This window comes from Gnatocerus cornutus, chromosome 7, assembly GCF_029298725.1.
Source record: "Gnatocerus cornutus isolate USDA-ARS CGAHR chromosome 7, icGnaCorn1.1, whole genome shotgun sequence".
Taxonomy (NCBI): Eukaryota; Metazoa; Arthropoda; class Insecta; order Coleoptera; family Tenebrionidae; genus Gnatocerus; species Gnatocerus cornutus.
Window position 1 is genome coordinate 1848069 of NC_142239.1, and position 72089 is coordinate 1920157.

The 72089-nt window shown below is 32.6% G+C and overlaps 2 protein-coding genes, 1 long non-coding RNA gene and 1 pseudogene across 4 annotated transcripts; 2 read left to right on the forward strand and 2 right to left on the reverse strand.

Moving 5' to 3' along the window:
- Positions 1-10265: 10265 nt before the first annotated feature.
- On the reverse strand, positions 10266-10864 carry LOC148170637 (uncharacterized). The gene is made up of 3 exons (XR_015770329.1): positions 10813-10864; positions 10377-10503; positions 10266-10319 (listed from the first exon to the last, which is right to left on the reverse strand). It is a non-coding gene; the product is annotated as an uncharacterized LOC148170637 (long non-coding RNA).
- A 17804-nt stretch (positions 10865-28668) lies between these two features.
- On the reverse strand, positions 28669-35356 carry LOC148170638 (uncharacterized; annotated as a pseudogene). Its single transcript, XR_015770404.1, has 13 exons — positions 35270-35356; positions 32097-32439; positions 31928-32048; positions 31555-31879; positions 31369-31504; positions 31145-31318; positions 30355-30519; positions 30050-30301; positions 29778-30002; positions 29578-29711; positions 29220-29523; positions 28959-29170; positions 28669-28913 (listed from the first exon to the last, which is right to left on the reverse strand). The product of XR_015770404.1 is annotated as an uncharacterized LOC148170638 (transcript).
- Positions 35357-40702: 5346 nt separating this feature from the next.
- LOC148170639 (uncharacterized) lies at positions 40703-41801 on the forward strand. Its single transcript, XM_088041949.1, has 2 exons — positions 40703-40807; positions 40857-41801. Exons 1-2 carry the CDS (start codon positions 40799-40801, stop codon positions 41781-41783), a joined length of 936 nt encoding a protein of 311 aa, XP_087898075.1. The 5' UTR covers positions 40703-40798; the 3' UTR covers positions 41784-41801.
- A 14358-nt stretch (positions 41802-56159) lies between these two features.
- LOC148170640 (uncharacterized) lies at positions 56160-57227 on the forward strand. The gene is made up of 3 exons (XM_088041796.1): positions 56160-56588; positions 56644-56829; positions 56883-57227. The coding sequence occupies exons 1-3, from the start codon at positions 56388-56390 to the stop codon at positions 57210-57212; spliced, it is 717 nt and encodes a 238-aa protein (XP_087897922.1). The 5' UTR covers positions 56160-56387; the 3' UTR covers positions 57213-57227.
- The last annotated feature ends 14862 nt before the right edge of the window (positions 57228-72089 follow it).

Genomic DNA, 72089 nt, shown 5'->3' on the forward strand with positions numbered 1-72089 from the left:
TCGAGTTTTGATGGATTAAAGAGGAAAAGTTTAATACCAAAATTAACGATTTCTGTGCAGTAATTTTAGGTTCAAAAGAATTTTTTACTTAAAGGACATTTTACGCAAAAGCATGGTGCAAAAAAAATCGAAAAAAATCTTATTAGAAATGGCAGAAAACTGTTTATAAGATTTTGTAACCAACAATCTCTATCAGTGTGACATCGTATAACAGTTTTCAGGCATTTCTTACAAGATTTTTCCGATTTTTTTTGCAGCATGCCTTTGCGCAAAATGTTCTTTATGTAACACATTTATTTGAACGTAAAATTATTGCACAGAAATCGTTAATTTTCGTATCAAATTTTGCCTCTTCAACCCATCATATCTCAAAACATTGAAGACATGATTTTTTTTTAACAATTTTCCGGTGATCTATGGCATTGTCCGATGATACAGTTTCACGATGGTGCGCGACTTTCCGGATAGCCTGTATGTGTTGTTATTTATTTATTTATTTATTTATTTATTTACTTATTTTTTATTTTCATCGCTTTGGAAAATATGAGATTAATTCGCAACAAGCTAACAAACAATAAAAATCTTCGGTCAAAAAAAAACTTAGCCTTACTACCTTACTATTTTTGCATCTCGAAAATTGAAATATATCTTATACAGGGTGATTTTTTTAAAACGGCAGGCGTTGTAGAATTTTTATTTATGAACCAATTTCAAAAATTTAAAAAGCAAATTAAATGGTTTTTAATTTACTATAAACTGATGATTTTAAAAATTTTCTAAATTTCTTAGTATCTTTTGGTCGATACTCAACTTTCTTATTTTAAATTGGAACCCATATTTTTTTTTTCATAATTTGGAAGATATTAATTTTCTTGATTCAGAAATGTGCAATATGTTCTACTTCTACCAAAAATATTTTTAAAAAAATTAACAAAATTGAAAAAAAATAAGCAATAAAAGTTAATAAAATCTATTGCATGGTGTCAAATAAAAAAATGCCGTTATTGTAATGTCAAAAAGCAGCAAATAACAGAAAGGTTCGGCATTTTTTTTTTTGAAATTATCAATAACAAAAGACAATAATAATTACAAATCAGAAAAAACAACTACCGAATTTAATTAAAATACTGTCGAAACGCCATCCCGTTTTTTTCATTGCACAATTGACACCATGCACCTAGATTTTATTAACTTTCATTGCCTAAATTTTTTCATTTTTGATTTTTTTTTTTAAATATTTTTTGTAAAAGTAGAACATATTACACATTTCTGAATCAAGAAAATTAATATCTTCTAAATTATGAAAAAAGAAATATGGGTGTCAATTTAAAATAAGAAAGTTGAGTATCGCCCAAAAGATACTAAGACATTTAGAAAAATTTTAAAATCACCAGTTTATAGTAAATTAAAAACCATTTAATTTGTTTTTTAAATTTTTGAAATCGGTTCAGAAATAAAAATTCTACAACGCCTGCCGTTTTAAAAAAATTACCCTGTATTTGAGCATCTCGAAAATTGAAATATATCTTATATTTGAGTTGGAATTTATAGACGATAAATCAATAAAGATCAAGTCTAACATTTGGAAAAAGCATAGCGATTACTGAATTACTTTTTAGGTACATATTTTTGAAATCCAAAGGATAGATTTTGAGATCCAATAGATAACTCAAAATTTGACGTCTCAAAACAAGAGTGCATCTCAATTTTACGAAAGATAAGGTATTTTCTTTTAGAAATTTTTATTTTAAAAATATTAAATATTAAAATGTTGACACTTTTACAACAAGATTTGCGGAAACTAAATTAAAAAAAACACTTCAAGTAGGAGTGGAAGAAAGAGGTTGAGAAAACAAAGTGCCGATTCACATTATGGAAAAAATGCTCACACTCAAATTCAAATTCCGGATATGACACATGTCGACTTTGAAAGAAGAAAATCTGATTTCATAAATTATCTCAATAAGTTATTTCAATCGAAGAAAATACGCGCGGCCAGAGAAATAATAGTTTATGGATCAATGAAAGAATTATTCGATTAACTGCTAGCAATTTCGGAAAAATTTGCAAGATGCGAGAAACCACTAATACAGCGAACACTGTGAAAAATATTATATGCAAATCATTACCAAAGGTACTGCCTAAGTCTATTCAGTTTGGCAATTTGGCATTGATTGTAAAGAGGAAGCGCGAAAACAATTTGAAGTTATCACTGGGATGACAGTATTACAATGTGGATTGTTTGTTGATTCGGAGAGAAAATTTTTAGGGGCATCTCCTGATGGTTTCGTTGGTTCTGATTGCATTCTAGAAATTAAATGTGCTTATACCGCAAAAAAACAAATGGTCAAAGATGCAATAAGCAACAAAACAATTACTTTTTGTACGATTGATTCGAACAGCAATAAGATAGTTTTAAAGCCATTCGATACATATATGTATCAAGTCCAGGGTCAACTCCACAACTAAAAAGCAATATTGTTATTTTGTAGTGTATACGGATATAGATTTATACAGATTATTTAGAATAATGATTTTTGGGAAAATAATATGATCACCCATCTCGAGAATTTTTATTTTAAAGCCATGCTTCCAGAGATTATTGACTTTCGGTGAAGCAGAAATGAACCCCTTCGTAATATTTTAAAAAAGGATTTTTAAGTGGAATAAAAAAATCTGATTAGATTCTGTTGCTCTAAATCCCAACACTTATGCAAATGTCCTAGCTTAAAGGCTAACTATGTGATTATCACATGGCTACAAGGCCATAACATGATAGGATGATATTATAATTCTATCATTTTCTTTATTTTTTTTAATTCAGTGTAATTTAATTGATAATTACAATTTTCGTTTGTTGGTAATTGGGCCAGCTTTATACCTGGCAAGAAAATTTAGTAATAATAATCTTGATAAGAATGAGATTAAAATGTTATGGGATTCATGATCTTCAGCTCTCGGTAGTGAGCAGGTATCTGGTTGGGGTTCCAATGGTCAATCCCGACTCGGTCGAGCCGTAGTCGTCGAACCGTCATTAGAATTAGAAACCCCTGCTGTGAGGGGTTGTAAATCATTTGTATTTTGAAGTGTTGGTTGCCGCCTTTAGAAAATTGAGGACCATTTTTACATTACATTTTATTTTTTTCTAAGAAAACTATTCATAATTGAAAAAAATCAAGGAGTTTCCCGGGTGTAGAATACAATTCTCTATCTATCAAGTCGTAGTTCAAGCAAAAATTCCAAAAACTGTGCCCGTAAAACGACATGGCGTTTTTTCAGTTTTTATTTTTTTTAAATAAATCTATAAAGAATTAATGAAAATCACGGAGTTTCCCGTGTACATTTCAATAATGTCTACACGTACAAAAAAAATCAAAACTCCAACTCTTAATTTGTGGCCGTAAAAAGTAATGGCGTTTTGCGCTATTTCCTATGCTTTTCGGCCGGAGTAGGACATTTTTTCCATAATCAGAATCGGCACTTTGTATTCTCAACCTCTTTCTTCCACTCCTACATGTAGTATTTTTTTTTAATTTAGTTTCCGCAAATTTTGTTGTAAAAGTGCCAACATTTCCGCCGTACATTTTATTTGCGAGTTGGAAAACAAAAGTGCCTTTGTTGTTGTAGCTAATAACAGCAGCTAAACATCTACATTGGTACGATCCTCTATAAGAAAAATTTATTCTTTTCCCACCAATAAATTTATTTACCACTGAATTAAATGATTCTACAGCGTTGTTGTCAACGTCAAACAACAAACTGGCAGATAAATTTGCAACTCGATTCACTGACTGCATAAACGTTTTGTACAAAATGGAGTTTTGAAATGATAAAATTTGAATTTCATTTAATTGGCCACTTTTCTGACAAAAGTACTCAGCACAATTTTCGTGATTGCCAAAAATGTGTTGTGGGCCATTCAAAATATCTTTCTTTAAATTAGCTATCTTCTCCTCTAGTGAACAAACTTCATTTTTTCTAAATTTTATTGCGCAAACCACAGAGGTTCGAAACTTCAAAACGTTGTTTCTCAAAAAATTTCGTAAATTTGTGTCCGTCCGCGGTGTTTTGGCAATTTCCCTAATCTTATTGCAATAATTACGCAAAACATGATTCCGACATTCAATTTTTTCTATAAAATATGCCGGACCATACGGCTTTCCTATTCTAATTTTTTTTAACACACTGCTGTCGCCATCGCCAATAATTCTTTTATATCTTAAATTGTGCTGCTTTAGCGACTTTTCAAACCCTTCCAAAATTATGGCAGCTTCCATTGAGGTAGACGTATGTCCCCAATTTTTGAAACAATTATGTGATGGTGTGTTCTTTTTCTGTTTTTCGTAATATTTACAAAATGCGCACAGTTTATTTTTGACGCCTACATATAAAACCTTTTTAGTTCTTGCCCCAATAATGCAGCCCACACCTGACATTGCATTATAGTTATTTTTGTAAGAACGTTTACTCCACGCTCCATCCACGATAACAGTTATATATGGCACGCCATCGCTATCAATTTCCCCGGCTTCAATTGCAAGTTGCCTTTCTTGCTTCCCAGCTACCGCCATTTCCTCGCCCGAAATATTTTCTATTTTTGAAAAAATTTTAGATTCTACCATTTTGTAAAGTTTTTTACCAATAGGCGGAATATCTAACGCTGAACAAAACTCCGAGAATTGAGTCTGTCCTGCACCCATGGCGATTACACCACACAAAGCCGCATTATTTATTGTGGACATATCAGGTTCAGAACTAAATGTACCAGAAATACCACACATCGCACACTTGTAGCAAAAAACGCTTTTCAATCCAAACCGCTTTTCATTTATGATATTAATATCATAAAAACTACAATTGCACGTGTCATGTTTGATAGATTTCAACGCTGTGAGTAAGTGGCCAATATCCACAATCCTTCGACCACTGGGATGGAAAGTAACTTCATTTAATAAAGAAGAATCATTTTCAACAAGAAACACTTCATCTGAAGAAGAGTCAAATGAGTCGTCAAAACTTTCTGCAAATGGTTCGTTGACTTGATCCGATTTCGAACCCTTCCTGAATTTTTTTAAAGCATTTTTAATGGCCAGTTTTCTACTTTTGCGTTTAGAGCATAAATTAGGATGATTTTTTCCGGGATTACCCATTGCAATGCGAAAAAGGACAAAAAACTTAGAAATTACTTACTTACCTCTTATTCTATTAACTAATAGTTATTATTACGAGAATCTTATACATATACAAACAAGCACCAAACTCACATACACCTTTCAAACTAGCCCAAACACAACAAAGTCGCAATCAGAAATAACAAATCGTTTTAAATTTCAACACAAGGATACACACGAAGTGAATTCTCAAGGAGAAAAAAGATCCATTATTCGACTTCTTACCCTTCTTATAAAGATAAGCAAAGTTCCCCTCTTTTTTTTTTAAATTACCTAGTTTACCCCTTCGGATTGATACATTTCTAAGAAGTAAAATTCTGGTTTGCTAATGTTATTTGCAATCAGTGTTTACAAATATTTAATAATTTTAAAATAAAAATTTCTAAAAGAAAAAAACCTTATCTTTCGTATAATTGAGATGCACTCTTGTTTTGAGACGTCAAATTTTGAATTATCTATTGGATCTCAAAATCTATCCTTTGGATTTCAAAAATATGTACCTAATAAGTAATTCAGTAATCGCTATGCTTTTTCCAAATGTTAGACGTGATCACCCTGTATAAGATATATTTCAATTTTCGAGATGCAAAAATAGTAAGGTAGTAAGGCTAAGTATTTTTTTTGACCCAAGATTTTTATTGTTTGTTAGTTTGTTGCGAATTAATCTCATATTTTCCAAAGCGATGAAAATAAAAAATAAATAAATAAATAAATAACAACACATATATGTACAGGTGTCCGGAAAGTGGCACACTATCTTGAAAGGAGGTAATTGGGTGGTCCTACAGAGTACCAAAAAAATGTTAAAAAAAATTGCAGACCTTCTATTTTTGCAGGAGGACCAAAAGAAAATTGCAACAATGCTGAACTGTTCCCCCAATAATTTAAATTTCTAGTATTCAAAGCCATAGTGTTGTATTGTTGGCGTTAGTCAGGTCGGTTCATGAACGAGTAATGTAACTATGGTTTCATGTGAACGATGTCACACTGATAGAGATTGTTGATTACAAAATCTTATAAACAGTTTTCTGGCATTTCTAACAAGATTTTTTCGATTTTTTTTGCACCATGCCTTCGCGTAAAATGTTCTTTAGGTAAAAAATTCTTTTGAACCTAAAATTACTGCACAGAAATCGTTAATTTTGGCATTAAACTTTTCCTCTTTAATCCATCAAAACTCGAAAAATTGAAGACATGATTTTTTTAACATTTTTCCGGTGATCTATGGCATTGTTCGATGATACAGTATCACAGTGGTGCGCGATTTTCCGGACACCTGTATGTATCGAGAGATCAAATAAAAACTCACCCTCAGTTGGTCAGTTGGGTTTGTTTCTTTTGATTCAGTCATGTGAAGTGTCGGTTAATCACATTTTAAAGACAATTTAATATAATACTTGGAATTCTTCTAGAACGATGGATTAGCTTTCTTGCTTTTAGGACTCTACCTGGAAAACTGGTAATGACTATGGTTTTGTCGCAAACCTCACTCTAATTTCTCTACCTGTCAAAGCACATTTACACAGATTTTAAAACTAATATTGAAATATTTTGTTTTATTTGGAAGTGCTCAAAACACCCATGCGCCAGATTTTTAAATTTGTTGCAATGGATTTTATTAATACCAGCGTAAACATTAAAGCAAAAGAAATAACAAGATGGGAAAACATCTTTATTTTATTCATTTTAATTTATTATCATTAATGATAGTTTTCCAATACATTAAATTAATTTCGAGGGACATCGTATTTCGAAATAAGAAAAATCTATGAAACAAACTTCGAACCAAGGCAAACTTATCTGCCTGGTTTATTGCTGTACTGTGGTAGAAAATATGCTAATTTTACAGACGATTTTCACCCTTACGGATGATTGGCATGTGTCAAATGGTTAGTATGTTGGGTTGCATATTTTTCAAAACACGAATTTTAGTTGAGGGGTAGAACAGCCTTAAACATCGGTCGTCTTACTTCCCCTTCTACGCATCTCAGAGCTCGATGTACTTTAGCGTCTATTGCAGTAACCATAGCCCCATCGAACCTTTGTATATTTGCCTAAAACTACAATCACAGTCTAAGCTGCCATGATTATACTTTTAAAATTAAAAATTGTTAAAAACATTTGTTTATTTTTATTTTCTTTAAATTCATGGTATAATTTATCTGTCTCAAGCAACACGTCTAGTTTTATAATATATGTATGTATACAGGGTCCGGCAACACTTATGTCCACTCCCAAAATCGTCTTTAATTTTAAAGATAAAATTTTGAAAATTTGCATACGCTCACAGGTGACAAAGCTCTAGAAGCTGAAGTAAAAATTTGTTTTTTATCACTGATAGTTTTGGCGTCGCGACGCCCTAAAAATGTAATTATTAGGTAATTGTGAGGGTTTGTGATATCAACCGATAATTGAATTTTTTTTAGTATAAATATGTTAAAAATATCTGAGTTATTATTTTAGATTCAATGCAAATTGGTTTCAAAATTTGAGGAAAAAATGCTGTTTTATCAAGTTAGTTTCCAAGTTTATTATGTCAAAATTGGGAACTACGTTTACACCCATCTGTCAACATCTTGTGTCACAAATGACATCTATTCTTTGGCTCGCTTTAGTTTGTAACAAAAGTCTTACTTGGTGAAATTGTCACTTTGTCGATGTTAATTAACGATTTATGGTGTCCATAAAGTGCAACATGTCCATGGTAATCAAGATTAACCTTTATAAAAGTGAGTGAAGTGATTTGTGAAATTTTGGTGTAAACGTAGATTGCCCTGCACTGTCATAATTTTGAAAACTAACTTGATAAAGCAACGTTTTTTTCACAAATTTTAAACACAATTTGCATTAAATTTAAAATAAAAACTCAGATATTTGCATCACAGTTATGTTGAAATAAAATTGAATTCGCGTATATTTCCGCAAAAACTCAAAAATCGCTAAAAATTATACTTCTTAGGCTCGTGACGCCAACCAAACCGTGATAAAAAAAACAAATTTTTGCGTCAGCTTCTAGAGCTTTGTCAACTATAAGCGTATGCAAATTTTCAAAATTTTATCTTTAAAATTAAAGACGATTTTGGGGGTGGACACAAGTGTTGCCGGACCCTGTATATTGTCGAATTAATTAATTTGTTAAGCGCCTACTCCATTTTAAATTTTTTTAACTGAGATCAAGAAATTTAATTTTTTTACATTTTTGTTTATGCATATTTTATTAATACAGTAGAATCCGTTTATTATCACGAGACTGTAACCCGGTTCGAGGACTTAAACTAGACTTAGCAGGAACTTTCCTATAGCTTCACCACGATAATGGTACCCAAAAGTTGTTCGGAATGGGACCGACTCGTCCTTGGTTTTGTTGGGTTGAAGGTGGCACTAGTAAGGTCTTTGCTAGGTTTCTACGGCTCTAGGTCACGGTCTTCCTTGAAACGATGTTACGACTTTAGCCCCGGCGTAAAAGTAGAAGAGTACGGTAAAGCAGAAACTTGTGCTCCGACGTTAAAGTCCATAATTTACAAAAATTAGCACGTGGCTACCTCTGCGAAGGACTTCGGAAAATTAAACGGGAAGGTAACCGCAATTAGCGAACTCGTGGAACTGGAAGGTAGAAGAGAAGTTCGTTTTTTGCCGACGGTACGGAACTCTTCCAAAATTCACATGTGGTTTACCGTTTAAAGGCAACGGCAACAATGGTTTCATCAACCCGTAATGAAAAAGTGACTAGTTCAAATCAAATTCGCGGGAAGTCGCCTATGGGAATGCGCATTTGCAACACTTGTCGCCAACCCTCATTGAAAAAGTACCAAAGTACGCTAACCTATGACCTGACGGTTGACAAGTCGTTACTTTGTTTACGCTTGAGGTTTGAGGAAGATAATTAATTTGCGTGATTTTATACATATAAAAGGAAAAAAGAAGGAGATGTTACATGTTACATGGTACACAGTAGAACCAAAACAAAACTTTGTGAAAAGATAAGAAGGACAGGAAAGCTAAAACGAGATAACCGAACCCAACGTGAAATTCGGGTAGAAGGCTATAGCTCTACGAGCTAAAATTGTGAGGTGGTGACGCGTGGTGGATCCGCTACCTCAAGGCGTCCAACATTGAAAAAAAGAGAGACACGATACGGAAAACTGAATGAACGGTACTTTTGGCTTTTGTGCTCGTTTTCAACGTCTAAGTGTACACTCAGGGGACTCTTACCTCTCACGGTGGAGTGTGGTCGTGGTATTCTTAAGCCCTCTCCAACAGGGCTGTAAAAGTAAACGTTGCAACTTGCCGAAGCTTTTCGGGTGTATCTTTACACTTTTACAGAGCTTCGTTACAGAACAGAATATACAGGGTGTTTGGGGTTATCGCTGCCATACTTAAAACGTAGATAGATGTTGATAAACTGAGTGAAAAATCTTTATATCATTTTTGATTTTGGGCAATAATAAATGAGCTACAATGGTTTGAATTTTGGACCCCACTATTTGGGAACGACCCTCTTGTTTATGTTTATTCATTCATAAATTGATATTGATAATAAAATTTCACTGCTGATTCCAGAAAAAAGATTTATTGCTGATAGGTTTTTTGCGCTCTGGTTCTTGAACTCATGCGAAAACAGATTCTTTAGTTCATTGTCGTCTTTCGATTGGGAATGTTATTGATTTTTATTATGGATTATAGAGTTTTCTGTTGCCGAAATGGCTGACTTATAGACTTTTCGTGACTCGTTTTAGCGACGGACGAAGCCTGTTCTTGTTGTTGTAAGGTAAGCGTCAATGGCTCTCAATCAGTGGGCGCAGGTCCATTTACGGCTAAACTATAAATATTAGACCCCCAAGTTATTTACAATGTTTGATCAGTATATGAGGATAGACACTCGGTTAAAGTTTGGCAGCGATAACCCCAAACACCCTGTATATCTAACAGTTAATTTCCTTTTGTGATAGTTTCCTCTATTAACTCTCTATTTATTGTTAGACGTTGGCAGATTACTTACACAATACTAGTACATACATACAGAGTTACCTCAGCTATTAATTAAAAATACTTTAAATATTGTACCTGAAATGCGCTCGTCTGTCACAGCTCCCTGTAAAGTTTCTGTCGCATTTTTAAGAATCCAATCGTTCCAGTCGTTGCTTTGTTCTAAAAAATGCACGTATTTACAGTATTTAAAGTTAAAGTAAATATGTTGTAAACAACCTGTGAAGAGCCTGCCAGAATGATACAATTTGTCAGTTTCCAGTATTTGTTGGCAAAAAACATTTAGTGTTTGTATTAATACCAAAAAAAGAAACATATTGTCATCCTAGAATAAATGTTCGCATTTCTAGAAAAAAATGTTTGCATAAAAAAGAGTTTTCCGTGAGCGTAATAGAAAACATTGGATTTGGTTGATCAAAAATAATGAAGCGATGTCCCACTTTTCTTATTTAATTGTCTGTTTATTAAAGCAAATTATTTTCTTACATTAAAGCTTTCTTCGTATTATTTTTGCTTGGAAAACTCATTAAGAAAAGTGTATTTCCAGCTCGTAAAAAGTTTTTACTCTCATTGAAAAACGATCGTTTTTTTCTATGTTATAAACAAAATATTATTTCTGTTGTTGAAAAGCAAAAAAATTTGCATAAATACTTACCATATAGATCAGTGATATTTACGAAATAAACTACATCAATCACTAAACTAAATACGTCAAGAAACTTAAAATTATAGTAAGATTAGCAACAAAAAAATAGAACCATGGCTCAGTTGAAATACACTTAATATTCGTCAGTTATCTTTCTTATCTGAAGGATGAAATTATTTATAAAATAGATAAGAAAACAGGCTATATGTTGGTAATAGTGACGAGATAAGACACAAATGTGGAAAATGACTAAATTAATAAACGAAAGACCACGTGATAGTCTCTTTCGAGCTGCAACCGACTCTAACTGCGAATGTTCATGGGAGAAATTTGCTCCATTCCAAAAAAAATTCTCAAAGACAGCAAAAGAGAAAAACATGTCAATGTTGTGTTAGCAATAACGAACATTTGTAACTAAAGAAATTCTACATCCCGTCTGTTTAAGATGGCAAGAGCGATTGATGCGCAGTAACATTGCGCTCACAATTTTTGAATGTTTGCAATGATCGATAAATTCAAAACATAGGGTGCGATTTTGGTTTTCCTAACGATAAACTTGTTATTGTTATTGTTTATGTTTTGGTTTTGTTAGTGATTTTATTTTATCCTCAATTGTAATAGTAACAATAACACGTTAGCAACGGATTGCGTTAAGGCTCATTTAACAACACTAGTAACGTAAAAAAAATCTTTACAACACTGCTTTTTTATTTGTTACAGGTACAATTAAAACAAAAGGAAATCAAAAAAGTAACATCACACAACGAGGACCTATTACCTAGCATAAATAAGAAATAAGTATTAATAATTATTCACCATTCTTTTCTATTTTCAGCTTCTCACCAACTGTAACGTTAATAGTGCAGTTTTCTAAGTGTTCAAAGGCTAGGTCTGAACTTCCAGGTAAATTTGGGTTATTTTTTTTTTACTTCCAAAGGCTATATAATTACTGTTTATGTTGTCTTACATGAATATTGAAAAAAAAAATCACATTTTCAACATTACCTTGTGATTTGTCCACGGCATCCGCAATACCCAAGATTTATAACTCGAGATCTACTATTTCCGCACTTTAAAAAAAATTAACGAAACCACACATTACTTTGTTTTACTCATACAAAATGGTCCCCTCTTTTAATTTTCTCGATTTTCAAGCCGATTTGTCGTTTTTGACAGAATAAAATTCTAAACTGTAACTCGAGATCTACTATTTCCAAACCTTAAAATGCTCAAGTAATACCGTTTACTATAACCATTTAGTCGTACAAAATGGTCCCATCTTTTAGTTTCCTCAATTTTGAACGCAATTTTGCTTTTTGAGCAAAAATAAATTTCGGCTTTAAAATTTGAACAAATCTAAAAAAACGCCAAAAATTGTATACGCCAAAAATTGTATATTTATACATAATTAGAAAGAGGAACCTTTATCAAAAATTGTGGCATATGTGGATTTTAAATAATGTAGCGTTTTATTTTTTTTTTAATTTTATTTGGTGGCGCCGTGCCGCGACGATTACTCCGTGGGCCCAAGGACGAACTCGAAAATGTCGATTGATGGCCGGTATGCTTTGAAAATCGGAATGTCGGGCTTCAAGACATTGACACTGTCAGTGTCACAGCTTTAAGGACGTTTGTTAAGCGTGCTAATAATACATTGAGGTTTTTGATAACACTTGTAATGTGAAAAGATGGAAAATAGTGTTTTTGTAGGCACATATTGTAGAAACACCTTTCGAACAGTAAACATTTTGGCACGAATTTTGAATTTTTAAAATTAATGTCTGTAATCATAATTTGTTACTTCTCTATACGTATAATATTAGGCACAATATATTGTAGAGTTTATCGATAAATTGTTGAAAATGGAAACAAAGTATGGTTACAGTTAATAGGTGACTGGAAGTTAAACAAATACGAATGATAACTTTTACTAAAAAAATTTGAACTGCATGTTGCAGTTTTTAAGAAGGCGAAAAAAATGCAGAAATGCATTACCAATAATAATAATGATTCCAATTTTCCAAATTCTAAATTTTTGTCAAAATCTTAACAATGTTCAAGCATTTATAGTTCTTGACTTACAAACACTTTAGTTTGGCAAATTATAGCGCAAGAATCAAGAATTTTCAAATTGCCATAGCTCATTTATTTATAAATTTTGGAATTCTAGACATTATCCGGAGTCGATTTTTAATTTTTCTTCTAGTTACGGCTGCACGGGAAAGATTGGTTCTGAACTTTCGTTTAGGTTTGGATAATAATTATTTCTTACGTCAATTTTGTGTAATGATGTACCTTTGCTTAGTAAAGTACCAATAACATCTATAAATCGATATCAGAATTTTTTCTTTACCTTAAATATGCTGGTATAAATGCGCAAAATTTATAACTCGAGATCTAGTATTTCCGGTCCTTAAATTATATAAATAATACTCCCTGACGCTTCATATTCAACATAGAAAATGGTCCTCTTCAATATTTTTGTTGATTTTAAAACGGATTAATTTTTTTTGTAAATTGAGATTTTGGGTATAACTCGAGATCACCTATAAGCAAACTCTAAAACTAAAATATAAGCACACCTTTGTGAAGATAAATCGTTTACAAAATGGTCTCCAAAATGCTTTTCTAAAAATTAAGCACAATTAGCTTTTTTTGAGCACTTTTTGTCGTGCCGTGGGCCAAGCGTTAATCACCTACATCGCGTATCGTGCGACTAATCCAATATGCCATGAACGCGCGCTATCGTACGCAACTAATAACGACGAACTCTTCAAAGATTTCATATAAATAAATGAATCCTGCTTTGAAATAAGATTTGTAATAACTTTTCACACCATAATTTAACCGACGCATACGACTATATCAACAAACATTATTTGTTAATTGCAATAGAATAATTATACATACAGGGTGTCCCAGAACTCGCGCCCCAGAGAGAAAGGGCTTATGGAGGCAACAATTCTGAACCAAAATTTTGAAACCATAATTTTTTAACTCAAAAAATAACCGAGATAAGACAAAAAAACTGTGGCCAATCCCGAAGCTGAACAGAATTTGAAAATTGGTAACTATGGACACACACTATTATCCATTGGTCAGTTAAACATTAGACTCTCGTTGCCTAGGAAATTGGGATGGCCTTTTACTCCACTTCTCGAATAAGCTTTTGGAATTGGTTGTTAACTTTTTATCAGTTCTTGAATACTATTAAACTTAGTCAATTTTTGTTTTGAAATTTACCATCTGTATTGCTGTCGGCACCCTCCATTGCTCTCTGGGGCGCGAGTTCTGGGACACCCTGTATAGACAATAACAACGGCATGCAAGGTAATGCTGTAAATTGTAACAACGTTTTATTCATTGATAGATAAAATACGTTCAGCAAACACAAAAGTGCTTTTTTATAATTTTGTGCTTAAAATAATATGCATTTCAGTGACACATGGCAAATGAAGTTTCGAAGGTTTTCAGAGCAAGCAGTTTTTTATTTCTACTATTTACGACTAAAGAAAAATTCTGAAATATTTTTATAAAAACAATAAAGTCTGCCAAATCCTATAAAAATATTCAAGTATGTTATACAGGTGATTTTTAAAAAACGGCAGGCGTTGTAGAATTTTTATTTATGAACCGATTTCAAAAATTTAAAGAACAAAATAAATGGTTTTTAATTTACTATAAACTGATGATTTTAGATTTTTTTTAAATGTCTTAGTATCTTGTGGGCGATATTCAACTTTCTTATTTTAAATTGGCACCCATATTTCTTTTTGCATAATTTTGAAGATATTAATATTCTTGATTCAAAAATGTGTAGTATGTTCTACTTTTACAAAAAATATTTAAAAAAATATATCAAAAATGAAAAATGAAAAAATTTAGGCAATAAAAGTTAATAAAATCTAGGTGCTTGGTGTCAAATAACACAATACTATTATTGTAATGTCAAAAAGCAGCAAATAACAGAAAGGATTGGCAATCTTTTTTGAAATTATTAATAAAAAAAGACAATAATAATTACAAATCAGAAAAAACATCTACCTAATTTAATTAAAATTCTGTTGAAACGCCATCCCGTTTTTTTAATTGCACAATTGACACCATGCATTTAGATTTTATTAACTTTTATTGCCTATTTTTTTTTCAATTTTGATAATTTTTTAAAAATATTTTTTGTAAAAGTAGAACATATTACACATTTCTGAATCAAGAAAATTAATATCTTCCAAATTATGTAAAAAAAATATGGGTGCCAATTTAAAATAAGAAAGTTGAATATCGCCCAAAAGATTCTAAGACATTTAGAAATATTCTAAATTCATCAGTTTATAGTAAATTAAAAACCGTTTAATCTTTTTTTTCCTAATTTGTACTTTAAACATTCCAGTAGCTATTTAAACAAAGCTATTCTGACATTCCGTATCGAAATGGATATTCTAGCACTGAAAACGAATTAGAAAATACCGAAAAACAGCTCTGTTACAAGAACAAATTAGGAAAAATAATATAAAAACCTCGTTCATAAGGCCATTTAGGCACCCATCCATTGGTGATTCGTGCCTAATAAATTGCCTTATGAAACTCGGTGTTTTAATATACTATTTTATTTTTTGAAATCGGTTCATAAATAAAAATTCTACAACGCCTGCCGTTTTTTAAAAATCACCCTATATATTATATTTGTTACTAAAGGTAGGCTGTTTTACCTGTGAATTCTCTGTTCTAAAATCACCCAGATTAGAATTAGAAATAATATTTATGTATTAGCAAACAATTTATTGTGAAAATATAATTGCATTTTATTTATTTGTTAACATGAAAAAAATAGCAAAGTTGTTTTTCTTACCTGATATTACAAATGTTAATATTGATCATCAGCAAAACGAGAGACTTTAAGCGCCTTTTCATGATTGGATCCCACTATAATTCAAATTCGCTTCTCTAAAGGCGAAAATAGACTTACGAGAAATCTCTGCAAGTTGACTCTCTGGAACTCGCGGAAGTTCTCGCGCGAGCGATTTTTTCTCCAGTGTATACCAGCATTTTTGATCTTACTCAAGTGCTCGCAACTCTTTTAAATATGTAAGAGGCCAGTGAGAAGTTGCAAAAGCCAGAACTCACCAGATTCTCGCGAGAGAAACTTGTAGTATTTATTGCAAACAGTGTAAACACATAAGCAAAAACTCCCGCGAGAAGTGTCGCAAGTTTATCTCCAATCTATTCCAAGCTTAAGGTTTTTAAAATGACAGACGTAACCACTGAGACACTTGAGACTTTTAGCACTTATCTTCCGAATAATCAGATCATCAAATAGGTTTAATTATTTAACAATCTTTTAAAAGAATAAATCTATTTCTATATTCTCCCATCTGTTACCATAATTTTTTCATTATTTGTACTTGTTGAACATTTTAGTGAGAAAATAAGCAACCCCATGTATTTTAATAATTTAACACAAATTGAGAAAAATACAAAAATTGTGCCTTGTATGAAGTAATAAAATGTTTTTAAAAACATTTTAAAAAATTTTGTTGTTTTTTTTTCACCTACATAGCAATGGACTGTGCGATCTTTTCTGGCCAGGACATGACTTTAACATAGATATGTGTATATTGAGTTCAGTATCTTTGTCTTCACATAAAATTGTAGGAGACCACAATCATAAATTAAAACTCATTTTGTGTTCAGAGTAGGATTCAGTTTAATGCTTCTCGTAACCCAATGATGGTTTAACCCTGGACTCTGCAATGTTATAATTGCAAAAATAGTTTGTTGTGCGCGCGCTTGCATTAGAAGCAATGAATCATATTTTAGCAATTTTAAAATGGCGTAATTTCGGCACTGATTATTGTCCTCAAGCCACATTAAAATAAAGATTATAAAACTAAATTCAGTTATTATGATAATAATAATTAGGTGTTATATCTAAACATCTTCAAATCTCTATTGTATAATTTAAAAAAACGATCAAAAAACTCTTAAAACAGAAATTAGTTAGAATATTCTTTTAATTGATGTAGCTATTCAATTTATGGGCAAAATGTTTTTGACCATTCCTGTTAAAAAGTGTGAATTTTCACTCTTAGTTGAGCAGATAAGCCAGCGCGAAATCCAAAAGAGGCTCTGCAACAATGTCATATTTTTAACTTCTCTTATTCCTAAACCATGCATTTTGGAGTAGGTCCATCGCGGACTTTTTTGTAGAGAATTTTATAATCCATAAGAATGTCTTAAATATTTTGCGGTGTTTATGGCCATTTTTGCTACGCAATTAAAATAAACACATCATGTAAAATTTTAAGTCTCTAGTTAAAAACATGTTTTTTAAAAAGATTTTATCACTTTTCTCTTAATTTAAACTTACAAGTATTTACAAAAGTCATTAATTTTGGTGTTTTTATAATATTCAACCAATTTATTAAAACATTTCTTCAATTTAAACTATGATTTCGAGCGCGTGAAACGTAGCTAATGCCACAATGTAATTCTACTAATAATAGTAATAATAATTTTGTTTGGCCCAAAAATCGCCGATGTTCAGACCCATCCAATTTGATTCCTGAAGTCATAGAACTGGAACATTCGTTGAAACAACCAGGTCCGTCAAGTTTGAGCATCATACATCGCAAAAAAAATTCAAACATATGCCATAATTTTGTGCTAATTCTGTGCCAATTTGTGCTGCAATTTTTAAATTCTGTGCTCTTTTCGTTTTCGAGTTATTCAAGAAACAAAAATGATGCTCAAACTTAACGCCTACCATCATATGTCATCAAAATGAATCAAACTAGTTTTATAATTTTGTGCTAATTCTGTGCCAATTTGTGCTGCAATTTTTAAATTCTGTGCTCTTTTCGTTTTCGAGTTATTTCAAAAAACGTAAAAAATAGCAGTCAACCCAAAATACAGATTTTAACGAATTTTCTTTGAAGAACCGTCAAGTTTGAGCATCATGCATCACGAAAGAGCTTAAGTAATATACCATAATTTCGTGCTAATTCTGTGCCGATTGATAGTGCAATTTCTAAATTCTGTGCTCTTTTCGTTTTTGAGATATTCTAATAAACAAATTTGAACAATCGTCAAGTTTGAGCATCATACATCGCAAAAGAGCTTAAGTGATATACCATAATTTTGTGCTAATTCTGTGCTGATTGATGGTGCCATTTCTAAATTCTGTGCTCTTTCCGTTTTTGAGATATTTTTAAAAATGTATAAAAAATTGTAGGCAACCCAAAATACAGATTTTAACGAATTTTCTTTGAAGAAGCGTCAAGTTTGAGCATCATGCATCACGATAGAGCTTAAGTAATATACCATAATTTTGTGCTAATTCTGTGCTGATTGGTGGTGCAATTTCTAAATTCTGTGCTCTTTTCGTTTTTGAGTTATTCTAATAAACAAGTTTGAACTTGTCAAGTTTGAGCATCATACATCGCAAAAGAGCTTAAGTGATATGCCATAATTTTGTACTAATTCTGTGCCGATTGATAGTGCAATTTCTAAATTCCGTGCTCTTTTCGTTTTTGAGATATTCTAATAAACAAATTTGAACAATCGTCAAGTTTGAGCATCATACATCGCAAAAGAGCTTAAGTAATGTACCATAATTTTGTGCTAATTCTGTGCCGATTGATAGTGCAATTTCTAAATTCTGTGTTCTTTTTGTTTTTGAGATATTCTAATAAACAAATTTGAACAATCGTCAAGTTTGAGCATCATACATTGCAAAAGAGCTTAAGTAATATACCATAATTTTGTGCTAATTCTATGCCGATTGATAGTGCAATTTCTAAATTCTGTGCTCTTTTCGTTTTTGAGATATTCTAATAAACAAATTTGAACAATCGTCAAGTTTGAGCATCATATATCGCAAAAGAGCTTAAGTAATGTACCATAATTTTGTGCTAATTCTGTGCCGATTGATAGTGCAATTTCTAAATTCTGTGTTCTTTTCGTTTTTGAGATATTCTAATAAACAAATTTGAACAATCGTCAAGTTTGAGCATCATACATCGCAAAAGAGCTTAAGTGATATGCCATAATTTTGTGCTAATTCTGTGCTGATTGATGGTGCCATTTCTAAATTCTGTGCTCTTTCCGTTTTTGAGATATTTTTAAAAATGTACAAAAAATTGTAGGCAACCCAAAATACAGATTTTAACGAATTTTCTTTGAAAAAGCGTCAAGTTTGAGCATCATGCATCACGATAGAGCTTAAGTAATATACCATAATTTTATGCTACTTCTGTGCTGATTGAGGGTGCAATTTCTGAATTTTGTGCTCTTTTCGTTTTTGAGATATTTCAGTTGCGTCAAGTTGGAGACAATGCATACTCCTCTGATATTTCAAATAATTGAAGTAGTTGGTAAATACCTGTTCTAGATATAAAGTCGGAAAACCTTTTAATAAAAAATAACTTGTACTTTACAGATTTTATTGTTGAGAAATACAAAAATATTAATATGCATTCATAAAAACACAAACATTATAAAATATGTCTATAAACGATTCACGATCACGGTTGCTATGAAGAAATGAATTTCTAATTAGAAAAAAAAGATTTTTACGACAGCCATTATTTTGTGGACACAGTATCTCGAACCTTTATTTGATTTAAACAAAATTATTTTGAGTAAACCACAACATACACATCCATGGTAGACAATTGTGAAATTTTATCAACTTTTTCTTTTAGATCATTGTAGGTTTCCCAAGAATTGTCAAATCTTCGACAATGAGAAATGAAGTGTCCCAACGAATTCGGTACACCTGCGCCTTGATATTCGACAACGCCCCTTAAATACCTAGAAACGGAGTGTAAATTCAAAATTTTTAGTATTTCAGCTAGTGTTATTCGTTGTGGAAATTCACGATTGTTTACATATTTTGTAGTTTCAATGAAAACAATATCATTAAAAATTCTATTTATTGTAGATTTTTTTCCACAATTTTTACAAAACTTTTTAATTTGATTTAAATAGATTAAAATAGAGTCATTTAATGCTGAAATGCCTTGTTCATTTAACGTATTTACGTTGGTCGGGATTGTCGGAAATTTCGAATTGTTATCAGTACCGCAAGAACACGTATATGGTTCTTCCATACTAGAAAAGTTACATCTCGTAATAGCAGAAAAAATAGTAGTTTCGCAATTAATAAAACTGATTCCAAGTATGTTCTTTTCGTTAGGGAAAATTCTGTAGAGAATTTCGGCACGGGTATTATAAATTTTAGTCATGTTGTCATTTCGAGCTAATAAATTAGCAAGTACAAAAAGATTGTTAGAAGCAAAATTTAAATTTAAGTTTTTGCTGTCACACAGACAGCCAGCCAGTATTTGTAAAATGCTATCAGCAGCGCAAGTATTCGCTAAAGACACTAAAGTTGACTTTTTTTGTTTTTGATTTTGCTAATCCACCGTTTCTTAACAATGATATTTTTATAGGAGTGTCCATTGTTTGATCTTTGATTTCAATTGTTGACCACTCCGATTGAGGATTTAAATAAAAACTTTTTCTAATCTTTTTGATTTTTGTTCTTTTAGGTGTTTCCGTGATCCTGTTGTCGCATTTTCCTTTCCAGTTGTCTATTTCGTTCAACAGTTTTTGTTCTTCACTCAAACTTGACGCTTCTTCAAAGAAAATTCGTTAAAATCTGTATTTTGGGTTGCCTGCTATTTTTTACGTTTTTTGAAATAACTCGAAAACGAAAAGAGCACAGAATTTAAAAATTGCAGCACAAATTGGCACAGAATTAGCACAAAATTATGGCATATGTTTGAATTTTTTTTTGCGATGTATGATGCTCAAACTTGACGGACCTGAAACAACCCGTGTTTTTCAAAGAAATTTCGGTAGTGTTCGTCCCTTGGATCATCCGTGCAATTTTATTTTTTGTATTCAAAGAATCCTCGATATATCTCTCAGCTACACTAGTGCTCTTCCCACCACCGTTCCTTTTAAGTAAGGATAGATCAGGAAGAGGAAGAGGAAGATCGGCGGAACGCATGACCAGTATAAAGAGAAGGGTTTGGTAGTTTCAAAAAGGTTGCAACTTTTTTCCCCATGTCTCCAAATGTGTTGATCCCTATTCTTTAAACCGAACATTTATCTTTTCTGCAACTAACAAAGAAGTGATCGTGAGATATGTTTCTTGGTCTTCTGTCTCTGTATTTTCGAATTGTTCCAAAATAGTCCATTCCGCCTTCATCATCAACAATACTAAACATTCGTCGTCGACCGGTTTTTGTTTTTGGAATTGAGACAATCACTGATGATCCTGAGTCAACAACATCACCAACACTAACGTTGTAAAGCTCCTCTCGCCTGCAGCCTCCAAGAATTCCAAAAATTACAGCTACTTTTACAGCCAAATAGTCTTCAGAGGCATCTTTTAAAAATGTATTGATCTCTTCTCGTGTGAATATACGGGATTGCTTTGGTGAGTATCCTAAACCATTCGTTTTCATAAACGATTTCACTAGTTCAAAGGACGAAACGTCCACATTTTCATGGGTGGGCAACATTTTTTTCAACATGGAGACTGTTGTCCACACAGAAGACGGTTCGAACTTCCCTGACTAAAAAAACCTTTAATTAAGCATCATCTGAATAATTAGTACAGAAAAACTTACCAGTTCCGAGACATAGGGCAACATTACATCTTCGGTGTTCCTGTTGCTCCGTTGGTTTGTTGCCACTGTTTAAATATATCCAGTTCTTTTTTATATCTGTCTGCAAACTTGTTGGGTATCAATTTTAAGCGGGCTGCATCAGATTTTTCCTTAATGCTCAATTTACTGCTGTTACTGACACTCATTTTGAAAATTTTTGTTTCGAATACACAAACAATGAGTGTCATGGATACTAGTTTAGCCAAAGCCGACTGAAGTATTTACAATTTTTATATAATTTTTTGTCGTTATTGGAGTTTTGAGGATAAAATAAAATGTGTTACGAGACACGTAACATTATGAGGTTTTACATTACTCGGAAACTTTAAAAAACTCGTGCTATCGCACTCGTTTTTCAAACATAATTCCTCGTAATGTAAAAACCCTAATAACGTTACTTGTTTCGTAAATATCTATTTCAATTGAAGCGCTGTTGCCACATATTATTCGAGATGAAGATAATTTCACTTGTTTTCCCCCGATCCAAATTTTTTTAAAAACATGCAAAATGGTTCGAATTGATGTTTTCTAAGAAACTACGAAGTAAATGAGTAAGTCCACCCCATAGTCTGGACGGAACAAAACCATAAGGAAGCCTTTTGAACATTATAATCAAATATTTTCTAGACAGTTCGTACTATAGAACATGTATTACTTATCTCACTTTTGTCCAAGTCAATGTACAAGTCAATGACGTCATCCTAGTTCACAGTACTGACGTTATGGTTTTCCTTACCTACGCAGCTATTATCGGTATTGCAACAATAGTATATGGTAAGTAGAAAATTACCCGCAGTGAAGCAATAACTTCACAAGTGCGTAATTGGCCTTACCTTCGCGTTGCGTACTATACTTTTTCTACGAATACGACTGCATTTTGTCACCGCACTGATATTTGGAGTTAGCTGAATATGTACACACAGTAACAAGAAAATTTATTTAGTACAATAGTAAATGGTTACGTTGGAACAATTTTTAAAAATTAGTAGGGGATTATTGTTATTGCTAAATAACCAACTCACCTAATTAAATACATGAAGTGCTGTGATTTGATGTTAAATCAAAATCAACTTAATTTATTTTGTAAATAAATAAAATCACGAATATTACAAATGAAAAAAATTGAAAAACTACAACAGTGTTTATTCTGTTATTTAGCACAAATGTTCTCCAGCTACTGACTAAATTTTTATTACCTTTGCTTTATTTCATAATAAGGAATACTTTAGCATTACTCCTACACTACACTGAAAACTGTGTTCGCAAACCCCTCATTCAATGATGTGTAATCCACAAACACAAATCCTACAAAACAAGAAATTAGTGAGGTTATGGTGTGCCACAAAACTTTTCGCTCTTACCCGTATCCGCCTGGAATCCAACAATTAGACTGTATAACAGGAAATGTCCATGTTTAACACCTAATTACCACTAGAGTTTCGGAATATCGGAAAGACAATAGAATTTTATTGTAGTCTAATTAATTCATCAAAACAGCAGAGCGCAGAGATGGCCAACTTGTTATTGTTATGTTGCCAAATTCCACTAAACGGTCCGTGCGTTTTACCTGTGCAATTTCTTCTCCACAGTCCTTATACGCACGGCTGTGCTTAATGACATCTTACAAGGTAAGTAGTCTGTGCTAAAATGCTTACTTACGCTATTATGAGTAGAAAAAAAAAACTTCTCGTCAGCCTGAACCCAGTCGAGAAGATGTTTATTATTGGGTTTTTGGTACTACATTACCTCAACAGTTTGTTTACTCACTACAAAAAACAAGTAAAATTACAAATTATCGATGGCTAAATGCAGGAATGTATTATATTTATTTCTAAGGTTAGTTTTTCATTTTTTAGATGAAACATGAAGAACATTGTGTATAGAAACTCACTGGACTTTTTTTTTCCTTTTTGATGGATTGTTGCAAAATCTTACATTAATGTGCATACAAAGGAGGTTGCTTCTTGTTTTATCTTTGGAATAATTTTAAAATGTAGAAATTTTTATTCAAGGCGTTGGTGTCCATTTGAAACCAAAATATTTAGAAGCCGGAGTTGCTAAGTCTAGTAAAAACCAACAACTCTGAACAGTTTCATATGCCAATTTTATGCAAGCAAGAACTGGATTTTTTTTGAGTTAGCACAAAAGAACTTACTTCATTCTAATGCCACTGTCTTTATTTCAATACAGAATTCGAAAATTTTTAAGTTTGTTATCCAGTGTTTTCTTGAAGTCATGCGAAAGTCGAAAATCCGAATTGTACACTTTGATTTTAGCAATTGATTAGAGAATAGATGGTATTTCCAGAAAAAAAACCTACGTTCAGTTTATGAACTGTAGAACTAGCGACGTTTGAAATTGAATTGAGAATTGAGTGGGCAAGAGAATAAATAATCTAATAGTTACCAACAAAATAATACTCCTAGAAAATATATAATTAAAATAGATATAATTAAAAACTTTGCAATATCATTATCAGCCTCAACGTCGTGGTTAACACTTCGATCATCTTGTATAGCATCTTTTTCAAAATTATTTATTGGAACCTCACAACAACGGCTCAATACAAGAATATATCATAAACCTTTGGAGGATCTGCTGTGGATTAAAACGGTGTTAAAAGGTAGGACATTAACAAGTAGCCAAATGGTGGTGCATCAAGCACTTCGACTTTCGAGCGGTTAGTTTTCTGATCAAAAACATTGGTAACGTCTACAGTTTGGGGAATTGACACCCGATGAATGGGAACAATTTTAATAAGAAGTGGGAGAGGAGTAGTGTCAGTGGGTGGTATTATTCCCCTCAACGCATCTTAGCGACAAAGTTCTCGAAACTTGTAACTCAAATTCATTGAGAAAGACAATGCCTATCATTACTCATAAAAAGTAAAATTGTTGCATTTTGCATTTGAACGACCAAATCTCTCTAACAGCGAAGAATTACTAAAAGAGCAATCATGTTAACACCTCGTCTTACCAAAAATCATAAAACAATGCCACGACGCATGCATTCGCACTGATGGGGTAAATTATTTTTATCTTCCTCGCTCCAATAGCAATTATTGTTTTCTTTGTTGCGCTCATCTATTTGTCCATTAACGGTCTTGGGGTGGGATTTTGTTTCTGCAACGATACGAGGTACGATACGATGACCTTCAAAACACCAAATCACTCAAAATGCATTTCTTTTTCAAAATTTTCTTGTATTTGTATTAATGTAAGAATTTATGATAAGGTAATATCCTGACAGCATCTAATGATACTTATTTCTCAGCAAAAGTGGTATAATATTTATGTATTCTAACCTCACATCGTACCTGACATCGTAGAGGTACGATGTGAGGTGCGAATTTTAATCGGCCGCCTATTAGCACACGCGAAAAATTCAGTTTCATATCGTACCTCTACGATGTGAGGGTAGAATCAAATTAATTATAAAATACCACTTGTGTTCAGAAACGGGCAACATTTGATGTTGTAATCATTTATTGTTATCATAAATTGATAGAATTCAAAAAAATTTTGAAAAAAATCCGTGTTTTGATTTAATTGGGCGATTTGAAGGTCATCATATCGTACCTCGTATCGTTGCAGAAACAAAATCCCACCCAATGACTCACCAAAAATTCATGTTTCTTGATGTGTGTGAGAATGAAAGAATGCAAGAATCTCTTTCTCGCTCGGTGTCCCCCACTTTCTATTAAATTTTATTCCATGCATCGGGTGCCAATTCCCCAAACTGTATATTACAGCTTGTGATCACTTGAAAAGGTGAGGCTCATTGGAGATTACACCTAAATTGGTAATATGGTATCAAATTTTGCATTGAATTGATTTGTGAAAATATGTATATTAAATATGTACTGCTAATATTTAATTGAATTGCGTAGATGTAATACCGAAATTATTCCAACAAAATGCAGAAAACCGAATGAATGTCGTACTAATCATAGAAAAAACATTCGACATGGATGTTTGGGACCTGTTGCGGTCAATCTATAGAACTAACCCAAACGCTGATAACGCATTTGAAGGTAAAAGTGTTGATAGAACTACTAAACTGAACGCAATTCGGGAAACTTTTTGACAAACATTTTTTTCGGCTCGGCGTGCGACCAGTGTTTTCGTTTTTTAAATCGGTAATTCGAGTAGTCGAGGTTCTACTGTAATGAATTTTTATTCGAAGAATGAATACGCAGTCATGTATTTGGTATTGGGGGCATGAAGTAACAGACTTGTAACTGCTCGCCTATACAGCGAGCGATATCCCAATTGACTGCGTTATCCAACTTTTGGAGTTTCTCGTCGATTAGACGAATAGAATTTTTTGAGCTGGATGCACAAGAACTAGGATGACATAAAAGGTCAGATTCTCGCCTCTACAATGAAAGTATAGTTTCTAAAAAGATATTCCGATTTTATGGAAGTAGGGTGATAAGCTTTAAAAATAGTTTTTCGGTTTCGGAGGCCAGGCAACATAGTAAAAGTTTTAACCTTGCATGAGGGTTTGTTTATTACAGGATCGCTTTGGTTAATTTCATAGCTCCCATCTATTTATTGAATTTTTACCTACATTTATGTCTTGCGGTTTTGTGTTTACAAGCAACTATTACAACAATTGATTCTGAAGACCATAAAATAGGAATATTTTTTTAGAAACTATAGCAAAATTAACATTAAAACATAGCAAACTCAGTTATGTAGTTTCTAACGTATCTAACCAATACAAACAGAAATTATAAAGATAGCTAAGGGCGTGAGTTTTGGAATGTTGTCACATTGAACAAAATTAAAGTGCTTACATATTCTTTAGGAAGTGTGAATGTGTTTTTTTTACAAGTATTTACAGGCACTACTGGGCCTTCCCTATCGCGCTCTGTATTCGGAATTTGCTAATTTTGAGACACCTATATAATATAATATGATATTTAAATGACTTATTTTAATAATTCAAAAAGTTGATGTTTTTATGTTTAAAAACTTAATGTTCTGACAAACCCATAGAACACAAACTGCCTTGAAATTCCAGCACATCAGTCTTATGAATCGAGGGCTTTTTTAACATCAAAATCAAATTTTATACAGGGTGAACCCGAATAAAGTGCAAAGATTTTAACCCCAATATCAGACAACACAGTTTGACATAATGGTCAAATTTTGCTCACCGTTTCCGAGAAAAAAAAATTATTAAAGTTTTCTGCAGAATGGCCTGCGTGACACTGATTAGTGCGGTAGGTCGAGGATCCAATGTCAGTGTCACGGAATGGGTTGAGTGTTGGAAAGAAACACGCTAATAAATAAGTGTCAAAAAATGTTTTTATCCGAGTTCCCTTCAGTTTAGCAATAATCGTGGTACAGAAATGTGGGTTTTACAGTGACAAAGTGTTTAAATGCGGATTATTTTGTTAGATTTTTTTTATTCTTTGCTAATGGTTCGTCCAAAAGTGTTATGACAAACCTAGAGTTATAAAAAGTGTTGTTTTCCTGTAAAACTGAATTTATACGCGTAATAACGTTGTGGATTGTCCCATGGAGGGCGTTTGCTCCATTATTGGAAATAACTTTAGGTAACTTTATTATTTCGTTTCTAATTAAAATTTTAGTTTGATCCATAAAGCGAGTCGAGAAAAGTCATCTTACCACCAATCAATATAAAATTTATTTCAATCAAATTAATTTTTTGCAACAGACACTTATGATAATGTTGTTTTTAAAACCAGTAATTAAGTGAAAGTTAAAGAAGCGTAGATAAGAGCGAACGTAAACGTTTTTGGTTTGAACGGTTTTTGCAGTCTTTGGGAAACAGCGTTTAAATTTTGTTCCATGAGCGTCGAATAGCGGGTAATCCCGGGGCGTTTTGTCTCATTCGAATTTCGATTTTCTTTTTGCAGGATTATTATCTACAGCGGTATCTGATATTGTGGTTACAATTTTTGCACTTATTTGTACTGTATGCACTTATTTGTTAAAGTCAAAGCAGAATCCTTAAAATTCATATTTTTTCAAATCCTTAAAATATTTGCTTTACTTATTTATGAAAAGAGGGTAAAATCCTTAAAAATTGTTGTTTGCTGAAGGGGCTCTCCTAGTAGTAGTTTCTTACTTAATTCTTATATTACTTTTATTTCTCTATTTGTTTTTGTAAAATAGCATTGCGTTCACTCTCTTCTTTGATCCAAATAAGAAGGTATGAAGCAGCAGATACAGTGGAGTTTCAAATATTTATTACAGAAATGTTATAAACGATATTCTTATTCATTCTCTGACTTCATAACGTTAGCGTAATGACCTGGTGAAGAATAATTCTTATATTCAGGAGCACTAATCATGGAAAGATAGTCTAAATTTTGGTCACTGAATCGTTGAGCATTCATCTTTAAGTAACCAGTATTCATGTCAATATAATGCTGAAGAAAAAATATATCAGTAGACAATTAAAAATATATTGTTAGATCATTATTGTTTGTAAACAAGTCAGCTTTACAAATTACTTTGTATGTCTTTGATTGACTTGCTCAGACAATTGTCAAATCGTTGTCAAGTAAAATATGAAACAATGTTGAAGATGTTTGTTCCATTCTGTGACTTCCGGGATTCTTTTTGACCTTGTCATGCCAGGTGATTCATTTTTTTTACGGGACTCTACATTGCCATAGGTTTTAAAGTTTTAGAAAAAAACTGTGTAATCGAACGAAATTCGAACAGAAAATTGCCAAACACTTTCTCCGAAAATAAATTTTAGTTATAAAAATGTTTTTATTTTTAATAAAAAAGCTATTGAACAAAGTTTTTAAGTTTGTTGTTAGATCGCTATTATGAATTTATTGTCGAAAGATAAAGGATTGATTTTCATGACTCGATTAAAAACAATAATGATCACTATACAGAATGTCACAGATCTCGTGACCCAGAGAAAGCAGGGCACATGCAGACAGAATATAAAACCAAAATTTTAAAACGAAAAATGTTTAAGGCAAAAGATAATCAACTTAACTCGAAAATACAGTAGCCAATCATTATCGCTGAACCGACGATGACCAGAGATATTGCAAGCGGTTTTGTTATAATTGCTTGGATACGCAAAATAGTTTATTTGCTAGGCTGAAATTTCGGTCCTGTTGCTTAGGAAATTGAAATGGCCTTTTATTTTAGGACAATTTTACCAATGCAAAACTTTTGGGGTTAGCTTTCAGTTTTTGGTTCTTATTTGAATACTATTGAATTTAGACAAATTTGGTTTTTGAATTCGCAGTCTGCATTGATGTCGGCATCTTTCCTTGATCTCTGGGTCATGAGTTCTGGGGCACCTGTATAAACGCCACCTACTTCAGTAATTTCAGGATCTAGAATCAAACTAATATTTGCAACCAACTGAGAAAAAGATGGCCGTTTTGTTGGTTCACCTTCCCAACAATCCAACATAATTTTATATCTTAAACGCAGTTATAAGTAGCTTTCAAAAAAAAAGTTATATTACATTTCCTCGTTAGCATATTCTGGCATTTTCATTCTATATCCATTTTCAAGATTTTCACAAAAAACCTCATTGTATTCCATTCCAGGATAAGGCGTCCGAGCTAAAGAGAAAATTTCCCATAAAACCACACCAAAGGACCACACATCGGATTCTATTGAAAATATCTTGGAAGAAAGGATTTCAATTGCCATCCATTTCACGGGAAGCATCTCCTGAAGCAGAGAGAATCAGGTCAGATGCATTAACACTGTATTTTCTCACATCTCCTTTTTTCTTGTAAAAGTCGTTTCGGTACAAATTTTTTGACAGTCCAAAATCACAAATTTTGACTATATTTCCATCTGTCAAAAGAATGTTTCTAGCAGCAAGATCTCCATGAACAATTTTACGGGATGACAAGTACTTCATTCCTCTGGCGATCTGAAACGACCATAGCAATAAGTCTCTGGTGCAAACCGGTTTACCCATGTTTTGGTGGGGATCTTTTGAGGTGGTCTGTCTTATTGATCCACAAGCGGGCATTAAAGTAGTGAATGATGGAGTGACGTACGAAAATTCTGAAACACTTTTCAAGAGCTCGGTTTAGAAAATGTTTTTTCGGTAAAATGTTGGTACGTACGGTAATCCTAATTTATCACTTCCTATTGTAAAATCAATTTGACCTGTACCTTTGTTAATTTGATTGATAAAATATTGTCAGGTGATCCTTTAAGTTTCCAAAATGGCAGTATTCCACTATAACGAGCAATTCTCCTGAAAATTGCATTTATCCACACTTATAAAACATTGTCAGTTCCATAAAATTAAAAAAAAAATTACTTTTAGCTATATTTTTTGTGCATGCTCCCAACAGGTTTACAACATTAACATGCTTCCCCAAATGTATCATAATTTTGAGCTCCGAAACAAGAGCCTTGATATAAGTGTCACCATTATTACGATTTACCATTTTTACCGCGACTGTGGTGTTTTCTTCGTTTTGAACTACACCTTTTGCTTCCCCTTTCATAACAATCCCAAACGCCCCAGATCCTATTTGTTCAACTAAAATCACGTTAGATTAAATAGAAAAAAAAAGTAAAATATTAAACCTAGCTTCAGTTGTTCGATTGGAAATTCGTATGTTTTGTCATAAGGCAACAAATCCGCTTGGTCTTCAATTGTGAGGTTGGGATTTAAATGCTCTAAAGCACCATTTTCAAAATTTGCTAAACCAATAAGTTTTAATTGATCCAATTCCTTTTGAACCTTTAGAAGATTTTTCATGATTATAATGAAGATTGATATCATTAGGACCAGAAAACCTAATACTGCCACTGCATAATAGGTCCATTTGTTTACTTCTGTAAAACTATTTAATAAGAATTAGTTTAATTATAATTGCAACAAACGTTACCTCCGAAATCAAATACCACTTTTATTACTTCTTGCGTATTATTTTGTCTTAACCTTCTTTTGCAGAAAAACGGTTGATCAATGTTGTAATTTCCTAAACTTTTTAGGGTTAGATTTCTTTGGTTGGAAAATATTGTATTTTCTATTTCGCCTATAAGATTGGTATCTGCAAAATTGTTATAAATGTTAAGCTAAAATGAACTACTACTATTAAAAATATAGGCAAGTTAAAGCTCCGGGTCTTTGAGAAAATAGGTTTAACTAATAAATCGATCACAAATGGATTGTCTGATTTGGCGTTTAATGTCGATTAAATAAATACCGACGCACGGACATGCAAGTAGACGCGATCAGTTGTATCGGTTATGAATTGTAGAAATTTTACGAACCAAAAATTCAAGATCGATTGTAATTGATTCATGTCGAAACACGATTATGGATCGATTGCTCATGTTAAAGGCACCAAATTCAAGACCTCTTAAAACAGAGATAACATTTTTATGGAACACCACATAAATAATATAAAATAGTTTTCCAAGAATAATTTTTAATTTTTCTAATTAAATAGTTCGGAGAAGGAAAGAACAAAACAGAAAAAAATGTTTTAATTTAATCTTAATTGTGTTTAAATTGTGTTTGGATTTTTGACGGATCTTTTGTGTGTTTAGCGAACAGATATAATTCTAGGATGCGAATAATTTGAGAAAAATGAAAATACCTACGGTGGAAGCAAACAAGTTCAAATAATTTAACTTCTCATGCCTTAGCAAAGATAATTAGTAAATGATTACCATTTATATCATTTTTTGATGTTTTCCAAGCCCATCTAATCTCATTTGTATACTTATAAGCTGATGCTTTACAAGTCAGATTCACGTCTTTTGACCAATCTGCTTTAATTCTAATAACTCCTTCTTCTTTACTTATAATCGAAAAGGTTCCAGTAACATTCAAGCCACTTGCATCTAAAAAAAACAATCAATAAACTTGGATGTTTATTCTTCAAAAATCTTACTGTCAACTTTTTGGTAAACTTCTGCTGAATCATCCGAAGTTTTGACATAGCATCGTAATTCACCTGACATTGTTGGATCAATTTTAAGAGTTGATGAACATTGTAAAGTTGTTTTTTCCGATAGATTCCCACTTAACTTTAAAGAACTGTTAGAACCAAATTGGTCATTTAATTCTATAAAATTACCCTTTTGTTTGTACAATCTTCGTTGCGACAAGACATTAAATACCAAGAAATGTTGCACGGAAGTAGGGAAAACGAGAGACATTCGACTATGGTGTACTCTTCTCGTAGTTCTTTTATTTGCATTTGAGTTCGTTGCAAATTTTTGTGTTCGAAAATTAATGGAAAGCTTTCATTTTCATACATATTTTTTGCAATCAGAAAAAATGAAGTCGCTAAATTCGCAATCGAAGCATTTTTAATAGTTACAGAAATGTTGTGATGATCCACGGCACAAGTATACTTCGAAGAAGCATCACAATAATTTAAGGTTTCGTTATTTGCGATTCTAAAAAAAGATGAACTTTCCAAGAAAAATTAACAATTTTTTACTTACAACTGTAAATCAGGATATGGTCGTCCTGCCAAATTAATTTTCCAGGTAATAACAAGCTCTTCTTTAAAAATTACGTAGCGGAACTCCTGACTTACCAATTTTATGAATATCTGATTGTGATCTAAAATAGTCTTGATAAATTTATAAAATTAAAACGAAAATTTTATACGATTGATTGGAACTACTTCATATTTGAAAACAGTTTGAGTAAAGTAGTTCTTAGCACGACAATTAAGGTAAAAATAATCTTCATAGCGTAATGTGATATTTAAAGAAGTACGCAGTCCGTCATATTGTATGTCGGTTTCATTAGTGATACTTTTGGAGCAGTTTCCGTTCTGGCATGTCTTCAATGTCCACTCCATTTTTGTGTTGAGAAGTTTTGTAAAAGCAGAGCAACGAAATCGTCGGCATTCTGAAGAGTTTTCATCATCGCATACTTGACTCAATGTATCCAAAAGGTTTTTCGGAACCAGTAATAAGAGATGTGTATTGATATTCAAATTCCTCATCTTAAAAAAAATAAAAATAGTAATATCCAGAATTCTAAATAATCCGAAGATTCTTGAAACAATGATAGAGAATCTAAAGGACAAAAAAATGTGCAATTTAACGAACTCTTGACACTTTGCAAGCTATGGAATGCGGGCACCACCTCTTGTAAAGTATGCAACCTTCCACTCTGGAGGATCAACAAACCGTGCCGATCCATTTAAATACCATTGAACATGTTGTTTCTATGCAGTATTTCATTATTTTTTGTAGTGTAGTTGGGTTGTAACTTTTTAAAATGTATTGCCTAAATGATAATTTTGATCAGTGAATAGTAAAAGTTTAATTTCAGCGGGAATACAAGGTCGTTATTTTTTGGCAATTAAGTTGAATTTTGGTAAAATCGTAAAATTCTTTAGGGATATTTATATGTAACTTGTAACTTTGAATTGCAAAATCCATAACGATACTAAGATCATGACAAATTAAATATATTAGGATTTTTTTAATAAAGCTATTTTCTCGTAATTTACTTCCCGTTAGCAATATTTCTAACAGTTAGGTATTATTCTAAAAGAAGTTGCTTAGAATCGAATTTTAAATTTATTTATACCAAATGAGGATTTTAATGAAAAAATTTCAAATTTATATCTTTTTAATAAAAATACATATACAATGTGTCCCAGAACTCGTGACCCAGAGAAAAAAGGCTTATGAAGGCAACAATTCTGAACCAAAATTTCGAAACAAATATTTTCTAGCTCAAAAAATAATCAAGTTAAGACAAGAAAACGGTAGCCAATCCGGAAGCTGAACAGAATTTGAAAATCGGTAACTATAGACACATACTATCGTCCATTGGTCAGGTGAACATTTCACTCTCGTTGCCTAGGAAATTTTACTCCATCTCTAAAATAAGCTTCCGAGATTGCTTATGAAATTTTTATTCTTTCTCGAATACTATTAAACTAAAGCAATTTTTGTTTTGAAATTTATCATCTGTGTTGCTGTCGGCACCCTCCCTTGTTCTCTCCGTCATAAGTTCTGGGACACCCTGTATATAATAAGAATTGGCGATCCAAAATAAGCCATGTATTCTTTAGTACAATTTTCTCCATGATCTCTTACAAAATTTTAAAACTATCAAAATTCATAGTTAAATTTATACGAACTAAAATATAAACAAAATCATTTGTTCAGCGAAAAAAAAGTAATATCTAATTACATATCAATAATTAACACTCGGATTTAAAGATTTTAATATTTAAAAGAAATGAGAATTTTAAGTTGAAATTTTGTAAGGAATATATTCAGAGCAACTTTTCTTAAAAATTGAAGACCTCCAACACGAAGCAAAAATTCACTTTATTCAAAAATTCGCTGAACAATCTATCATTTTTAAATTCTTTTAATTTAAAAAATTTTTAAAGATTTTAAAGATTTAAAAAAATGACAATTGTTCAAAATTGCCACAGTTGCTCTATAATGTCTCAATTATTTACACTTAACATTTTGTTTATGATTGATAATGCATCCAAATTAGTTTAGTTTAGTTTATTGAAATTGTGTCAATACAAGTTGTTACACTTGGTTTCACACGTCATATACAAAATTGGGTTTAATACATAATTTATAGTACACAAAAGACAATCATTAAAATGAGAACAGAAAATTAATAATTTAGAGACTTTAATACAATATAGAATTTATTCTCATCGTAAAAAGCATTCTTAACATATTTTTAAACTTGGGATTGGATTTGAATATTTCAGACAATTTTTTGTAGTTTTTTTTTATTGTAATAATCGGTGGCTTCTCTTGATCTTTGCAGTCTGTGGTATTTGATTACTAGAATATGCGTATGTCGTGTATCATGATGATGTGAGAGATGCTCATAGACAGATTAATTACTTTTTACAAAAATATGAGCAGCATAAATAAACAAACATGGAACAGTCATTACTTTCAGTTTGATAAAATGTCCTCAATAGTCTTCTCTTTGATTTAAATTTGCAATAAATCGAATGCATTTTTTTTGTAATGAAAATGGTTTTTTCATGTGTGGTGAGTGACTCCACAAAAGATTACCATAATTTAAACACCTGTGGATGAAGCCAAAGTATAGTGTTCTTTGTACATCCGTTTAAACTAAATATCTCATTTGTCTCAGAAGAAATAAATGTTTAGATAATTTGGTCTAAAGATTATGTAGATGCGTTTCCCAAGAATTTAATGAGACTGTAGTTAGTATACGTTTTTTTTTTAGACTGAATATTTGTCTTTGGGTTTTATTAATATTAAGATAGAGGCCATTAGCCGAAAATCATTTATGTAATTCATTGAATGTGAAGTTTGTGGGTCCCACAAATTATACTGCTCTAGCGCTAAAACTATTAAAATTTAAAGTAAAAATATATTATTAAAAATAATAATAATAATAATTCAGTTCTGACATAAAATTTCTAAAACTTGAAAATGTGAAATAGTTTCAAAATTTGTCATATTTAATAATATAAAACCCTGCTATAGAGAGATAGTAAAAGGAAACTAAAATATCTTGCGTTCTCGTTATACTGCGAATGCAATAAAGAATGTTATAATTTTACAAAATTTTCTCTGTAGACCTAAACTTCAAAATATGTAATAAATTAAAATATTTTGATTATTATATAGCAAAAATATGAATAGAAATATTCATGACCTAGACACAGTGAAACGTGTTTTCATCTTACATGAGTAAAGGTCAAGAGTCAAAGCATATACGAGTTATTACTACACAACTTTTTAAATAATTTAAGTAATCATAATACATACTAAACCACAATCAAAACAGAAATTTAAGGAACTTACTTGCAACTGCATACACATTAATAAGAGGAGATGCAATAAAAAGAAAATATGTAAAACACGAGTTTTGAAGCATTTTAAGTTAAATGTCTTCTCAATGCCAAATTCAAACTAACTCGTTTTGTGGAATAGAGAAAATAACTTTACAGTGTTGTTGGAGCATAATGACGACTTCCCTAGCGGTGCTTTATGAATGAATCGACAGTAATTTAATTCAATAGATGGTTAAAGATCTTCTAGCGAAAATTCTCATGTATGTAAATTTCACTTTCAGTCGTTATTTGGTAACTACTTAGTGAGAGAAATTTAAGTTTCTTAATTTATTGTTGATTTGACCAACTACCATTTTTGTTGCAGTTTTATTAAACAGGTAAGGAGAGTTGCTTCCAATTGTTGGGCTTGGTAAACGTGGGGTGATGAATTTTTAGATCCCGCTGCATAAAAACCCGGATGGTTGTAGGAGACAAACACAATAAGTGGCTGAAGACTTATGAAACGAAACCGAAGAGTAAAGACGTTCCCGAGTTTATTGGTGATGTTATTAATGTGGATATTTGCGCGGAAGTTGAATAGTTGAGTAAGAGATTAGAAATGGAAAACAGCCCGGCGGTGTTCTGCCTTCATAACATGCAAGAGGGGAATATTCTTATAATACACGAAGGGCGAGAGAATAATAATAACAACTACCCTGAGATTATTGTGATTGATGAGTTATGTATTTATTGTCAGCTGATAATTGTGCGCCCATCAGATGTGCTTTTAGCTATTGTTTTTCAATGCTTCCTTGAATGGAATCTATTTTTTTCTATCAAAAAATGTTGGTTTAATTTATTTGTGGTCCAGTAGGCAACCAGTTATACGGGTGTTTCAAAGGTGTGCCTCGTTCTTGTATGTACGATGGCATCTTGTCTTTTTCTCAGACTTGGTCTATCAGCACAAAGAGCTGTTTTTGTAGTTTTCCTTTCTCTGCCCTCAACATTTCCGCGCTAATTTTCTTTGGACCTAAGCTTTTATTGTTCTTAAGACCTTTTACTATTTCTTTTATGTATTGTGGAGTGGAATAAGTACGGAAATTTGTCAAACAACTAGGGGGGGTCCAGGCAAGACGATCCATTGTCAACTACGACTTTTAATTTAGTTTTGGAAGCGGTAATCACAAACACTGGTTTGAGAAGCGATAGGACTATTATCAGTAAAGAACTCCAATTCATTGCAATCGCAGGCGACATTGCATTATTGGCAAAATTAGACAAAGAGCTAAAGAGGGTGGTAGGAAAGTTATAAGAAGAAGCATTTGACATTGGACTGGGAATCAATGATAAAAAACAAAATACATGGTAATGGGGAGTCAAGATAAAGAAAGAGCTGGAAAATGGGAAGTGAGCGGCGGTGGAACAGGCAGAAATTATGTTTTTGAAGAAGTTCAAGACTTCGTGTATCTGGGACTGCCAGTAGGAAAAGAGGGGAAAAGAAAAGAAGCCAAGAGGTGTATGCTCTCTACATTAAGCCCAGAATAACACAACAGGGTGTATCAGAAATAAGTACATTAAATTAAACTGGTGGTAGATCTCGATAAAACAAACTACTTTTTCCACTTCGGTTTTCCAAAATTTGAGCTCAGTTTAGAGATAATAATAATTCTGGAAAAAAGAAAACTGATAACGTTTTTGTCGATTGTTATGTCTGAAGATCGGAAGTGTTATTAAATAATTGTGTTTCCCTTAAATCATTTATTCCGTACAAAAGTCGAATTCATACTGCTTAAAATTAACTAAAACTTTCGGTAAAAAAAAAACTATGCAAAAACTCAAACTGATATGAGACGCAGGTACACAACATCGATTTAAACTTGATTTAATGAATTATTTTAGTTTTAATTTTGCCGGTTTCGGTAACAGAACATTATTTTACGGAAAGTGAAACTGTTTGAATCTCAAAAATGGCTAATTTTTCACATTACCATTGAGTTAATCGACATGATGTTGATTTACAATGCTGGTCGGGCTCAAAGACTTTACATGGAAAGATTTTTGAAACGTGCATAGTGTTGTTGTGAAAATAATGGTAGTCACATTGAACACCTTCTTTAATTTTACTTATGGACTGGTAAAGTTGCATCAACACGAAAAAGAAGGATTTCCTGTTTTTCTTAGTCAAATTTAATTTTGTTTACATATTTCTTGTTCTAAATTAGTCCATCCATTTTTCATAAAAGCGACAAGTGTCTAAACATCGCGGTGACATAATTTGTTGTTGTCTATAATTTCGGAAATAATGATAATAAATTTTTTCTCCAAACGTCACAAAAAGTCACTATTTTTAGTCGTTTTTAGACAGTAAAGTAGGCAATTTTGTTATAAGTAATGAAAAGCGCTCGTTGATATGGAAACACTTTTGCTGCCTAGGCAGAAAAAGTACTTTGTGTGACGGGTACTATTTGAGACTTACATTTTGCAGTTGCACTTGCACGATTTTTTTTAGTCAAATTTGATTTTGTTTACTTATTTCTTGTTCTAAATTAGTCCATTCATTTTTCATAAAAGCGGCACGTGTCTAAACATCGCGGTGACATAATTTGTTGTTGTCTATAATTTCGGAAATAATGATAATAAATTTTTTCTCCAAACGTCACAAAAAGTCACTATTTTTAGTCGTTTTTAGACAGTAAAGTAGGCAATTTTGTTATAAGTAATAAAAAGCGCTCGTTGATATGGAAACACTTTTGCTGCCTAGGCAGAAAAAATACTTTGTGGGACGGGTACTATTTGAGACTTACATTTTGCAGTTGCACTTGCACGATTTTAACTTTAAAACTCTTTGAAACCAATATTTTTCACAGTAAATGTCATCAATGACAACTACATGCACTGCCATCCATGTTTATAATTCAATTTGCGTTCACTTATTGTCGGTCGCGGAACTGAATCTAACGTTTGGAGAAAAAAAAGTATTTGTTATTTGGCCGAAAAGTGGCTTTGCTACCTCGTAATTTTACTTACGCTCGACTACGCTACGCTTCGCCTTGCTACTGCAACTTAATTGCTCGACAAAAAGTACCACTTTTCTGCTGTATAACAAAATCTACTATTTTTTTTCAAACGTCATAAAAGTGACACATTATCTAGCTCGATTGTCAGAGTATAAGTTTCACTTATACAGGGTGTTAGGTAACGTTACGGCCATAGACTAATGGGTAATTAAGGAAGGCAAACTGTCTCGGAATACGCAATTAATTTAATTTTTTTCGTTTTAGTTAAAAGCTACAAGGCTTTAAAGTTGACCAATAGAATGCCTTCAAATAATTTTTCAATTTTACAGAAATCCTAGTATCCAAGTTTTATTTAATGTACTTATTTCTGTTACACGCTGTATAAAGGTGTACATGTTGAACAAATAGACAAGGAAAAAACGACTAAGCAAGTCCTATCTAGAAAACCGACAGGTACAAAAAGAAAAAGGAGACCAATAATACATACAATGGTTAGAAAAAACTGAGGAGGATTTTGAAAGAGTGTCAGTCAAAGAGTGGAGGGAAGTGTTACGGGTGCTAGTCGGGCCTACACTCACTTCCGGGTTGTTTATTTATTATCAGTCAATCTCAAAAATGAAACCAAATCGTCGTCTAAGTGGCAACTGCCTCTATCTCAATTTTGACGATTTTTTGTTTTTGCTTGTTTTCGAATTGTTTCTTCGTGGGGAATGTCATGACGGAGTCTGTTTTTTGAATTTCGCTATATTTTATGCTCTACGCGAAAATTTCATTCTCAATTCAAAATAAGGTAGAATAAAAGTGTATGTCGGATTGAGTTAAAAGTGTGTTAAGCGAGAAGCAAAATGTTTGATGGTGCTTCCAACATAGATCGTCCTATGTTCCTTCATATTAAGCAAATATTGTAAGTTAACAATACCTCTTATAAAAAATTATTAATTCGATTTAAAATAATCCACTCATAGCATCAATAACCATAAGATTTCTATTTTAAAGTAATAAATCTACAGATCATTACAATAATATTACAAAAAAACAATTTTTTTAAAGCAATGTAATTAATTCAAAAAAATTGTCAGCGCAAGGGTTTGAACACACATGAAAAAAGTGTCTACGTTTTTTATTATTACAAAAATATCAACATAACATGGTAAATGCCATAATTTTTAACATACGGCGAGTTTGTAAAATTATACCTAATCTAATTGCCTAATTGAACATCCACAAAAGTGGAAGTTAGCGATGGCTCCTTTACATTATGTTCCAACTGAACTAATACGGTTTTTTTCACTCATTTTAATTTAATCAGGATCTACAGAAGACACAATGAAAAAAAAAGGCCAACTATTTAACGCTTATAGCTTTTTCTGTCACGTAGAATTGGATGTACTTTAAGCTTTATTGTGATTATGACTGATGTTTAAAATAATTTGAAATAAGTTGTCTATTTATATTATGCTCTCTATCGATGCCAGAAGGTTGTCGATGTCGACGGTGCGGTGGCCCGTTCATAAATTACAGCAATACTCGAAATTTCATGCTCGGAACTGTATTCACAATTGCAATGGTTAAAAGAATGAGATTTGTCATTTGACACAAAATAGTTTGTGGTTTGTATAGTATTAAAAACGTAAACTACAACTTGCTCTATCTCAGGCAAAAAAATAAGGCAACACCCTCTATCTCAAGCATTTCTTCAGAAAATTGTTTTATTTTATTGAAACTTTTAATAATTCTTTGAAACACAATAAAAAACAAATGTAGAGGATTACTATTCCAAAAATGTATTTAATCTAAAAAAAAACAGTTTTTTTATTGTCCTGTAAAGTTGCAAAAATTGAGATTGCGTAAGTTGCCACTTAGACGACGAAATATGCCTATACTTGAACAAAATTCCAGAAGAAGAACCTAACAACCGAGTCAGGACAATGAACACAAGCACGTTACTACGCTTTTAGAATAATTGTTATAATGCTGTTTTAAATTATTGTAATTTTTGTAAGAATTTTGAAAAAAAAAGAGCATTATGGGTAGCTATGGATTTTAATGTGAAGACTACGTTTTTCTCATACGGGGCTTTTTGTCCAGCTAGTCCTGTAATGAGTGGTGGTGTTCTTGTAATTTTTCTTTAGAATTTCATTTATGATGGTGAGCTGAGTTTTGTGCGTTTTGACTGAACACACTTACCACAGGTGTAACGTCCGTTGCATTATTTATTTTTCTGATTAAAAAAGTTTTGATGTGTCGTTCAATTCGTAGATAATTGTAAAATTTCATCATTTTTATTTTATTTCCAGTTGTTTACATCGTTAGTGACTTACTCGGTTACGGTACGGTTAATTTCATTTTATCTTTTTTTTAATTTAGATTTTCAATAATTGATAAGACACCTAGATTACGGTTTAATCAGAAAAATATCTCAGGGTAATCTTATCGCTTACAACGGATAAGGAGTGCCATTACTGCTTCTGTATGAACTGGTTATCTACAAAAGGTGGAATCAATGGACTAAAAATCGCATTAAAACCATAGCAAGTATTAGCATGAAAATGGTGAGTAATTAGTAAATAGTAAATGTCATATTTTCTATCTTTTTGATAGATCTCCTATGTAAACCAGAACCACCTCTTCGAAACCCGTCTTAAACTCCCCCCAATGAAAAATTTAAACATCGAGGACAAGAAAGGCCTAACTTATCTAATGCACGCGTCCTCCTACGGAAACATCGAACTAGTAAAATGTCTCTTAGAAAAAGGCGCAGATGTCAATTACTCAGGATCAAGACAGATACCTCCACTGTCGTACGCTTGTGCTAGAGGTCAACTTGAAGCTGCAATGGTACTACTTCAAAACGGAGCCAACGTCAACCAGACAAATGACAGAGGTGAAACGCCTGTAACTGTAGCTGTAAAATCGTCACGCCTAAACATCATACAGTGTCTCATTGGTTATAATTGTGACGTCTGTAAATCTGAACTGAAAGGTGTAACACCACTGGAGGCAGCTGTGCAGATAAATAATAAAGAAATCGCGAAGTATTTACTAGAAAATGGAGCACAACGAACTGTATATTCTGCTTTTCTAAAGGCTATGGCCTTAGGAAATAATAAAATTGCGCAGTTTTTGGTCACCAGCGCTGTTCATGTTCAACCGATTCTTTCAGAAGAAAAAGAATCGTTTTTACTACAATGCGTTAAAAATAGTAACACCGAAATGTTACAATTTTTGGTACAATTTGGTCTTGATGTTAACAGATATGGGTCTGATGGTTACACTCCTTTAACTAAAGCAGTGGAGTTGGAGAATTTTCCGATTGTGAAGTACCTCATTGAAAGAGGTGCTAAGTTCAATTTGCGAGATAGTAATGGGAGACTTGCTTTATCAGTGGCCGCCTCAAAAGGTTCTTTTCAAATTGTTAAGTATTTGATTGAAGCAGGGGCTGATGTTAGACTTGCAGAGGAAGAGATTGAAGAGTTTGCAAAGTGTAATAAAAATTTTGGATACTATATAAGAGATTATTTTGAATAAATTGCAATTAAAACTTTAGACTATTTTTAAGTTTATTTCAAGCTTTTGCTAGAGCTCAACAACTGTTTTACAACATTACTAGGTTGGTAATTCTTTCAGTTCCTAAATTAAGGTTAATTAATTAATTAATTTATGAAATTTTAAAATTTCCAACGTTTTGCGTTACATTTTCTTGGTCTTCTCAGAAATTACCAGACTTTAGGACCACTATTAACATCCAAACGTTTTAATTGGCATATTTCAGATTTTTTCTCGACCCTTCAAAATTTTTTTAAAATTCAAAATATTTTAATTTTGGGTTTCTATACTAGGTATTTTTTGCATTTTTGATTTTTTTAGAATCTTTATTTTTAAGACGTGCGCTTTATTTGAGGGGTCTCAAACTTTAATTTTTTTCGAACTTTAAATTATAAAATTTTAGGATTTATTGTTACTTTCTATTCCTATTTTCAGATTTTTAGATCTCTGGCTCTCAATTTCTCAAGTCCAGTTCAAGTTCAGATTTTGGAGCCTAAAATTAACATATTTCTGAATTTAGTTTTCGTACATTTTATAGTGTAACGTTTTTTTCTAAATTTAAACTTTTAGAAGCACAGTCAAAGCATTAGTCAAATAAGAAGGAATAAGCCCGAATGAACGTTATTTTTTAACGAACTCCAAGAATTCAAAAATGCTCACAGTATACAAATTTTCATAACTTTAGTTTCTAAGGTTTTTAGAGCCTAAGAATCTTGGCTTTTTAAAATCTCAAGCCCACGAATATTAAGACTGATTTTTCAGCTTTCAGTTTTCGGGTTCAAGATTTCTAGTTTTTATGTTATAAAGAATTTTACTTTTGAAGAAATAATAAAACAAAATATTCTAAAATTGGGAAGACCAATATGAAGAAGATCAAGGACCCAAAAAATCCAAAGAGAAAAACGAAAAAAACGGTTGAATGAGAGAAAAATTTAAAAAAAAAATAAACAATTTTAATAATCCAAAGAACACTTACAAGATCAGAAATATCTTTTCAGAGTCAGGGTTTATAAAACCCATAAAATCTTAAGATTTTCAACTTTCTAATATTGGCAGATTTTTGGTTTAAGTCTCTAAGTTTCATAATCTTTTTAAAGTTCCTTTAAAAGTTAAAGTTAGTGTTTGCCAAAGTAGCAGATTGTTGCAACAATACTTTAAAAGACTTTTAGTTAAAGCTGCCCTGAAGAGATGATTGTCATCGCTTAAAGGCGGCTTTAACTAAAGGTATTTTAAACTTTTGTTGCAATAATAAGTTTCTATGGCAAAAACTCACTTTCAATTTTAAACTTTTATCGAAACATGAACGATAAGATTTATCTAATACGTTTCTATGCTTACATGTAAAGTACTTCATAATAGTGATGATACAATTAATTCATAATAACATAGTTACGATTTCATAATAGCATAGTTGCCGTTTTATAATAGCATAGTTGCTTTTAATCCATATTAATCAATGTATTTTTGGAAATGAAAGCAACTCCGAAGACCTAAATCTGAAGATTTCCATTTATTTATATTTATTGTAACATAAAATATCTTGGGAAATGCTTTTCTCGCTGTTTCATTGCGATCAAAATTTAAGTCAAAAATTGAAAATTGGCAGAACTGTTGGGTGGTAGAATTGCCACCCTCGTATAGTTCGGGGACTGAAAAACCGTGTTTATGACTTAATTGGGGTACTCACTGCACTAAGAGGCGAAACCACAAGATAAAGGAATCAATAAGTAAGTTCGTTTGGAAGAAAGAGAAAAAAAAACGATTAAAATACTAGTGTAGAAAATTATATTAGATTCTCAAAAATTCCCTCTTCTGCAGCAGTACAAAAAGACAATCTATCAACGAAATTTCTCCTCGTATTGGCTAACATTCTTGGTGTCACTTGGGTGCATATTTTACGTATTTCTTCTTTTAGCTCTTGAGTATTTGGATAACTTCTTCCACCGCAATATAAGTTTTCATTAATGAATCACCATAGGAAAAAATCCCAAGGATTTAGATCCGGGGATCTAGCAGGCCAGTTTACATCTCCAAATTTGCTCACTAATTTGTCTTGAAATAGATTTCTCAACAGTCTTATATTTTGTTGCGAGGTTTGGCTAGGTGCCCCGTCTTGTTGGAACCATATTTGAAGATCTTCGTTCATGCCAATGGCTGGAAACACGTTTGTCGTCAGCAATTGATAGTATCGCGCCCCTGTCAACGAGCCATATACAGGGTCCGGCAACACTTGTGTCCACCCCCAAAATCGTCTTTAATTTTAAAGATACAATTTTGAAAATTTCCATACGCTCACAGTTGACAAAGCTCTAGAAGCTGACGCAAAAATTTGTTTTGTATCACTGATAGTTTTGGCGTCGCGACGCCTTAAAAATGTAATTTTTAGTTAATTGTGAGAGTTTGTGATATTATCCCCTAATTTTTTTTTTTTTTAATATAAATGTGTAAAAAATATCTCAGCTGTAATTTTAGATTCAATGCAAATTGTCTTCAAAATTTGAGAAAAAAATGCGGTTTTATCAAGTTAGTTTCCAATTTCATTACGTCAAAATTGGGAACTACGTTTACACCCATCTGTCAACATCTTGTGTCACAAATGACATCTATCCTTTGGCTCGCTTTAGATTGTAACAAAAGTCTTAATTGGTGAAATTGTCACTTTGTGGATGTAAATTAACGATTTGTGGTGTCCATAAAGTGCAACATGCCCGTGTTAATCAAAATTAACCTTTATAAAAGTGAATGAAGTGAATTTTGGTGTAAACATAGTTTGCCGCTGCGCTGTCAGAATTTTGAAAACTAACTTGATAAAACCGCGTTTCTTTTGCAAATTTTAAACACAATTTGCATTGGATTTAAAATAAGAACTCAGATATTTGTATCACAGTTATGTTGAAAAAAAAATGAAATCGCGAATATTTCCGCAAGAACTCGAAAATCGCTAAAAATTATACTTCTTAGGCGTCGCGACGCCAACCAAACCGTGATTAAAAACAAATTTTTGCGCCAGCTTCTAGACCTTTGTCAACTATGAGCGTATGCAAAATTTCAAAATTGTAACTTTAAAATTAAAGACGATTTTGGGGGTGGACACAAGTGTTGCCAGACCCTGTATAAAGAATAGTCCAATTATGCGGTGACAAAGAAGCCCAATCTAGACGTTTACGTATTGACGACCTTGTCTGTCGATTTCGATGTATTGATGTGGGTTTTTTAAAGCCCAAATTCGGTTGTTTTTACTATTGGGGTTCGCACTTAATGTGAACGTGCATTCAAAAGTTCTGGATTGTCATTAATTTTAGTAAGCATTGTTTCACAATAGTCCATACGGAAAATAGTCTTCAGGGCGTAATCGCTGGTGATTTTGCTTTTTGAAGCTTTTAAATTTGTGTTCTTTTATAATTCAGTAGGTGGTTGGTTCGTTTTCTAGCGCAGCCAAAACAACAATCTTCTTAGCATTTTGTTCTTTGTTGTAATTTCTCTCTTCTTCCCGGATCCGTTTCTTCTACAAGCAATAGGCCGTTCACTGAGCCAGTGGAATTGAAATTTTCAATCACCGTATGGGTGACACCAACTGCAAGAACTGGCCGATTGGGGAAATATCCAGCAAAAGTGTTTCTGATTTCCCGAAGTGATTGCCCACTAAAGTAAAGTTTAGTGATCAAGACTTTTTCTTGAAGTTTCATCTCCAAAAACACAAAAAGTCTTAAAACTAAATAAACTACCGAACACAACAATAACAAGAAACGTTAACGAACAACAACAAAGAAACAAGAATACGAACACGAACAAGAACAAGAACAAACGATGAACAAGCAAATAGCAACAAGAAAACACTAGACAGAAATCGCAAAAAAGGAATCAATCAAAACACCAGCAATACTTTGATTTTGACATCCACCTACTTGACTCAATGTTTTTAAATAAAAATTGTAGCTTTTTTAAGAATCATAGTAGACTGTAGGCCTACAAACAAAATTTTAAACGGCTAGAGTAGAAACTCCTCTAGAACTGGCTAAAACAGAAACAGAAACAGCATTAATAACCAAAAACGACGTTATGGTTAGTAATGTTGTCGATAATAAACATCATGTTATCTGATTTTTTCAAGGGATGTTCAAGATGCTAAAAAATGTAAGTTTATGGATCAAGTGACATATGAAAAACGTATTAATGGTTGCATTTTCCGTTCGTCAGGGTCGTAAAGTTACGTAAATCAGTCTGTATAATAAATGCTGTAACGGTTCTAATGGTTCGAATTTCCCGCTACTTCTTTTCTTATTTTTACTCGGAAATGCAGCACTAAAGATCTGCGCATTCTAATTGATTTATCGATCAATAGCGCATGAGTCTGCTGCGGTACGACCCTTGCTGTCTTCCGTCAGTCGTTTAATTTGCTCGTTGAAGAACTGGTGCGGGAGTGTCCCTGAAAAGCCTTTGGTAGGCCCTCCATTTTATTGGGATCACCAGGACCTCACCGTCTCCCTAACCTTCGAGACAGCGTCATTGTGGTTTCTGGATCGCTGATCTCGAACACGAATAGTTTAGATTTGAAAGAAGACCGTTATCACGAGGAACACAAAAAGCCGACCACGATTTTTAGTAAGACATTTTTATATCTTAATGGCGTGGCATAACCGAGTCAATAGGGAGAATGCAAAAAATGTAACCTATATGTTTTTGTACCAAATTTTGAAGAATATTGTTCAAATAACGCAGTGGTGCAAAAATTTTTGAAAAATACATGACGGTTTTGCCAAAATTGGCTAAAGAAATTTAAATATTCAGGCGGGAGCTGAAACACTTTTTCATTGGTTTGACGTCACATCTCAGCTACGCGCTCCGCCTACTGATGGAATTCCGTATGCAGAACATTTGTTTAACACCAGCGTTGCAATTTATGATTGTTTTTGCAAAAGAATTTATACACAATGGAAACGGGATTTCAAAAAGCCGACACACAAAATTTGAGACACGTAGATGTGCAAATGATATGGGATTTTTTATCAAGAAATCCTAACTTTGCGGTGAAAGTGTCGCGGTAACTACATCTTTCTTTAACTTGATATGTCAGTTTACAATGAATGGTTGGGTTTTTATTATCCAAGAGAAATACAATTATAATTATTATGTTGATGTTTCTTATTCAACTGGTCTACTTTCACACTTTTATTCACATTTTTGTTTTGCATCATTCTCGGTCGGCGGGCGCATTTATCGCGTTTACCGCATTTAACGATAATTTCTACGAATACACAGTCAGATTTATTATTTCTTTCTATCTCTTAACATCTTTGTAGAAAAAATATGGTTTTTACATTTTGATCTATTCTGATTTGATTGAATTTTATTTATGTACCTACGATATAATAACCATCTATTATTTTCTATATTCGGAAATAATTATTATGAAGAATACGCTCTCCGTATTCGCAAGAAAATTTATAATTCAATAATTTGGTAGAAATTAAATAGGTGGTTTACTGTATTGGATTTTTTATAATCAGACCAAATTAATAACAATAACTGATCCTAAGCTTTTGTTGTTTTTTTAATTTTTAATTTCTATACAATCCACTATACAGTATGTTCCCGGGTTGAGTTCACAAGAGAGAAAAAAAAAGTTATTTTCCATTTTACAAAAAAATGACAATGGAATAACATTTTTGCTTAATTCAAAACAGATAAATCTGCAATTAAAATTTCAAAATTATTAGTTTGTACTCTTAAAATCAATTTTTTCATATTTTTATTTATTGAATTTTCTAATCGTAAGTACTTAATAGTAGGCTGTGAATTCAAAATATCAAATAGTGCATTAAAGATTTAACGAAAATTTACTCAATAATGGGTAAGTATTTAAAACTCGGATAATAAATGCAGTTGTATCCGATAAAATTCGAAACAGTCAAATTACGAGTTAGAATTATTGAACTATGTGCTGAAAGAGGTGTGGGTTAATCAAATATTGGTTTAAATTAAGGAATAAATTTTATTCTTTTGGCATTTGTTGCATAATTAAAAATAAAAAAGTTCTTTGTTAGTTTTTTTTTTGTTAGTTTAGAAACACATTCTGATAAGTTTTAATTTAAGCAAAAACTATTTATTCCGTGATTTATGCGTAAAATTAAAAATAATGTTTTTTTTCCTTTTGCAAATTCAATCCGGGGACATACTAGATAGACTACTCTATAGAATAAAAGTCGCAACTAAATTGGTAAATTTCTTCGAATAGTTTTTTCGTTAGACCAAAGGATTTTTTTATTAAAACCCCCAACATTTCAAGTCTTTGAGAAAAGGTACAATTGGCAGTTGTTTCGGATATAACAAAAGTCTTCAGTTTAAGCAAAAAATTCATTGTTTTTAAGTTTGTATAAAGCACTGTAATAAATAAAGTTAGTGTATGTAGCATGTGGACTAGAGATAAAGTCAATCAAAAAATGTAATACCTGCATGTATCATGGGTAATAACATAATTAATTTTAATAAATTTAAAATATTACACTTTATAGAAACATCAGACATCGAACATCTCGCGGCCGAAAAGCATTTTTTTTCTTCTTATTGTCTTAAGGAACTGTTATAAATATTTTTTCGGGTGCATTAATACTAGCACTTTTACATTCTGGCACAAAACACCTCTGTTTTGACCCCATTTTCAATTATAAAGACGGCAATCGAATTAGAGTAATATAAACGCACGGCTCTGCTAAGAGCGAAGCTGAGATGTGACGTCACAAAGCTAGCCTCGCTGATAGGTATGTTTTCCAATCTCGCTCGAATCGGACTTTTAAAAACGCTTAAAAAATTATAAACAATTTTTTTGCAATTTTTCTATTAGCAACATCATATTATACGACATGAAAACTATCGATTTTCATCAAAATTCAAAAATGTGCATTCTCCCCATTGGTCAGCGGTTGCAAAACATATTAGTGTGACACTTACGTTGTTTAATAGAGGAATTAATATAATGGTTTAGAATCTCTGTAGTTTAATCAATTTTCAATTGTGTATACAGGGTGAACCCAAATAAAATGCAAAGATTTTAACCATAATATCAGACACTGATGTAGATAATGATTCTGCAAAAAAAATCGAAATTTGAATGGGGCAAAAATCGTTCGAACAAAAAACATTTACGCTCGCTCTTATCGGAACTTGAATTTGGCGAAAAATTAATTAGTCTGAAATAAATGGGGCTCTCAAAAAGGCCAATTTTAATCTCAACTAGTTAGTAAGGTAACTTTTTCGGACTCGTTTTGTGGACCCAACTGAAATTTGAATTAGATACGAAATAATGAAAAAGATCTCTGAACTTATTACGAAAAATGACCATATGCCCTCCAGCGAACAATTTAATAATTCAGTGCAACCTCGATATAACAAATCGCAAGGGGACAAGTAAATATTCGTTATACATATCAAGTAATTCGTTAATCTGAGCTTTGTTATATTTGAGGTAAGGTTGGTCTAAAATTTGTTATAAAGAGGTAAAAAAATAGTTTCATTCACATTATATTACGTACTCATCTTGTAATAGGGAACAACTTCTACTTATAAATGATAACACATTATTTTTAGAATATGTTTTTAACAATAGGGACAAGCGGCACTGTTTACATTACTGTACATCACACGGCTTCGATTGTTTTACGAAAAAAACGTGTCGAAACCTGTCTATGGGTAACTACCATATTATTAGTGGGAACGTTTTAAAAAGGTTTTGAGTTGACAAAATTCGTTAATTAGAGGTATTTACACTTTTTTGATAGTTGAGATTTCGTTATAAAGAGGTTGTTCTGAAAAAAAAATAATAATGTAAAGGTATATTTTACATTAGGTCTTATGGGGGGAGTGGGAGTGGGAGTGTAAGGATTAAAGGCCAGAGTAGAGTTAAAGCGGAGGACATTTCCATAATTTATTCTTCGTGGCTTAACCTAACAAATTATTTTATTTTCCTTTGAGGTAATAATATTTGTTCCTTTTTCTATCGCGTTATATAATTTCTTTTGGGTAGTAGTATTTATTCATTTTGTTCGCGTTGTAATACAATTGAGACGCTTTGTGTTGTGTGACAACTTGCGTCCGGAATTTAATCAAACTACGTCTACGGTTGTTTTAGCGATTGAAATTTTGCGGGCTCAATTGTAGAATTTTCTTTTTTTGCTAAAAGGCATTTCGTCAGTATTTAGTTTAGAGATCTAAGCGTCCATTTTGTTAACTCTCTCTCACGCCTCTTTAAGGCCGTCATTTTATGTAATTCAACTTCAATATAACCTTTTATTTATTTTTACTAGTATTTTTGGGAATTCCCCAGGCAGGGTCTACGCGGGTATCTAGAGTCGGAATATCCAAGACCAGCGAAAGACTCTGGAGCCCATAAATCTCTACTTTTTTTCTTGTCGGTTCAAGAAGGTGTTATTTTATTCACTTGTGCGGTCCAGATTGGAGTACGGAGCAATTATATAGAATCCAATTTATAAAATTCACCGTATCAAGATAGAATCTGTGCAATGAAGTTTTCTTAAGGGTCTACGCTACGCATATACCCGGTATATGGCTTACGATTTTTCGTTTTTGAAGCGCATTTTGGACTTTGAAAAATCGCTCGACCTCTGTATGTATGCGTCTCAGGTAGAGCTATGGAGGTGACATCTTCGAATTTTGAAAAAGTGAAAAATTTGACTTTAATTAATTAAAAACTGAAATTTCCATTTTTCGTTTTTAAGGAATATGAAGCAACCTACGAAGTTAAAAAAAATACCAACATGTGGAGAATTAAAACCTCTATAGAGGTGACGTTTTTGTTTTTGTCATTATGCTATAATTTTGAAGTTATTAATAAAAAACAAATCAAAAATAGGCAACCAACAGTACAACTAACGCAAATCATCTTATGCAAATCTCATGATTTACGACCGCTCACTAGGGGGTCACTGACGTTCCGTCCAATTGTAATAAACTGCTGTCGGGTAAAAGTAGGTAAAGACCCAACTGGTCGCTCTCGGCAACAAACATTGAAGGTACTTGTAGCAAGTGAATTGAGAAATAATATTTTTAAACTGTAATATAATTGACTGTTTTCCACACCACCCTTGGGGTACAGAGAGACGGCGCGTTTTTTTAAGTGTTCTCCCCAATAGGCCTACTGCACTCTTTTGACTCTAACTATAAAACTACTTTATTTTAGAAATGACAATCCGGACATTTGAACGAACATAATTTATAAGTCTTTCTTTAAAATTCTTCTAATCGTTTGTTCTCGGCTAACTCTAGAATCTATTATTTCAGGAAGTAAGGCATTCATATAAAATTTTTCCAAATGGGAAACCATAAATGTATTCCAAAAATCATTGTCTCTCTCTACAATTATATATTTCAAATCTAGTTTTGTATAAACTACAAAAAAACATCTATCCCGTTTAGTAATATGCAGCTGACCTTGAATTTGATACATATAATTATGGGACCGTTTTAATTCTATTGTACCTTCGTTATTAGGATTAATTTGACAGAAATCTATAAGTTTCTCGTTTACCGCTCTTTCAATGGTGCTGTTTCTTGCTGAATAAGGACATTTAATTTCAATTATAGCATCAGTTCCAATTAACCCATCAGGGGTGGCGCCTAAAAAATTTTTATCATCGTCTATAAACAAACCGCAATTTTGAACTTTTAAACCCGTGATTTCCATAAATTTATTTGTGGCTTTTTCTTCATTATCAACTCCGTATTGTAATGCATTCGGTAGTTTTTTTGACCTCAAACCAGAACCATATAACAATGACTTTACCGTGTTTGACGTGTCTGTTCCGTCTCTCATTTTACAAATTTTTCCGAAATTACTCGCTGTCAATCTAATTTGCCGTTTTTTGTTCCATTCATCGCTATGTCGCTGCTGAACTGTTTTTCTTTCAATATCTAAACCATTGGCCAATGACAGCTCATTTAAAAATATATTTTTTCTTGTTTCGTACTCCTCCAATAATATGTCCGGAACTACTTCGTTGGATTCTGAGTTTTTGTTACACGCACCATAATCCGAATCTGCACTTTGTAATCTAACATTAATTTTTCTACCATGCTTTTTCTTCTTTTGTTTTAATTTATGTTCCCGAAATTTATTAACGTATATTCCCGGAGTATCAAATCCCGCATTGTTTTTTAAAAATTTATATACAAAAGTATGATCACTATTAAAATTCAATGCTGCCGCATAACATCTCCCTTGGTAAGACCCGGCAAGAGAAAAGTTAATTCGTTTCCCACCTACAAATTTATTAACGACAGAATTGAAACATTCCACTATGTTATTATCCACGTCGTAAAGTAAACTAACTGACAAATTCGCGACTCTATTTAATGCAGGTAAAAATATATCGTAGAGAGAACTATTTTTAAAATTATTATACTCAATCAAATTTGTGGTATTTCCAACTTTATTACAAAAATAAGTTGCGCATTTACTGTGATCACCGAATATATGAGCAGGTCCATTATGAATGTCTCGTTTTAAATTTTCGATTTTTTCTGAGAATGGCAAATTTTCATTTTTTCTGTATCTAATCGCACTTACTACAGCTGTTCTAAATTTAAGTATATTTGTTCGCAAAAATTTTCTAACTTGAAGGTCTGTTCTGGGAATTTTTGAAATTTCGCGCAATTTTGTACAATAATTTCTTAAAACATGATTTCTACACTCAATTTTTTGAATAAAATATGTTGGTCCATATGGTCTTGCTGCTTGAATTTTCTTATACACACTACTGTCTCCATCACCGATAATAAATTTAAATCTTAAATTATGCATCTGAACAGACTTTTTAAAAGCCTCTAAAATAACACCTGCCTCCATTGATGTGGATGATTTTTTCCAATTTGCAAAACATTCATGGCGGGGCACTGATTTCTTATCAGTCTTGAATCGTTTACAAAACTTGCACAATTTATTTTTAACAGCCACATATAAAATTTTTTTGGTTCTCGCACCGATTACACATCCAACTCCCGATAAAGTATTATAATTAGACTTATAAGAACGCTTGGACCATGCTCCATCAACAATTACAGTAATAAAAGGTACCCCATCAGCATCAATATCACCTACTTCCACCGCTAATTTACTTTCTTCTTGTCCAGCAGATAGCATTTCATCAATAGCCAATGTTTGCGTTTTTTCAAAAACTTTTCTTTCCGTGTTAACGTATTTTTTAGAACTCATTTGTGGAATATCTAAAGCGGCACAAAATTCAGTTAATTGCGCATGACCCCCACCTACAGCAACATTTCCGCAAACAATAGATTCATTAACTAGGTGGCCCTCGGAGATCAGTGGACCTCGCTTTTTTCGTGAACCTCGCTTTTCCGTGGCGTTGGGTTTTAATTTAAGATTGCTTATTCGTTATACTATTAAACAAAGAAGGCCTCGGAAAAGTTAGGTCCACAGATCTCCGAGGTCTACCCAGTTAATTGTATTTGGTTATTTAGCATTTAGCAAAAAAAGTTTTAGAATAACTTGATTTTGTGTGTTCTTCAATTTTTGAAACCCTGATAAAAATAATTACGCTAGGCAAAATAAAAATTTTTCTGAAAATTTCAGAAAAAAAAAGAATAAAATCTTCAAAATAAAATAAATTAAAAAGCCAACGTGTTTCACCATAAAAATTTCACAGTACGCGGAAAAAATAAACAATCAGGCTAAACTATTAATGGTCTCTGAGTCTATAGCAAGTTTTGTTGTCGATGAAAAAATAAGACACACGGTGTAGTGTTTCATATGAACAATGCATTTCAATATCCTTAATAAATTATAGTTATTATATGAGTCTAAAGCATTTGCAGTTACCATAATGTTAAGTCATTAAAACATTGTAGTAGCTGTTTTCGTTGTTATACAAAAATAATTATATTTGGAGTAGGTCCTGGAATTTTGAATAGACGTTTCTAATAACAGTGTTGTCATCCATGATCCCTGGTGAAAAAAAATCTCTCATAAGGTTGTTCATTCGCTTTGATTTTGTGCAATTCGCTCCCAGTTTTTACTAACTCGCTTAAAGCGATCGGTTCAATGTGTGAGTAGTCTTTCTTGCTTCGCTTTTTAGAGTTGTCGTTAAACGTCATCTTCAACAATCCGTCAATTTTCGGTTAAATATTTTTCTAATACCCCGCCGTAGAATCTTTTTCGTCATAAACTACGCTACCTCTTTCGCTTCTCATTTTTTGTCGGTCAAATTCGATCTTTCTATCTTCCATTCTCTCCTTGCCTTTAGTTTCATCAAGTGTTCAATACAGTGCAATGCATTCTAGATTTTTTTTTATTGATTTTTTACTTTTCGTTTATTACATACATTGTTGGGCGATCTTAATAAGACTTAAGCGGAATTAATTCCGCTCCCTTTATTTGGGCTCTTCATTTTGTTTGCCTGTCTTCCATTCTGATACTGTCACCATACTGATCCATATGTGGGTAAGAGCATGTAGGTACTTGTTGACAGTTCATTTTCCAATAAATACTGGATAAATAAAGGATAAAGCATGTTTAAAAAGGCGGTTCTTCAATGAAACCACCCAGCGCGGTCTATCTAGTAGGTTTTTTGACTTTAGATCGACAGCATTGTTCCTTTTTTTCGAAATTTTTTGGCCACAATTAACGCCCATTACATTGCTGATGTTAGTAAAAAATCTCCTAGCTTCTGTTAGTTCCCAAAATAGATTGAAAGGATAATGTATCTTCCAAAAGAAAATGTGATGAGTAAAAACATGCTTTCCACAAAAATTGAAAAGAATTGGCCAACCTCTAAAAGAAAATGTTTATCAACCTTTGTTTGGTCAGAATCTGCGATGCTTGCACAAATTGTTTTCTTTTTCATTCCATAATATCATCGAAGTTGAACACCAAAAATCGTATTCCAAAAAGTAGTTCAAACTCTCATTATGTTGCTCATGTCTAAAGATCTCCATGTTTCTCTGTTACCTTCCATAAGAGATTGTGGCGGACCAAACATCTTCCAAAATGTTGTCCGTCAATTAAACCACACAGTGAGGTGTTCCTGATAAAAAAAAGTTTGACTTCAGAATGATAGCATCGATATTGTAAAAGAAAATACCTCAGAGCAGAATATTACAACACAGAAGACACAACTTCACGGCATTGATGATGTTTTCTACAAAAACTGAAGTAAATTGTCCCACTTATGAAACAAATCGTTCACTTGCAATTGCAAGTGTTGTCCCATTGTCTTTTTTAAGGTCCTTTTATAGCCCGCCCAATCATCTTCGTTTGTTCGTCACAATTTGCGAAGCCTCTACCAGTCCCAGAATTGCAATGACCGGAAGAGTTCCATCGTGCTGTTTTTCAAAGTATTGCATCAAAAGCGAGAGCAAAGATCGGTAGAAAGTTTTGTTATTCGCAATTGAACCTCTATCGATGCTTACCACAAAAATCTTCCCTAATCTTGTTCTTGAATAAAAAAACCCACAGCCAAGTGTTGCTGAAGAGAAGAAAATTTGACTTCAGATTGACAATGCAAAAAAAAATACTTCAAAAAGGGCACCACAACACAGGAGATCTCTGTGTTTCTCTGCAACGTTCCAAAAGGGGTGGTGAAGTTTAAGTCTTATTCCAAAAAGTTGTTCAAACTCCCATTATGTTGCTGATATCTAAAGATCTCCATGTTTCTCTGCTTTCCAAAGAGGATTGTGAATCATAAAGCATAATCCAAAAGTTCTTCAATGAAACCGCACAGCGAGGAGTTTCCGAAAGATTGACTTCAGAATGACAGCCTTGACAATGTAAACGAAAATAGCTCAAAACAGATCATTACAACACAAACGATCTCTACGTTTCTCTGCAACTTTCCAAAAGAGGTTGTGATTCCTGAAGTTGTTCAAACTCCCATTATGTTGCTGATGTCTAAAGATCTCCATGTTTTTCTGTTACCTTCTATAAGAGTTTGTGACGCATAAAATATCATCAAAAATGTTGTTCGTCATTGAAACCACGCAGTGCGGTGTTTCTGATGGGAAAAAAGTTTGACTTCAGAATGACAGCATAAATAATGTGAAAGAAAATACCTCACTTACAACAGCTTGTTACAACTATTGTTCCGTTGTCTTTCAAGGCTCTTTCATCAACCACCCGATGATCTTTTTTGTTTGGTCGTCACAATCTGCGGTACCTCCACCAATCCCAGAATTGCAAATAATGGAAGGAAATTTTGATGCGAAAAGATCGTTAAGGATTAGATAATGGCCTAATTAATGGCAAAGAAAAAAAACGCAACCTCATAACCTCACAAAAAATGACATTTCAAGTTCGATTTGCTTAGGCACCACGTGAAACACACTCAGGAGTCAATTCTTGAAATTATGGGAAATAGTTCCCATTGGAAAAATTTCCCCACCTCAAATTCCCATGGGATTTGTATATTGCACACTTTGGTATTCTTGACGGCATGGGAATCACTTTTCCATTGGAAATGCAAAATTTGTTTGTTACTATAGCAACGCTCGCGTTTTTCAAACTTTGTACACCGTAAACTGCGTAAAATAGTGAGAGTGAAACTAGCAAAAGGTGAAATCATCATGTCTGAAATGCGCAACGGCCACATTTCAGCCAAACAAAAGCAATTTTTAATTGAGCAAATGCTCAATGAACCCGAGCTCTATAAAGGTATGATCAATGTGCAATTTACTGCTAAACAAGCTCAATTAAAATGGACTGAAATTGCAAGAAAGCTAAACGAAATTCCGGGAGCACAGAAAGATTGGAAACATTGGAGACGTGTAAGTACAATGTTAGCTTGTAACTAATGCTCTTATAAATTTTATAAATTTGTAGTCCTGGCAAGACATTAAAAAAAATGTTAAAAAAAAACAGGGAGACTGTAAAAGACATTCCACTGGAACTGGAGGCGGTCCGTTATGTCCAATTGTCTTCAACAAAGAGGAAGAACTTGTGCTGGGATTACTTTCAGAACATTCTATAACAGGAGACCCTCAAATCAAAGACCAGGGAATAAGCTTTGTAAGCAATTGTTTTGAGGACAAAAATTTCTAAATTAATCTAAATTTTTTTAGAATTTCGATGAAATACTGCTTGATCAAAATCAAGAAAGTAATCAAGAAGAGAACAATTCGGAAAAAAGTAATCAAAAAGTGGATTTAATAACCGAGGGCAGTGTAAACACAGAACTTTTAAAGGATGTAAAAGAAATCAGTCGAAGCAGGAAAAAACAAAAACTAATGGAAACTGAGCAGTCATTTACTGATATTGCAAAGCAGAAATTAGAATTAAAAAAAGATTACTATTCGAAAAAATTGGTTCTTTTTGAAAAATTTATATCAACTCAAGAAGAGATCTCAAATAGTTTAAAAGAAATAAAATGTTTTTTAGTAGATAAGAAGTAAGTTAATTTAGATCTTCTTGGGTTGATATGAATTTTTCAGAGGCATTTCAATGTTGTAAATATTGTTAAATTGTGTTAAAATGTGTTTTAAAAATAAAATTGCTTCAAAAAACCTCTTTAATTAACGAGCAAAATAATTTCTAATGATTTTTCGTTGCAGTCTTCTTCCATCATTTAATTCCACGTTTTGTATTCTATCATTTTCTTCTTCGTAAATTTCATGTTCATTTATTAGCATTCCAAAATCCAATTCATCGTCTCTATCTTCTGGATCAGGAACTGGTAGATTATTAGCCACACACATGTTGTGAAGAACACAACATGCATTAATAATTTTTGAGCATTTTGTTGGCGTATAATGCAAAACACGATGCTTTAGAAGACATCTAAATCGTGTCTTTAACACTGCATTACACCTTTCAATTGTGCATCTGGTTCTGGTAAAAGTTGTATTATACCTCTCTTCTGGTGATCCTGGCAGAGCATCTCTAACAGGAGTAAGCAACCATTTTCTTAATGGATACCCAGAATCCCCTTAAAAAATTAATTAATTTAAATTTATATTTAGTGTAAGTTAAATTTTAATTATTTGTAATTTTTACCTAACAAGAAATAATCAGGATGAGTCTGATTTAAAACACGCATTGCATTTTGAACGTTCGATTGACTCCAAATATATGCATCATGAGTACTTCCCGGGAATCTAGCGTTTGCATTTAAAATTCGTAAATCAGCATCACAAATCTGTTAACAAATTTTTTTTTTTATATTAGCATTTCACACTTACAATTTAAACATAATCAATTAGGTACCTGCTTGAAATGAATCAAGAAGTATAAAAATACTGATACTTACCAACTGAACATTTAAAGAATGGTAGTTCTTACGATTTACATATATACTGACCTGACCTGACCTGGAAAGTGCTCATGGTTTAACGGTGGAGGAAATATTGCAACATGTGTACAATCTATGCAACCTATGACCCCCGGAAAATCATATTTTCTATAAAACCTTAAGAGAACATGAAATTGTATATTAATTAATCATTGCTCATTTATTATTTACTCTCGTCTCTTATGAGTTAATTCTTCTATTGTCCTTGGAAATTTTATCCACTGGTTTTGTATATATTCTTCATTTAATGCATTTGTTACTTCCTCAATGCATCTAGAGACGGAAGCTTGACTGACCCCAACGAAGAAATTATAGCCTACATCTATCTGATAACTACCAGACGCAAAAAATCGAAGGGCTACTAAAACCTAATAAAATAATTTATTAACAAGCGTATCAATTAGTATATAACATACTTTGGTTTCTTTCGACAAGCTAGAAGCTCTTGTAGGACCTGTCAGGTACTGATCGAGCATAAGGGTGAGCTCCCGCACCATATTTTTTGTTAATCTAAATAATTTTATAAAAAGTTTATTACTTAACTCTTCAAATGGATTTGCTGCTTTTAAAACAGTTCGTGGGGGTCTTTCCACTGCTGCACGCACAATTTGAAGGTGCATAAACTCGTCCATTTTTGCACATTTATGTCAAAATGTCATTGGAATCTAATTTCACATGGGCAAATAGCATGTGAAAATTTTCCCACAAAATTCGTGGGAAAACATTCCCATACGAATTTCAAGAATACGATTTTCAATTTTTTGTGGGAATTTTTTGGAAATTCCCATTGGAAATTATTCCCATGGTTTCAAGAATTGCACCCTCAGTGTTGCCAACCTTAGAGCGTGAGTTGGTCGTTTCATCGGTGCCAGCAGAAACATGGGCAATTAAGATAACCTCACATCTTGACTGTCGATGAATAAAAAATTGTAATGGGGGAATCGCATCTGTCTGTTCTGCTGGAAAGGGGGCTCTTAACCTCAAAAACGTAGATTTTCATGTTTGTTGCCTTTCGTTTCATTCGTCCATTTCTATTTGCCCTTCTCTTCTCAATACGTGTCCGGTTCACTTCAGTAAAAGCTGTTCAAATTTTCATTTTGTTGTTGATATTTAAAGATCCCCCATGTTTTTTTGCTACTTGAAACCACACAGTTATTAGGCGTTTTAACCTCACAAAACGTCGTTTCGAGTTAAAATTGCATAGGCAGCACGTAAAACACAAAATTTGAGCAATGCCAACTGTCACTGGATCGAATTTTTTCTTTAATGCGATGGGTTTTCGATCCAGTGAACGTGGCGAAAGCTCATTGGCCGAAGCACTACACCAGCGCCGCCAACGACGTGCATCGAAATGTCAATGTCAATCGTCGGACGAAAAAAACGGTTTTTTAGTTTTTGCAAATCGTGCCCTTTGGAGAGCGAAAATGTGCGCGTGTAAGGTGTCCAGGGGCGCGGCGGATCGTGAAAAGTGTCGAGAATACCCAAAACCAGTTGCACATGACATAACAACACCTTCAAGCAGAAAACCGGTGAAAACGTAAACATATGACAGTAGCGCCACCAACATGAAGTTGAAATGTCAATCGTCAAAAGACCAAAGGTTTTTTAAAAATCGAGAAAACGGCCCCCGAAGCGCCCAAAGACTCGAAACCTCGCGCATTAGTTGGGGGAAAGGGTCCTCTATCCGAAAATCGAGCCAAAAAACGCCTCGATCTTTCCGGTTCGGAGGAGAAGCGCCCAAAGCGAAAAACTCGGACCTCTCAACTATCGAAGCGAGAGAGCCTGCTCAAGATTTAGTAAGTGTTAATTTCACATCTAGCATTTTCTGGTTCTGAACTGAAAGTATCTACAATTCTACACATGTTACACTTATACGTAAATATACTTTTTAAACCTATTCGTTTTTCCGCAATTATATCAAAGTTCTGAAAATTGCAATTAAATTGATCGTGTTTTAAATTTTTTATAGTATTAAACAAATGATTTATATCTACAATTCTACGACCACTGAGAGAAAAATTTGTATTATTGGAAACATTTTCTATTTCAAAGACATCGTCCGATAACTCTGACTCAAAACCGCTATTTACATTTTCACTTTTGGAACTCTTTCTAACATTTTTCCATAACCGCTTCGCAATTTGCTTTCTACTTTTTCGTTTAACTGATGTGCTTACATGATTTATTGAACCGTTCGCCATTGTAAAATAAAATAATTAAAAGCAAATAATAATCTAATCTAAAAAACAAAAATTTGCCAGCAACTATAAACACTCTCTATATCTGTAATAAACAGCAATTCTGATACAAGCAACTCACCTACTTTGAACAACAAAACTCACTAAAGAGATTTTGAAAAGTAAATTGATTCAGAAGTCGAGCACAGTCAAAAACACAAGTGTTCACAGACTGAAAGAATTTAAATATTTTTTATCAAGATATTTATACATAGGGCTTTCATCCCTTTATTTGTTGTTGTAGTGGGATAAAGAAGTGGGGCTATCGCCCTCTAAATGTCTTTTTCTAAGTAGGTAAGCTAAGAAACTCAAATTCGTTTTTAATTGCTTTTGGATGATTGGAGTTTAGGGATTTGCAATATTTTCTTGAAATGGAAATTATGGTGTTATAATCTCGGGATTTTTTAAAGCAAAACATTTTTGAAAGCAAATTGTGTTATTGGTTAAGTGTAAAATCCACCGGTAGCAGGTAGCTTATTAGAGATGAGGATTTTTATGTAAAATTCGTACAATTAAAGACACAAGTGGATACAGGTTTTTAAAAAATAGTTTTTTGCATAATAACATTAAACGACAATTTTGTTTTTCCTGTGTGGTTCTGACTTAAAAAATATTAACCAATATAGAAACTATGATAATTTAAAATGTTAAAATTGTTAAAAATGAATTAGGGAACTATTTTTATTGATTATCGGGATGTATTATTATAAAGAGTTAATTTTTAAATCACAGAAAACAACAAAGTAAAAAAGGCCCAAAAACTCATGTGTCAGGTAAAAGGTTTGGTTAAAAAAAATTAAATGCGTTTTTCTCAAATAAAAATAATAAAATAATAAGTAATTTTAAACTTTCCCCGGCGACCAGTGAGGAAAAATTTCGGACTACATTTACGAAAATTACATTTTTCAATTAAAAAACATTCTGCCATTACGTACTATGGAAACTGGAAATTTGCGGATTTTATACATACATTTTCCATTAATTGAAAAAAAAAAAATTACGCCCGTAAAATTTTTACCTACTAGAACCAGAAATTTCACGGGCTCAAAACGCAGAGAAACTCAAATCCTGATATTTAAACTCATCTTTGGTCCAACACGAATTATTGTTCCAACCGCTGGGTTTCTTAAGGGCCCCACAAACCTCGTTCGTGCACGACGTTTTTGAACGACGGTTCAAACTGTTGGAACGAAGAACGAAGCCGGACGGCGCCACACACCTTCGGTAATTTTTAGTCGGTTTTGAAGCGATAAACAGAATCATAGTGTTGTCAGTAGCGGCGCGGTGGCTTCCTACATGTTTTTAAAAAATTCCAGAAAATATCAATTGTTATAATTTCAGAATGTGCGTTGATTTCTTTTACTTAAGATTAACAAGATTTATTTATTAAATTAAATAAAGTGAAATGTAACCAAATTATAAAAAATGAATCAATAAATTTCGGAAAATATAAAATGAGCTAGTAGTAAGGGAATCCATTAGTGATTAATCAAAGATCAATTCAAGGTCAATCAAAGATTAATCAAATTAATTAATTAATTAATGGCAAAATTTAATTTATTCGATTAGAAATTAATTAGGGCTTTCTAATTTGATGTCAAATTAATTTGTCATTATTCGTTCATTAATTTGTCGTTAAATAAAGTGATGATGAGCCTGATTAAATTTCTAATCAAATTAATTAAAACTTTCCCCGTTGATCACTAATTATTACGTCATTAAGATGTAATTAATAATGGGCCTTTCTTACTACTAAGCTTCCGAAATTAGTGCTTATAAATTAATATTCTAGGTATAAGTATAAATGTAGTAAATCAATTTTCTACCACAGTTGCAATCCGAAGGAAAATATGTGCAAATGATCAAATCTGACTTTCAAATAGTGTTTTCTGATATTAATTTGACGGGTGAGTTAAATGTACGTTTTTCAAAATTAAAGTGGTTAATTTGAATCACAGCTGATGATTTCCGGAATCAAATTAAATAATGAGTACATATTCAATTAATACGCTTGACATTTTCTGAAACGCACTCGGATTATTCCAAATTATGGACGAAAGAGTTAACAAAACGAGTGACTGTTGGCCAGTTAAACTATTATTATAGAAGAGTTGAGATAGGCAGCAGCAGAAGACTGTTGAAAGCAAAATAGCACGAACGACACTGAAAAAGCACGACGGTTTTTGTCCACACACCTCGTGTTTACCCGAACCGATGGAACGAAGACGGACGGATTTCAAATTTTTCTGATATTTTGGAACGACGGTTCAACACGACGGTTTTGCCCACAGACCTCGGTTTTTCCGACCGTTTCGTTCCAACCGTCGAAACCGTCGTTCAAAAACGTCGTCCAAGAACGAGGTCAAGCGACCGTTTCCATAAAGTTTATGATTCCCTCATTACCAAATCCTCGGTAATCTCTTTTGGCAGCTGTCAATCAAAGGTGTTGTTAAAGTTGCATACTTTTCAAACAGAAATTTTCGGGCAGGCTCGTAGACCCTTAAGTTTATTAATTATAAATTTGAGGAGGCTTATCCAGTTCGGGGATGTGATCATAACCAGTTGTTAAGTAAATTTGGGTTTACATCGCTTGCTATGCGAAGAAACATTTTACTTGTTAAGTTTCTATACAATTTACTTAATAACAAAATCAATTGTATTGAGTTGGTTAGAAACATAAGTTGTAAAGTTCCGAGATTCAACACAAGAATTCAAATTGCTCACAGACAAACTCTCAGCTAAAATTGCCCACAACACAGATGACACAACTGTACAACGTAATATCTGTTGAATGTGATATTTACTTTGATTCATTTAAGAAAATTTGCAACAATGTATTGGGCCCCAACTAATGTAAGTAAATTCTCAAGCCATAAGGCTAACTACGTTAGTATATACGTAGCTACAAGGGTTTTTGCTTTTTGCTTTTTGCTTATCAGTATTTTTGTGTTCATGGGTTTTTGATAACTATCTTTATAATTGGGCCTTGGCCTGTTAAGGGTTTAAATTAATAACAATTAATAATAATAATAATAAGGGTTTAAATTAATAACAATTAATAATAATAATAATAAAGAAGAGTCGTTCTTCTGAGGAACCACTGAGTTAGAGGCGATACGACGCCAGCCGGCAAATTGCCATCTTAGTCGACCCTGAGCCAACCCAACTTTTTGTTTTTTTTTTAATTCAAATACCGTTTTATTGGAACCGTGTGTTTTTTGCCCTCTTGTAAAAACAAGTTGAAGTCGCTTACGTTTGCTTATCAAATTATCAACGATGTAATTTATAAATGGTAGCTGTGATTGCTTGTTTAAAAGCACTAGCTGAGTACGTTATTGCGCTTCACAGAAACAGACAGTGGAGTGTCGTTGATGGTCTAGACTCTTCTTGGGCTGTTTTTACCGGTGTGGAGAACTACACAGTTATCGGCGTTCAACGGGAGGAGCCACTTGGAACATCAAGCAGTGACGTTTTTAATTTTTTGCTGGAGAAGGTCACCAGACACTGCAGAGTTGGCGCATAACTTGGCGTTAGGTCTAAGTATATGATATCGGTGGACTTATCATGAAGATCCTTTGTCCAATCTTTCACGCAGGCCAGATATTTCAAAACAAAAATTGATTAAGTTTAATAGTATTCGAGAAAGGATAAAAAATTAATAACCAATCCCGGAAGCTGATTTTAGAGATGGAGTAAAATATCCTAGGCAACGAGAGTGTAATGTTTATCTGACCAATGAGAGAGAGTATGCGTCTATAATTACCGATTTTCAAATACTGTTCTGCTTCGGGATTGACTACCGTTTTTTGGTCTTAACTCGATTATTTTTTAAGCTAAATTTTTTTTATTTCTGTAGGGGGTTGGTTAGAACCCCCCGATGGCCAGAATTAAACACAAAATAACATATCTAACAAAAACAACGGTTTATTCAACCACACCCTTTCGACAGATGACAAGCAGTTCTGCCAATCTGTAGTCAGCAGGCAACCAACATTACAGGCCTAATTGACTACATTTTGAAATTTTGGTTCAGAATTGTTGCCTCCATAAACCTTTTTTCTTTGGGTCACGAGTTCTGGGACACTGTATTTATTGAACGATTTTTTTGGAAAAACGGACAGAGAATACAAACACTTGATTCGATGTTGATGTTGATTCTAAAGAGACTGGACTTTGTATACAGCACCACACTCTCTGTCTTCAGTACGTCCTCATTTTTTCTGTCTTGACGCTCATAATTTTTACTGCACATTAGCAAAAGAAGGAGAATACAAACTTGGTGCTTACATCTTTTTATTTCATATTGTTACCATAATTCTCGGCATCAACATTTTGGTGTATTGCTTCTACGTAAGCGTATGATATAACTTTACGCCATTGCTCAAAAGTCCAATCTAAAAGATGGAATTCGAATCGAGATTTTCGGTGAGGTGCAGTTAATGTAGAACCAGCTGCAACTTTGTAATATGCCAAATTCCTTTTCTTCAGTCTTCGCCTCACAGTTCATTCACTAGCGGTTGTTTTATTTGCACATCATTTAATCTCCAATCCCTTAATAACGTTGTGCCAATAAATCGATCATTTCTTTGAGATGTTAACAAAGTTTTCCAGTTGCTTGTACCAGCCTGATTGTAAAAGCACCAGTTGCTAAGTGCCTTTGGTGTAGTTTTTTAAAAGTTGCACAACTTATATTTAAGCGGCGAGACACGACATGAGTCCTGTTTCAAGTAAAGCAACTGCTTGTACTGCTTCTACAGCCAAAGTATACATTTTTTATAACTTAAATTTTTTTTTGTCTGTTTGACATGCCGAACGCGTCAAATAGAAGTTACCATAAAATGATTTGCTAAGCATTTTTAGCATAAGAATAGCATAAAATTGTATCTCTAACAGAAAATAGGACATTTTTACTTTAACGGATGGTAATGTGGGTAGTAATAAATTTAACTTTTTTTCATTTTAAACAGAAATCAGTAAGTTTTTAAATGATGCCCTTTTTGTTCAAAATTGACCTTTGTGAAATTTTCAAGGTGGTCCGATACATTTACACGTAAGTGTACTTACAAATGAAGAATGCATGATCTCGCTGTAAACGATGATGTAAAAATTTATATTTTGAAGGCTACGCCGAATATCAAGTTCAGTCAGTAGTTGGAAACGAGGAACACGACAAAGATAAAATTGCTGGACTCAGCAAAAAAAATATGTGCGAACTGAAATTTTAGTGACTAAAACTAAAACTGAAACTGAAACTGGGGTGATAGCATACGCTGTTGATGTTCTCAAGAAAGTTCCTTTTTCGAAAGAATATGCAGAAAGGGTAAAATGTAACATTAAAGCAGATATAGTAGAAAAGTAATAATTAGGGGTGCGTACCATACCGAAACAAAGCTCTAGCCAATGAAGAAAACAATAAAAAATTCAGAATTATTTCAAATTATTGATTTTTATTTAAATTATGTAACAAAATATTCATATGTATGTATGTAATACATACACTTATACATATTGTAACGGTACAAAGTTCCTTTAAGGGATTTTTAGCAAAAGCGTAGCAGTTAGTTGTTGTTGGCGGGGAGTAGAAGTTTCTCAAAGTAACACTGCTTTTGAGGTCTGGAGCCTAGTAACCACCACATTCCTCTTTTACCCGCTCCAGGGGCGGCTGCCTGGACACCAGTCACCTTAGTTTTAGTGTCCATGTTTTAGTTTTATTGTTTGGTTGTTTATTTTCGGTTATACCTCAAAATTGCGTTACTTCAACTTTGTCATGTCTTTTCTCAGTTTCTGTTGGAATTGGAACTTTTTTTTAGCAATTTACATATTCACAGCTTTTCCCGATATGCCCGGTTTTCGGCTAGGCATAAGTTCTGTTTTTTAGACTCACACGATTCCAATTTAGACTGGTTAGACGCAGTCAATGTGTCAACTGTTCAGCTAAAGGAGGTGTTACGATTGATTTAGAAAGTAAGTGCAGCAGTACACACATTGAATTATAAAATCAAGCAGAAATGTTTGTAGAATCGGTGTAGCTCATTTTATTGATTTCGTAGTCTTGGTATTGTTATTTTTAAACACAAGAAAAGGTCCTGTCAAGTTTAGGCGAAAAATAGAAATATGAATTGAAAAAGTGTGTAGAATAACAAATTATTAGGATATTGCTTAATATTATGAAGTTTCAGTCTTTACGCAATAAAACGTAACTACTTTTGTTACCCAATTTTTTGGTGTAATGAAATAATTTTTATGTCAGAATCGTTCTTTATTTCACAACTAGTGATTAAGAAAATTGACAGGTTTTCTTGTAAATTCTGTTCTGGTGCAAACTTTATAAATCATAATCATTTCTGGTTAATCAATATAAAATGATTCTTAAATTACATCCATACATACTACTGTTAGGGCCGATTGCAGAAACGCTGATTAAACAACGGACTATAAAATCCTGGATTAAATTTAGTCCTGAACTATATTTTGATCCTATTGCAGAAACGTGGTGTATAGATGGGATTACATAATCCAGGATGAAACGTTTTTGATTGTGAACGAACCACATTTTTGACAGGTAACTTCACGGATTAATCCAAATAATGGGTACTGCAGGTTAGAAAATAAAAAATTACCCACATTTAAAATTATTTCTTATGTAAATATTGTAATGCTGGTTATAAAATGTCGTTTTAACTGGATATGTACCAACTGTGACACTACTGTAAGTAGAAGATTTATCTTGCTTGGAAATCTCCGCAAGACTAAGGGGTTATGGGGCTTACTAAAAACTATTGAATTATTGTCAAAATAGCGATATTCCTAACATTTCTCCTAACAAGACTTTCAAATCATAGAAATTAGTTTTTATTTGTAAAATTATTCATAATTTACTGTCTCAAAGTTACAACCTGTACATTATTTTAGAATAAGGTTATTTTCGAGTTTATCATTTTAAAAGACTCTGAATTGAGATGTTCAAAATACTAAATTGCAATTTCGTACTTCTATTATAAAAATCACCATTTTAAAGAGTTTTTCCATATACCAAACGCTATTTTAACTAATTAAAACGGTGAGGAAATAACAAAGTTACGATAAAAGAAAAAAGTTAGAAACATATTTCTTCGATTGCAGTTAGTTTTTCGATTTTTTATCTTGTAAAGGTTTTCCAGTGTAGGGTCTTGTATAACACGATTATCAAAACTTTAGTCAAAAAGTCGTCTAGAGATTTTTTCTCTTTCAAAAGCTTTTCAAAAAAACAAAATCGGTTAAAGAATAACGAAGTTACTGAATTAAGTTAATGAATGGGGCAGGTATACATTTTTGATTTTTAAACAAAATGCTTAAATTGATTTGAATTCGAAATGAACATTCTTTTGGTCAGTTGTTTTTACCCTACATTTTTGCTTAGATTCAAAAAATTGTAAAATATGAGCCCACATCTACTTGATTTGGGTGAGCTAGCTCATAAGCTGTTGTGGTCCACCTATGTTTGATTCCGGAAAACGCATAATACGCGTACATCCAAAAATCATGTTTAGTTGAACATCCAGAGCTATAATAAAAAAGTGTTTGTCACCTTTTTCATTAATTAAGACTGTTTTGCCATTATTTCAACATCCACAAATCGCAAAACCACATAACCTAAAAGATTTTACTTAGAAGTGTCAATTTAGTTCTTATGTTTAGTCTCAGATTATATCGTTTAATCCAAGATTAAGTCGTTTGTGCAATCCATATTTCGTTTAGTCCTTGCTATAGTTCAGAACTAAATTTTAGTCACGGACTACATTTAACCCCAAACAAAAAATATTATTCTGCAATCGAATTTGAGGGATAATCGTAGATTAAAGCTTTAGTCTTGAACTAAAAATTTAATCCGCGTTTCTGCAATCAGGCCTAAGAAGAATAAAAACAATATTGTCCAGTCTATGACGCTTAGAACAGGATATCAATGAAACATTATTTTTCATCGACCATTGATTCATCTTCTCAATCATCCAATAATGGAAGTTACTAAGACTTAAGACAAATGTTTGGATATTAGCTGTTTTCTTCAAAAACTCGTCTGGGAGTGCTCGAATTGGATTCGATCTGAAATCCACCGTTGTGAAATTAAACCCTTCGAAAATTCCTACAGGAAATTTCTTTACACGGTTGTTATCAAAACGTATTTCTATTAACTTCCCTTCTAATCCACCAAACAAGTCTTTATCTAAATACTCAATTTTATTGTAACTAAAATCAAGCATAATCATGGCGGCACAGTTGGAAAATTTAAATGACTCTCCTTCGAGACGAGTAATTTTATTCTGGTGAAGCTCTAAACTAAACTTGGTAACTGTGTGAAACCAGCAGAGTTAAATTTTGTCAACAGGGTTATTTAGCTTCAATATTGCCAAATTTTCTATTTTTGTAAAAGCGTTGTCTTCAATACTTTCAATCTGGTTCCCTCCAAGGAACAAAAATGAAACATAAATCTCAGTGAACGTGTTCATCTTGATTGTTTTTATTTTTCCCTTACTTAGTTGTAAACTTGTAAAGGTAACATTTTCCAGAAATCTAGATTCAATTTCAACAAGCTTGTTACCATTTATATGAAGGTCCAACAACGTTCCAGAAACATTGAACATCCGATTACACAGCTTTGTATTATTTTGCAAGTCTACATCAACAATTCCTGTCAGAAACACTGACGCTTCAATTAAGCAGACTTTATAATTTACAAAAATTTCATTTTTTGTCTGTTGCACGCATTCACTGGATACAATCGATACCGATCTTTTTCGCCAAGATTGGATAATTTTAAAACTTGACAGATTGTCGAAAATTGTAATTTGTGATAGTTCACAGTAAAATGAGTAATCCATTGTACTGGAACACATCAAGTTCTTTTTGCACCATAAAACCACCGACGTCGCATGTGTCGGCAGTCGACAAAAAGTCAGCTTAAAATGGACTTTTTGGCTCAAAACGCATTTGAACAAAGTGCGAGAATTGTCGAAAGAGATTTTGTTATAAGCAAAGAACAGAAATGGTACAATCTAAGAGCTAATTAGTGAAGTACAAATCTGGAATGTTTCTGAAGTCGTCGACTGCGGAGAAATTGAGAAGCAAGATATAAAAATCAACCACAGACTATAAAGTGCAAAGAAAGTGTATTATTATGTGATTAGCAGAAGATCTATAAATGAAAAGGAAGGCACTAAACATACGGAGAAGAAGAAAAATATGGATATTGATGAAGAGAGAAAAGAGCAAGATTCAAGTGAAAGAAATATCTAGTTAATAAGAATCCGAGGTGTACCTAACTTAATTAGATGTTTGGAGAAATATCCAAATTATTGGAGAAATATACATGGAAGCAGTAGAAAAATACATTAAAAAGAGAAAATTAAATTGTTGAGAACACCAAAAGAATATAAAGAACTGGTTAACAAAATATGGACAGCGCAGACGACAAGTATGAAAAAAAGAGGAAGAGGCTAGAAAATCTGTAGCATTGTAGCAAATAAAACTATGATTAACATTTGGACAGAGGCAAAAAGGATGACAATGAACAGAAAGGAGTAAAAGAAAATCGTGGCAATCTGAGAGAAGACTGCGCTCTTTGCTTACACCCTGACAAGGAACAAAATCAAATTGATGTAAATAGTTTCACTCTTTAGTTCTTGTTTCAAAACTTCCTTTATGTCTTTACTTTTAACTGTCGGGTCTAGGTCTAGCAGCAACACTGTTTCTTTCCTCATTTAGACTTTTACTTCGTCCACTTTCTTTATTTCGCCTCTTAATTTTGCTTTAAATGCTTCTCTCTTTTCCCGGCTGTCCGCCTTAATCTTTAGAAGCACTTCGCCGCTTTCGTTCTTGGTCAGGCTATCTACAATGACTTCTCCCGTGGCGACTTTTTGTTTTATGCTTTTTATTATATCCACATCCGATCTATTCCCGAACGGTTTAAGGCTGTTCTACCCCTCAACTAAAATTCGTGTTTTGAAAAATATGCAACCCAACATACTAACCATTTGACACATGCCAATCATCCATAAGGGTGAAAATCGTCTGTAAAATTAGCATATTTTCTACCACAGTTTAGCAATAAACCAGGCAGATGAATTTGCCTTGCTTTGGAGTTTGTTTCGAACGTTTTCCCGATTTCGAAATATTATGTCTCTCGAAAATAATAATTGAAAAATAAAGAGAAATAATAAATGATGGCATCATCTAATAAACTTTAAATTTCAAGTAAAAAATGTTTCGTTAAAAATGTGTACCATCACAATTTTATTTTCAAAATTACACTGTGCGACAAATTCAAATTAATTTTGAATGTGTTATGGAATCCAAACAAAGTACATACCCAAAGAACATCCTTACCTCAAAACCTTCACAATTTTTAACATAAGTAGTTGAAAAAATCATAGAAAAGAGATTCTTTTTCTATTTTACTTATGATTTTAATGTATGTATCAATACTTAAATCTTATCAATATTTAAAATACACATAAAAAAACTAAAATTAAAAAAAATTATATGCAAATCATAACTTGTTTAGCCGCCAACTTTGATACAATTTTTTTACTCTTTATTACAAAATTCGATTTTTTCACAATAATTTTAAATTTATTGTATTTGGCAACGTACAGACTTTTCTTTTGGAAACAAAAATGTTTAAAACTGACAAAGTCATAAAATTTTACTTTTAAAATTAAATATAAAATTTGGTGGTGACTTGCGGTTACCGGGATATGTTTTATCAAAAGGTGGGCTACCTATAGAACATAACAGTTTTTTGGCTACTAAAACTTTGTCACGCAGTGTTTTAATTGATAATAAATTTAAATAAATTAGATTTAGATATTAGTTCATCTTGTCATTTCTTGTGTTTCAACGAATCCGCGGGTATTTAATAAAATCAATTCTACCAAATTTTAAAATGGATATTTGGGTACTTCCGAATAACATAAAATATTACAGCTGGGTAAAGAATATGTTCTAGAGCTACAATTTTTTTTATAAAATTGAAAAAACACTCGATCACGATTTTTTTTTTCGATAAATCGCTTATGCCAAATCGCAGAAATAATCGCAAATAATCGCGGAAAATGCAAGATTGTAGAAAAAATATTGTGTGTATTTCGAGCGCAAATTCAAATTGCCGTTTTCGAGAGGTTGTCGCGCAACTTTAGATTTTTTGTCTCTTTCAATCGGCCATGTAAATTTTTACGCTCTTAATACACAAATAGCTATTAAAATTTGTGTTGTTGTACTTTTGCCATCAGCTACTTATATTAACGTGAATTTCAAAATTATGAAAGATATCCATCGATCTAGAAGAATTCTAAGTAATACTGGTGTATTAAACTATAACACTAATTTGTTTTTACTTTTTATACGTGGACGTCAAAAAACTATACATTTATACGCATCACGAAAAAATAAAAAATAACATATCTTGGCACAACTAAATATTTCAAAAATTGAGAACAAATGTCCACCTCCATGAATGTTTTCATCATTTTGGAAAAGTTTAAAAAGTTGCTACAGTAACACAATTTGAGATATGTATAAAGAAATCATTGAAAATGTAAAATCATGTTTTGGGTAATTATTTTAACAAAGTTGGAGAAATTGCCAAAACACCGAAGTAACAATATAGAGCTATGCTGGTATCTAAAAATCAAATAGTTACGGGAGCGCTAAATAGCTTTCAATCGTCTAATCTTTTTATTTTAAACTGACAGTCATGTATGGGAGAC

What these genes read in the sequence shown, in the direction of transcription:
- LOC148170640 (XM_088041796.1), top strand. Translation starts at nt 56,388, where the DNA reads ATGTCTGAAATGCGCAACGGCCACATTTCAGCCAAACAAAAGCAATTT. An exon ending in ATTGGAAACATTGGAGACGT is followed by an intron (nt 56,589 to 56,643) that starts GTAAGTACAATG and finishes ATAAATTTGTAG; the next exon opens with TCCTGGCAAGACATTAAAAA. An exon ending in AAGACCAGGGAATAAGCTTT is followed by an intron (nt 56,830 to 56,882) that starts GTAAGCAATTGT and finishes AAATTTTTTTAG; the next exon opens with AATTTCGATGAAATACTGCT.